Here is a 72,089-nt window from a genome sequence, read left to right on the forward strand (position 1 = left end):
GACAACTTAATTATGTGTTTTTTAGGTATAAATGTGTATTCATAAATTAATTTGAGAAACTTATTTTTATTTTTTACATTAAAGATAATACATTAAATACAAACGATAGGCGCAGATGTCAATACATCAAGTTGAATCAAGGAAATAAGTTCATGAGAAACTTCCTCAATTTAGACAAAGTCACCCAAGGAAAAAAGAAAGCTGGGATAAAAAATCCACTACTTTTTTACCAGTTCTAATGATAAACTATCAATCAAAAGAAATGAAAAAAGAAACCTAAGTTATGACAATCACAAATTATAAAAGCTAAATAAAAGTGTCCCCCCGGATGATCTCTGGTAGGGAATTTGAGAAATTTATTTTAAAAAGCCGAAAATAGGTGTAGTAAACAATTTACTAAGCTAATCTCAAAAACTTATGAAAATAAGTTCAAACATCTTATAGGGAGCCATAACTTATGTACATAAGCTCTTACATACACTTACTTAAGCATTTACGCTATAAGATAAACTCAAATAATCTCCTCCAAACGAGACCTTAGCCAATTTAAAAATATATACTAATAAATAGGGATAAAATAAGCACGATTTTGCCCATAAGAATGAAGCACATTTTGTATTCAGTTGTTAACCGCTTAGTGCGAGCACTCGCGACGAGAGAATTAGTGGTTGTTACGGTTAGTGACGTCCAGGAAGATTATAATTAAGCTAATAGATAGGGATAGAAATAGGTGAAATTTTTGCTTATGGGAATGGATTACATTTTATGACCAGATATTTACCGCTTAGTGGCGTAGGATTAATCTTTTTAACTAAATTGACTTTAAGAAAATCGACCTTACTTATTTATTAATATGATATAGTCTTAATGTATGCTAGATCATATGCCCTTGCTCTCTGACCTATTGCATGTGGGTTTCAAATTAAGCAACATATAATATTGAACAACTCAAAGTAAATTGTTGAATCACCAAATGCGTAAATTAACTGAGATGAGATTATTATAGCTTAAGTAGCGATCTTCACCTGAATTCCTATAAGTACAATTGCGTTAAATACTTAATAGTTTTAACTTAGTCATCCATGTATTCTTCATGCCTTGGGCAGGATTGTGTGAAAGATAGATGTGGTTAAATAAAAAAATGAAACTGTTATGAACTCCAATAAAGTTATACCCCACTTGCAATTTTAATGTTAAATAAAGAATGAGACCCCACTGTGATATTAGGTACATGCAAGGGAGGTCGTAAGTGGGAATGAGCTTCAAGCTATACCTCCCAGTTGACTTCTGAATCTCTACATTTCGTGCAGTATCATCCCACATAAGTATATATCAGTGTACTTTGCTTCTTGCCATTTCATATAAAGGAAACTGGCATATATATATGCTCAATATAAACAATATCTTTCATTGGACCAAGAAATTATTCAGAACCAATCTTCAGTATAGTAGCATTGGAAGATCCAAGCAACATTGACAATGATTTCAAGGCCCACATCCAGCTTCCAAAGTGTCCATCAGGGGCTTCAAATGTTTCCTCCCACCCAAGATTTGGTTTCACCCTCTGTTGAAATGATCTCAGGCTCAGGCTCTTCACCCTCAACAAGCTCCCTCCTTTTCAACCTCTCTGTTCTCAAAGAAAAGCTGAATCAGGTGCAAACCCTGGTGGGTATCATTCTCTCCCCAAATCAAACCCTTCCAGAGTCAACTTCATTAGCCATCTCCAGCATGAACACCACAATTCAAGAAATCATAGTCACTGCCACCTCAATGATGTTCGCCTGCCAACACTTGGCTCTCACTACTGCTACTTGCACCACCAACAACCAATTGCACCACCATCAGCAATCTAATCATGATCACAACAAGGTACCTCCCTCAAATTTTGGCAATTACAGAGATGTCCTTAGTAACATAGGAACAGATATTAGATCAGGCCAGAGTTTATTTTCCAATACTGAGTCAGAGGCACTGGATAGCTGGTTTGGTGAAAGCTACAACAACAATAATAACAATAGTAATGTTAATGATGATGATAAAAGTGTTGCAATTAGTGAAAGCAATAATTGTAAGGAAGCAATAATGTCTCCAGGGGATGGACATGAACCTGTTGATACTGATGATAATGATATAATTGAATTGGATGTTGCTGATTTGTTGGCTAAGTACACGCATTATTGCCATGTTTGCGGGAAAGGGTTTAAGCGCGATGCAAATTTGAGGATGCACATGAGAGCTCATGGGGATGAGTACAAGACCAGTGCTGCATTGAGTAAACCAATTATCAAACACAAGGTGGGCAGTGAGAACTCTTTGATGAGTGTGAAGCCTAAAAAGTATTCATGTCCCCAATTAGGGTGCAGGTGGAACCAGAAGCATGCCAAGTTTCAAGCTTTGAAGTCCATGATTTGTGCTAAGAATCATTACAAGAGGAGCCACTGCCCCAAAATGTATGTTTGCAAGAGGTGCAATCAGAAGCAGTTCTCTGTGCTTTCAGATTTGAGGACACATGAGAAGCATTGTGGGGATCTCAAGTGGCAGTGTTCTTGTGGCACCACTTTTTCTAGGAAAGATAAGCTTATGGGCCATGTTGCTATGTTTGTGGGGCACCACCCAGCTGCTATGAATAGCTTTTCATGTTCAGGGAAAATAGAGAAGCAGGGATTGCAAATGCAGAATGATGGTAGTTCAAGATGAAGGATACACGTTGGGAAACCATGGTGGCTAAAATCATGATGGACAGCAGCAACCTCATTTACCTTTCATGGCTGTCCACCATGATTTTGATTTCACCGTGAATTTTCACTGAGATTATGTGTTTTATATGATTGGTTATGAAGTGGTGCTCTCCTTCAGACTGTATACATTTTCAGACAGTGCAATATATGCTTCACAAGAAAAAGTACCTAATTGATTCTACATTGCTCCTTTCTAGGTGCAGCTTCTGTCTTCCAACATACTCTTCTTGATAGTAAATAACTTGATGATTTGCTCCAATAGTTTGTGGCGCTGGCCATTGGCATGGCATGACAGTACTGTGCAAGAGGAATTGTATTCAGGAAAATGTTTGGTTGACAAATTATATGAGAGAAAAATGGTGAATGTGATGTAGGATATGATGTGGTAGAAATAAAGACATAAATAGCTAGGGAAATTAGGTGTGGTGGCTATTGGCATGCATGGTATGTTTAAAATTCGAGATCGTTGTATTTATGCTAAAATTTTGTACAAAAGTTGGATTGGTGTTCTCTTTTGTGTATCATATACAAATCACCCGTTGTATATTTAAATTGATGAGTTGCATTCTGCTTGAAAGAATTATAAGCGTACCCATGGGACGTATAATTGATAATGTTGCATACAAAGTTTGTGTATATACTATATATAAACTAAGAGTTGTAGGTAGATAATTTGTGAGGTACCTCTTTAATTTTAATGATTTGCTTATCCAAAAAAAAAATGTCCTCTATAAGTTGTAGCTTGGACCAACTTGTTATATATCACCCAAGTTGTAAGTGGTACCCCTTAATTTGACGGTGGTGAAATATTACTTATTCTCACTTATTTTAGGAAAATTCCGTAGAATTTTTGTGTCTATACACCCCAAATAAAATGAGAGATGGAAAGATAAAAGATAGAAAGACAAATTTATGTTATATGATGTAACATAAAAAGAGATATGAAGAGATGAAAATGAGGTTGATGAAGAAAGCTAATAATAGGTAGGGTATGGATATGTTTGTTAGTGGCAAAACTCATTTTTACCGGATTCATAATGTCGGAGCCAAAATTGACAAGGGAAGGTGAATTCGGTTAAGAAAGTTGCCATGAGTGGTCTTTGAGAAGAGTTCACCTACAGCTGAAAGGAAAGCATAAAAGCCCGAAAGGATATGATTCGACAAAATGAGACTGGTGGAATGGATTTGACGCTAGCCAACTTGGGAAAATTAAGAACAAGCCAAGTGTTGGTGACAAAGATGTTCACACCGGTAAGAAAAATTCAAGCTCGAAAGTAGATGTCAAGGTGGCAAGATGACAGAAAGGGTATCCGACGAAGTCCATTCAGCACGTCTGAAACATGAATCAAAGAATTACCGAGTGTTAGCGCTAAAAAGACTTTTGCTGATAAAGAAAGCACACCAGCATCGACAAAAGGCATAAAGAAAGGACTTGGGCTATTTTGGAGATTCTAAGTGTACACGCCGAAGCAAGCTATTTTGGCACAAACCACTTCGGCATTTCTAAACGGTTACAAACCACTTCAGCATTGCCCCGGGTCGCCCATGTGTGCAGCGACAACTCCCTTCAATCTCACCTTTCCGTTTTAGTCCCCCATTTTATCCTATTTCTTCGACCTTTTCGAGATCCGACAACCATGGCTTCCGCGATTTATGTCCTTTGTAATGGTCCTTTGGCTCCCAATAAAGTGGTTGTAGCTATCGTCTACCGCTCTTTCTTTCTTTCATGTTGTCAGATCTCTGGATCTGTCACTCCAAGTCGTGCTCGTATCCTATATATTTTTGCCCTTCCTTGGGTTGTTGCGGCGTCACCGTGCCTTGGTCGATGTGATGCATCAGTGAGGAGCATTGGAGGTGGTGCTAATAAAGAAGGCGTGCCGATGTTGGAGATCTGGGGAGTCCCTTCTGGCAACGCAGAGGCTCTGTTCCCCTACTTCTGGTGCTAAGGGCGGTGGCGACTTTGGGTTTTTTCTCTTCTTTTCTATTGCCGCTCTTTGCTCTGCTCAATGTACCCCTTTAGCCAATCTTGTTGTTTCGTGGGTCTCCTCGCCTTCAGACGCGTCGTCAAGTGCTTCTCCTTGCTCCGTTCGTCTCTTTTGCTTCACGAGTGTCGTAAATTTGGTGGTTTTGGGGTTTTGTAGGATTTCATGTTTTTTTTATCACGGTGCTTATGATGTTGGGTTGTCATGTCTTCGCGGTGGCAAAGCATGTGGATTAAGGCTATCAGTGGTAGCTGTTGGTGGCAGGTTGGGGTTTTCTCTCCTCAGTTTGTCCATCTTTGTATGGATATGGGTTTTGGGATTCTTTTGCAGGACGAGACAATGGTGTATCTTGGAGTGGAGTTTTGAGTTGGTCATTTTCTTTGTTGTGTGGGTTCAGTCAAGGGTGTTGAGGCTAGAGTTTCCTTTCAGCCTTGACGTTCTTCTTAACTTATGTTGTTGCTGAGATGGTCAGGTGGCTATGTTAGGGTTTCCTGTTGTTATCTTCTTCGCTTATAGCTTCTTCTTTTTTCTGCTTGTTGGTCTTTTTAAGTTTTGGATGTCAACTCTATGGCGCTTGGTTGAGTCTTTGTTTTTCAAATGAGGACCTATCATTGCAGAGTAGATGATAGGGTTTTTGGTATGACGATGTAGACGTTTTTGTTTATTTTTTTACTTTTTAAAGGTATTCGGGAAGTGTTCCGTACTAAGAGTCTACTAGTATCTGTACCCGTGTGTCGCACGGATGAATAATATGGAAAAAGAAAAAAATAAAGTTAAGGGTAATGAATAATATTTTTTATATGGTCTTTTTGTTTTAACCGAGTCCAATTACCTTCATGTATGTTTGTGTTATGTTTGATATTTGATTTGATTTTAGAGAGGGCATTATCATACGCAGAATCATGCGCAGATTATAATCATAGGTATAATCTTTCATTCATTGATCACCATGAGTAAAAAGAAAATTAATAAAATATAAGATAAATTTCATTCAAAGTAGTAATACTACTACCCGTCAAAAAAGTAGTAATACTACTAAGGAATTGTTTGGTTGGAGGAGAATGGAGGGGAGGTGAGGGATTTTTAAAATCTAATTTTGTTTGGTTCAAACTTTAGGAGGGGAGCAAAATCCCTCCAACCTCAATTTTCTATTCCCCAAAAGTGAGGGAATTAGAAGAGGAAATAAATTTTAGACAAAAATAACCTTGCACAAATCTCAAAATTCCAATTTTGTATCTTAGGGTTTCTTTTCTTTATTCACATCTTTTATGGGCGCCTATATTTGAATAAAGATTGTGAGATGAATGCTAAGCCTATCAAAGTAAAAAGGATACAGTTGGGACGCAAGACCATCAATGTTCTTCATCTCCTCATTCAATCTGCAAATCCCATCACAATACGTATTAGGAAGTAACCAATTTCAATTTCATCTATTTTTTTCTAATTTTTATATACCGATTCCCCTTAGTTGTTGCATCAAGCACTGCAAGCAAATCACAAAAAGGAAAAAAATCATGACGATTGTGCGGAAATATATATAAATAGAGGAATTAATGTGGAGTTATTTGATTTTTATTTTATTTGTTGCAAAATTTATTTTGATCACTTTTTTGCAATGAATTTGTGAACTTAATTCTGGTTTGTGATGTTGTAGTGACTGCTTAAAATCATGGAGAATAATGGTTGATGAAGAAAGATGTTATATTGTGTTGTTAAATTCAAGTAATTTTAATTATAAAATCTATAGATAAAACTTAGGTCAAGTTCCTTACCTCCATTCCATCAAGTTTATGTGTAATTTTTCATATTTTGACAATAAATTCTTAATAAATGACATTTATTTTTAGAAATAGTTGCACATGTGTCATCACATGATTGGTAAACTTGATGAAATTAATTTAAGGAACTTGATCTAAGTTTCTCTCAAAATCTATTTCCTCCCCTCATGAACCAAATAAAAATAAGTTATTTTCCCTCCGTCCCCTCCTATGAACCAAACATAATAAGTATTAAAATCTCTCCCCTCCTTTCCCCTCCCCTCCCCTCCTTTGAACCAAACAATATGTAATGTAAGTCAACATATCACAATTTTAAAAATAAATGTAATTATATTAAAGTATAGTCATTCTTCTAATCACTCAAATTTTAACATAATTTGGGGGCCAGCCCCTCCATTTAAAAAAAATTAACATAATTTTAAATAGAATATTCAATCCCATGTGTTAAATTTTTAACATAGAATTTATATTAAAAATATATATAAACGCTCATTTGTATTTCATCTTGTATATCATTTTAAGTTATATTATTTCATCCTGTATATAAATGCAAGCAATGGAAAAAGAATGGAAAAATCTCATTTTGCACCGGTGCCAATTTGTTGCTTATGTTGCGCTAAACTAATCAAGCGAAACACAAACTACCATTAAAAAAAGAAGAAAAATGAAATAGTACCCCAAATTGCTTATATTATACACTCTTAGTTAATTATATATCTTCTCTATAACTTTTGATAATCATTAGTTTTCACTGTGTAATGAGTTCTCATTATTCATATTGTATTTTTCAGAATGTTTGCATCATGTAATTTATTGATTTTTTTCCTCCGTATCATTTACTTTCCATTTATAAGTTCTTATTTTCAATCTTCAGTTTTATAATTGGACTCATTCATTTATTAACCAGAACTGAATAATTTGATGTCTTGAGGTAGGTTTTTTTTTTTTTTGATCAGCGATGTCTTGAGGTAGGTGGTGTGATCAATCAATTAGTGATGGGAGGTGATCCCTTTGTCTTTTTTTTACTGTCTTGGAGTAATTTCAGTGAGTCATGCAATAGTTATCAAACCATCAGAAATTTCTCAAGCAACCTCATCATTGCTTACAAAGCTGTTATTAAATTGTCTTTTACCAAACCAAAAATCGTTCATAAAATTAAAAAGATCGAAACACAATACAACAGAATTTGAAAGATAGTTTGATATTAGAGCCTATAGAAGCATAGAGTGCAAAAACTCTAAAACCCAAAACTCTACAATCCATAACTTGATAATCCACACATCTTCACCTTCTTAATGAACTTCAACAACTTAAATAGTGTTATTAGAAACCAGACATTTCTTTTGCTTCTTTGGCTCCGTTGCATATGCTTTGGGCTTGGATCATGATTAAACAATGATATCGTGATTGTGGTCCTATTCTATAGGAACAACTTTCGGTCTTAATATTTGAATATCATCGTCTGCAAAGATATTTCTGTAAGTAGCACATGTATTAGATGTTTTTGCCCATAAGAAACTTGACATTACATATAAATTCAAGTATCCGACATTGAAAGTCTTCAAATAAATCTTCAAACATAGAAAAAAAAACCAGATAAATCTTCAAATAAATGCAAATGAGTGACATTGAAAGTCTAAATTCGGTCTTGAATTAAATGGGCAAATGCTACCAAGTTAGAAAATTTCTCCATATTATATCTTGATCATACATAGAATCAAATCCCTTACTTCGCTCCATGTTTAAGTTCTCCATCAGTAAATGTGCAAGTGATTTGTATCCATTTCCCGAGTTGGTATATTGCTAGCTCTGTTGGAGACATCTTTAATTTCCTCAGACATATTGAGTTGTTGCATATCCAGTAGGGGTTTATTCCTTTTTCTTCAATGCAATGTGGCCACATCCGATCCCTTGCTCTCTCTTACTTCCTCTATTTCTTCACCATACCAAACCTGTATTAGATAAATCAATAAAGCGATGAATATCTGGTAAGAACAGTTAAGCAGCAATTTAAATATAAAAATTATAAGAGTTCTTTTGAATCCTTCATTCATGCTACTGAAGAACATGAAGTGAAAGCTACTAATTCATCATATGTGTCTAAGAAGTTAGCTATTAAAAAGCCTTTTGCTGATGTCTGGGATAATCTCAGAGCAAATTATGTACTAAGGGTTAATAGGGGACATACGAAATTTGGGAAACCTATAAAAATTCCACCCAATAGTCTGTCTACATAATATAAACAAACAAAATTATAAAGATTTGTCACTTCAATCACAGTGTACCTGCCATCTAATAGCTATTTCAGCAGTGTACAAAAAAGAAGACCCATGGTTGAATCAGTTTGTTTGTTTGATTGAAATAAAAGGTTTAGATACTTTTTTCAGAGAAAATACATATAATCTTTAGATAAATATCTCACATGTATGAAAAACCTCCCTTTATAATGTCTGGAACAACCAAATTAGGCCAGCATCCTCAAGAACAATGCAGGCATCTTTGAGAACATAAACTCATCACAAAGTAACGTCAATAGCAAGAAGCCTGCGATGAAGCAAATATCTAAAGTCTAGAGGCTACATTAAAAACAAACGAAATAAGCAATATTCAAAAAAAATTCCTGAATTAATTTTTTCTTTTTGTACGATTCAAAATTAAAATCTGGTTTTAAAAATGAAATTTCAAAATTCAAAAAATATTATTAATTTAGGATTTTTTACTATTTAGTTATTGTTTTATTTTTAATTTAAAAATATTTATATTGAATATATTTTAAAACAAATATTATATAATTTAGATTACTTTATTTCCCTTCATCTCTGCAATTTTTATTTATATTTCATTTTTTAATTTTTTTACACTTGATCAAATTAGTTTTTCTTAAACATGAATTAGTTTAAATAATAGTGATTTGTTTCCCCCAAATAATGGTTTTTTTTTGAAAGGTAATATAATAATGGCTTGAATGTTGGGAACGAACAAATGAACTTATCTCTACATTCACAGCATGGATTTTGGTTTATTGGGAAAAAAGAGGGATAATTTAAATTCAAAACATCTAAAGCTAAATTTAAGCGACTCTTTTAGCTGGTATCAATTTAAATTCAAAAAATATGAATAAGAATAACATCATGTATCGGTTTAGTTAGTTGTTGCGTATTTTTCTTTCTTTTTCTTTTTCTATGAGTTGGAGATGGATGAATATAAGACCAGGTACATTGTTAACTTCAAATACTTGTACTTGACTAAATCTACACTAATCCACAAATTCAGAAGTTAGTTAAAAAAATTAAATTGAAAACCGTATTGTTTAAGTTTTTGAATTGTAGTGTTCTGAAATTTTGGAAAAAAGATTATGTTCAAGGTATACTTAATCAAAGTTTCACATTGATTATTTGTTGAATTTTATTTGATTGACACGTGTCCATTAATTCAGAAGCTCTATATGATTGACACGTAAGATTCTGATGAGTCTTAAACTATATAGTATTAGATTAGATTAGATTAGATTAGAGGTATAAAGGAAGATTCTAACAAACCCTAGCAGAGCATAAAAATAGTAAATGATGTCAAAATAGGATATTCTTTCATTAATGATTCCAAAGGTGTATAGTACAATGAGAGGACCCCCTTTTATAGTGGGTGTTGTCCTTATCTAGAATATTTTTGGGTTTGAGCCTCACAAACGAGGTTCAAACCCCAATGCAAATAAGACAAAACGAGTAAATAAGACAGCTGGCTTGGGACCACGTATCAGGCGAGCATTCCTTTACTGCCCTAATGGTCGCCAAGCACTTTGTAAAATCATTTCCGCCATGTCATTAACTATTTGGACGGACACTTGATCAGGGCAGGTCCGTCCAGTTCAGGAAGGTTTTACCGTAGTAGCTGAATTTTTGCTAGCATTTTTTTGACTTTGTGACTAATAGTGGCGGATCCAGGACCCCGGGATCAGGGGGTTCAAAATTTTTAAATGAACACATCGATAAAAATATAATTAAAAATAACTTTAATATGTTTATACATAGAAAGTATACAAGTCATAGTTGATACAAATAAGTGGGTTTTTGATGCAAATAGGTGCAAAACTTAGTCTACTAGTATAATTTAAAATTTTCAGTGGGTTCAAAAAAAATTATATAGGCAAATAAGGGCAAATTTTTTTTGTTCAGGGGGTTCAGTTGAACCCCCTGAACTCAAGGTAGATCCGCCCGGGTGACTATACCCATGTTAAGATAAAATGTTTATCAACTTTTTATATATTCCATTTTCTAAAAAAATAATTTACTGTATTAAATTATAGAGAAACACAATGGATAGTCATTTTTCCGATGTATCAAAAAAAAATAGAAAAACACAATGGATAGTCACACGTGCCTTTGGATTTCATTCAAAAACTTTTCATTATCTTCAAAATTTTGAAGAACGCGCCAAGGAGGGAAAACGAAAAAGCGACCCTCTTGCTGAGAAACCAATCCACTCCGTCAGAACTCACGAAACAAAGATCCAACGGTCCACGTCATCGATCCGCACCCAACCCCGCTCAACCAATCAAATCGCAGAGAGCCAACCTATATAAACAACACACACAGCAATCTAAGTTTCACACACCAAATTTCCCAACCCTCTCAATCAATCTCTCTGATCGCTCGCTCTGAAAATGGCAAAGGGAGACAAGAAGCCAGCGGAGAAAAAGCCAGCGGCGGCGGAGGAGAAGGCCGCGGCGGCGGAGAAGAAACCCCGGGCGGAGAAGAAGATCCCAGCGAAGGAAGGCGGTGCCGCCGGTGACAAGAAGAAGAAGAGGTCGAAGAAGAACGTGGAAACTTACAAGATCTACATCTTCAAGGTGCTGAAGCAGGTTCACCCTGACATCGGAATCTCCAGCAAGGCCATGGGAATCATGAACAGCTTCATCAATGACATCTTCGAGAAGCTCGCTCAGGAGTCTTCTCGTCTTGCTCGCTACAACAAGAAGCCGACGATTACCTCCAGGGAGATTCAGACCGCCGTGAGATTGGTTCTCCCCGGCGAGCTTGCCAAGCACGCTGTGTCTGAAGGCACCAAGGCGGTTACCAAGTTTACTAGCTCTTAGGGTTTGGGTTTCGATGTTGCTGTTTTTTTTGTTGTTGACAGTTTAGGTTTGTTGCGCTTGTAAAGGGTAGTTTGTTTTGGAATTATCGATGGTGATGAATTGCTGAATAGAATTGGGCTTAAACTGATTTGAGCTTGAAGATGTACCCCTTTGTTTTTGTTGATAAATGTGGACTTTTTCAATTTCGTGTGTTCAGATTTGTTATATAGCTTAACATAAAATATACAATGAAATATGTTAAAATACAAATTTGTATATTGAAACTAAGGTTAACAATTTATCATTGTTGAAAACTAGGTTTAAAAGGGATAAATAAACAAGTAGCATGAATGTTTCTTTCACCACCTGCACCTCTTGCCATTTTATGCTTTGTAGTTTCTATTCACTCAATTCAAGACTGGTATTAGATTACCCAGAACTCAAAACAGTCTTTTTCACTTTGGACTCTTTGTTCTTTACCCCTTTTGCTGTATTGGATTTGCCCCATGGTTATAACTGGTTGCCAACTGAAACCCTGATATTGAAAATTATCTTTGGATTGAATCTTGAGTGTTAAGTTGGTATAGGGTCACAAAGCGTTCTGTCTTGGCTTTGGATTTTACTATAAGGTAGCGTTTGGTAGACAAGTCTGAACAGGATGGAACGGGACAAATAGGTTCTGTTCCGCGTTTGTCAGGTTTTTAAGATGGAACAGAACAGGACAAAAAAACTCTTAGAACGGGACACTTTAGTTCCGTAGAAAAGGGTGGAACGGAAAGGAACAGAACGGAACACCTTATTAAAATTATTAAAAAGACAATATTACCCTGAATCTATTTTCATATTTCCTTATCTTTACCCTTTTCTCTTCTCTGTTTCTCAGCATCCATCCTTACGTCTTTTATTTTCTTCTGCATAATCAAATATTTTGTTCAATGTCTCATTTCTTTCTTTTGACAAAAACAAATTACCTTTCTGTAAATCAATGCTTCCAGATCCCTCTATCAATTTCTCTTCCAATTTTTCCTTACTCCATTGTTGTGATCTTTCTCAATTGCCACAATCAAAGTTCATGGAACCCCCAAATCACATGGCGTCACAAACAAATGATGGGTGAAAGAGAAAGATGAAGGAAGAGACAAGAGAGAGGGACGCATGGTGGGGGAAGAGATCGGAGCAGTGGTGGATCCCCGATCCACGATGTGGCTCCGTTCGCGGCGACCTAAGATCAACGGCGGCGGATCCGGCCACTGAGCGTGATGGCCCCTAGGTGCGGCGTAGTGGAGGTCTGGTGGCGGACTGATTATGCGCGATGGAGGCTTGGCTTAATGGAGGGAAAGCTTTTCGGCGGCTGGGCAGAAAACAACCATGAAAGGAGGAGACGAACGTTTCGAAGTTGTTGCTAGCAACGTTTTGTTTGGAAATAGAACAACCTGATCTTCATTTCCTTTCTTTCTCAAATGTTATATTTTTTTTAAAAACTTTGCAAATGTTTTTAATCTGTCCTTATTGTATGTCCATTTGTATAAAATAATATATAACATATATGAAAAAATTATTTTGTTGAAAACAATTTTAAAAGCTTAATAAAACATTAAATATAATAGGGGTATATGTGTAATCAACTTCATGGTTCAGATCTGTCCGTTGTGTGTTTACCAAACACATTGCACAGAACATTATTGTCCTGTTCCATCCCGTTCTGTTATGTCCTGTTCTGTTCGGTTTCCAAACGCTACCTAAGTAATGGTGTCAAAGAACTGGTCTTTTGAGGGTGATGAGAATTCAGTTCTTTAATTGAAAGATGGCTTAGGATGGTCTTCAATTGAAATATGAATTACGGTGGACAAAGGCTTGTGCGGATGGAACACAAAAAAGGAAGGAAGGTGGGAAAATATTATGTAGCTTTGCATTACAATATAATATAAAACCATTGATGTGGTCCTTACCTAATAGCTTAAGCTTTTGGAATTAAGTGGTTGTCTGACATGATATCAGAGCCTCTATGGCCGAGAGGTCTAGAGTTCGATCCTTACTCCCCTCACTTTCTATTTAAAAAGTGGAATTTAATTAAGCACATGGTAGGTGGGCCTGTGCATTTATAGGGCTCTTGCGTGAGGGGGAGTGTTAGAATATAATATAAAATCATTGATGTGACCCTTACCCAATAGCTTAAGCTTTTGGGATAAAGTGGTTATTTGACACTTTGGACAATTTTGTCTTCATGATAAATAAAAAAAAAGTGCACCACCGTGGTTCACTTTTTAGATGAGCCAAGGCAGATGCAACTGGACTTCAGCAGCTATAATGTCGCAGGCTTGCAAAGGGTCACCGATGGTGTTGTGTTGCTAAAAAACCTTGTCGTTTTGACATGGACTGATGCGGATCTAACCAAGGCAAAGGAGGATAGAACCCGCAGATGAGATCTAGACAGGGACGGTGACGTTCGGGTAGAAAACTTATGGAAAAGAGGACAATAAAACTTGTGAAAGAAGAGGCATTCAGAGCTAAGAAATCAGCCACCAACTTACTACTTAAGGAATAAAGGAAAACTAAACATAGTCAAACATAGAAGATAAAGGGTGACATTAATTTTGATGGTGCCCAGCGGGAATAAGAATATGAGTTGGGTATGTCGCCTCCAACACCTTCCCGAAATTGTTTTGTGCCATCATCCCAAAGCCAACAATAGTCCCTCCGCTAACAGATGTGTCCACATTAATTTTGATAGTGCACGCCTAGCAGTGGTCTTCTCCAACTAGAGTCATGAACCTGTGTTGGCCTCTTGATTTGAGTGATTCTCGCTGGTAGATGATGAAGAGTAGCAACACGCTTCCACACGGCCTCACATGACTACATGAGAAGCTTCTGCCATTAAACGCGACATGGTTCCTAGCCTTCCAAAGAGCATTCAAACCGGTTTGCAATACCACAACTTTCTCTAGATCGACCACGATGAGGAAAGCCAACGAGAACAATTAAAAAGATCTATACAACTCCACACGCATAGAAAATAGGGAAGGTGAACAAGAAACACATGATTATGGACAAGTAAGGAATATGTGATCCATGCCCTCTTAAACATCACCGAAGACCAGACAACAAGGATCCACATTGAGGCTTCTGCTACGCACTTTTGCATGGACAGGTAGGAGATGCTAGGCCACCTTCCATGCCACCTCCTTGCAGCAAGGATGGGCCGGAGATGCCCTTAATTTCTTCCAAAGGCATGCGGAAGTGAGACATCAAAGGGAACACTACAAGGAAAAGATATTTTACCGATAGTTTTTTAATGAGGGCTACAAAACCATCGGTAATAATGATGGGTTTACAATGGATAAAAATCGGGTCTGTGATAGAAAGAGGCTACTGACAATTTAGCCGTTTGTAATTGATTGGTCTACGCTTAAAAAATTTGGCGCCAATCTACCAACGGTTTTAACATCAGTAATTTGGCGTGAAATTGTATCAATCAGCGGTCTGGGGTAACATATTTATCGAAGGTAACTTGGTGATCGAACACTCCCGCTTAAGATGTATCTGAAATTTTTAGTACCGATGGTCGCGAACCACGAGTAAGCTTGGTAGGTGAATACTCTCGCTTAGAATGAATACGAAATGTTGGTAACGCCGGTTTAAACTGTCAGTAAAGTACCGATGGTTAGTTTTGTCGGTAATATTAGCATAATATAAAGATGTGGCTATTACTAGCGATACCTTATATAAGTCCGGTTCAGCATGGCATTCAGGCAAGCTTGGCTTTGTTTTCTAGAGTTAATTTTCAATAGTTTTATTTTCTTCTATTTCATTTATTTTTTAATGCATTTTTTTATTTTCTAACTATTTTAGTTATAATGTTACATTTTGCTCATCCAAGAAATTGTTGTATTCTTCGTATCAACTCGAGATTAGTAAATTATAATTTATTTTAACATAAATATTTAGGACTAGAAAATTTTAATTAATTTATTTCATCGGTATATATATAATTTGGAAAATTATAAAAATTAATGTTGATGATATCACGAGACCTATTGGTCCTGACCATCGAGCGTAAAGTCATGCGAATCATGAGACTTTTTCTAAGAAGTCTGGACGCATAAATTATCTGTTGGTGGACGAACGCCACCCACTCTCTCACCCTCACTATCTCGACATCGAGTAATGTGTTCAATTTTATGCCACCAAGTGCATTTATTGCTTCAGAAAGATAAAGTCCAATTTATCCCACAGACTAGAAATACACTATTTTTTTAATATAGTATAAAAATTATTACAGTGTAATTAAATTTTTTTTGTATTAGTATTAAATTAATTTTAAAAACTTTGGTTGTAATATATTTTATTGATTTGGGTTCTCTATTTTTAGGTCTATTATTGTGGTTTCAATTACAGATGTGCTGATTAATCATATATCCGGTTGTAAACATTGATACTCAATTATTGTCCCCATATGTTATTCTATTTTTCAATCACAACTAATTTTTTAAAACCAATTTAATAATTTGAAAAATCCTTAAGTGAATTTAAAATATTTTAAATCAAGTAATAAGGTTTTAATATAAGTTATAATAACATATTTTTTTATACTTTTTTATCAACAATAAAATAATTTTAACTTTTTTTTGAACTTGAAATAATTTTAACTTAAAAATTATAATAAGTTATAATTCTAGTATCGTAAAATATTATTTAGTAAATTTAAATTTATTCAACTTTTGTTATAATTATTTTTCTCTATTATGCTTCATCAAGTTATTTTTACTTCTATATAATAGATCAAAAATCATATTTAATTTTTTAAAAAAATAATATACACATTCGATATAGTAATAATAATATCTTATAGGGACATTTTTTTTAATTTTCAACCATTTTTTCGACATTAATTATTAATAAATATTTTTTTATAAGTAATAAATAGTAATAAGTTTTATTTTTTATTTTTTTAAAATTTCTCAACTTTTGATTAGTAACTAATAAGATTTATAATTATTATTAACAATAATGTAAATAATATAAACAAATTATTATTAACAATCTATTATTGTCATTAATGTAAGGTAGTCAATTTCAATTATTATTATTTTTTAAAAATTCACCTCAAGTTGTAATGAATAATTAAAATTTAAATAATTTAAATATTTCATTTTAAATAAGAGAAATTGAAAAGTTTTAAATTTTAATATTTACTTTTAAATGTGAGAAATTGAAAAGTTTAACAATTAATAATTAATATAATGAATAATAAAGTTGATGTAGTTTTTATTTTGGTTTTCAATTTTTTTATTTGCTGTTTTTAATTCAAAATAAATTTACTATTTTTTGTGTTTAATGTTATTTTTTCAAGTATGCTTTACATATGTATATAGTTAGATATATATATATATATATAAATTTTTTTTATTTTAAAAGTATTTTATTTAATTAATTATTAATAATATTATTTTGTTTTTAATTTTTATTTTTTAAATTTGTTAAATGCAAAGCTCAAGTCAATTTTAAGTCTATGAATGTTGTTATTTAATATAAGTAGTTGAATAGTTTTTTATAATACAATTTTTTTTCAGTTTTTAATTTATTAAATTATTTATTTTTTAATGTATTTAATATAAAATTATGTGAGATTGTATGATTTAATGGATAATTAAAATTTAAATAATTTAAATATTTCATTTTAAATAAGAGAAATTGAAAAGTTTTAAATATTAATATTTACTTTTAAATGTGAGAAATTGAAAAGTTTAACAATTAATAATTAATATAATGAATAATAAAGTTGATGTAGTTTTTATTTTAGTTTTCAATTTTTTTATTTAATGTTTTTAATTCAAAATAAATTTACTATTTTTTATGTGTTTAATGTTATTTTTTTAAGTCTGCTTTACATATGTATATAGATTGCAGACATTTGCCACACCTACATGACTTAATTTATTCATTGGATGACATCAACAATAGCAACACTGAAAGTTGGATTATGCTGAATTGAATAGAGAAACCAATAATGATCATCGTCATTCATACGACATTGTGTTTGATGAAAGGGGTAAAAAGTACCTTTTCTGAAGTTAGCTTTTATGCTAGTGTTGGCACAATATTTTGGCCCAAGAAAGAAAAAACACATTCGGCCCAAAACATCTAAGGTAGTCGAATTTGGACTAAAGAAAGGAAAAGGAAAATGCACCAAGTTAAGGAGGCAGCTGAATTCGACAATAGTAATTACTGCTAAACACAGGCACATGTAACACGTGCCGCATTGACCAAGTCAGATTCTCACAACGTTGGTCGAAAATGTGGACAAGAAACGGTTGAGGCAGTTGAAGAACACGACTCCCACCACTACGCATGGAACTTCCGGAGCAAGCATCAGATCGTGGGGAATCAGACCCACTAACCCGTCTAACAAGGAAGAAAACCGCCAAGGACACGCGAGACATGGAGCTCTATAAATAGGAAAATCTGATTCAGGAAAGAGGTTCCCAACTCAAACTCTGAAAAATTCACCAGAAAGCTCTAATGTCCGCATCAATGAGACTCAAGGAGCAAGGCGTGATGATGGAGGAGTACGTTGCAGAACCAGCATTTTAGTTTTCTTGCATTAAGCTTGTTAATTTCCAGCTCTTTTGTGTAGTTTCTTGTCGAACTCTACGTTTCTGGTAGTGTTCATGTTGCTTTGATTTATCTGACTTCATGTAATTGATCCTTATGTAATTAAATCCAGTTTTCTTTTGAGCCCGATCATCACTGTCAAAAAACACTAACTCACACACGAAATTTTGGCAATACGTTTTCTCAAAAGGACCCTGAAATCTAAACTTCCTTTAGTCGAACTAAGAGGATATTTGTTTACCAAAAATCCGTGTAAACAGCTAGTTACCTAAATAAGATAGCAATATACTTACATGTAAATCAATTTCTGATAATATTTTTTTTTTTTAGATTTTTACCTGCTCGTGTCGCTGCTAATGTTATTACCGTTGTAATACAATCACAATATCAGGATGATATTAAAACCTATAATGATGTGAAAATGTATGAGACTTTACGTCATGATAGGTTTGAGGCATTCAGGTATGATTACAATTATATGCTACGAACATGAGTTTAATTTATGAAATTAATTTATAGGGACTAGTTGGGTGGGTTGCTCAGGATGAGCAAGCGATCATAAATGCTCCAATCGATCGTTTGTTATGTTTAGTTTTGTACGAAAATCTGGAAAAAGACATGGGTGGATAGGTGAAACTGTGAAGGTGGATGAAATGGGCTTATGCCCATATGAAAGTGGTTGGTTATAAGATAAGTTCATGGAAATATTGCAAAAGACCAAGAACAACATCGCATCATAAAAAGGAGGGTCACTCTATTTCAACGCTTGAGCGTCGATGGCGATTGAGAACTTAATAATTATAATGACTTCACATCATATTTATTTAATGTTTGTTTTAAGCACATTGTTCATGCTATTTCAAGTGAAAAAGTTGGGTTGAATGGTAAATTTTATAGAGATCTTCAAACGTACAGACATTTGTAAGAATATAAGAGCATCTCCAACGCTGGTTTCTTAGACCAGGTGGAGATGCTAAGAAACCGTTTCTTATTTTTTGCAGTATTGGAGTTGATCTAGGCGGCAGTTTTGGGTTCTTAACTACAGTGCAGAGTTTCTTGTGCAAGGAACTCTGCTTTTTGGTTTCTTAAAATTAAAAACTAATATTTTCTCTCACCAAAACCCAACTGATTTCAGTGGGAAAACAACAGAATGAAAATGAAGGTAAGAAGATGATGAAATTGAACATAGCACATAACACAAAAATGATAATCAAGATGAACATAATTTTTTTGAATATAACAGAACATGAAATTTACATAATAGAACACCAGAAGTTTTTTTACATGAAAAAAAATTAAAAAAAAACATAATCTTGATCTTGACTGAGTAGCTCTGATCTGCAAAGAGAGCTTCTGAAATCAACAAGCTTGGACGACCGATCAAGCTTGGGGGGCGATCTGGTGGCGGTGGTGGAGCGTGGCGCTGGAGGAAAGCTTGCATGTCTCCGATCCAGGTGCTTGAGGGGCGATCTGGGTCCAGTTTGAAGCTTTCGATGGCGGTGAGGTGGGTTTTGGTTGCGGTGAGGTTGCAGACAGAAGGAGGACCTGGAGGAAGACAGAAGAAGAGAAGAGGAGAGGAAGAAGAAGAAAAGGGGAGAAGAAAGGAGGAAGAAAGGGAGAGAAGAGGAGCGTGAAGGGAGAAGAGGAGAGGAAGAAGAAGAAAAGGGGAGAAGAAAGGAGGAAGAAAGGGAGAGAAGAGGAGCGTGAAGGGAGAAGAGGAGAGGAAGAAGAAGAGGGTGCGGCTAGGGTTATGGAGAGTGAGAAAGGAAAAGAAGGTTTATATAGTGGGTGACCTACTTAGCAGGTCAGCCCACCGTTATTGACCGGTTATAGCCGGTTTCTGCCCGTTTGGGGGTGGTTTAACCGGTTAGACCGGTTTTTTTTTTAATTTAATTATTTTAAATATTTAGTAAAATTAAATTTAAATTAAATTCGTGTAAATATTAATTAAATTATTTTTAAGTTGAATTATTGATTTAGTATTAAATTTTAAATTTAAATTGGGTGAAAATAAATATTATTAATTTATGTTGTATGGTGGGACACGAGTGGGACCCTTCAAATAGTAATTTAAGAAACCATGGGTTGGAGCAAAATCTGCTTCAGTTCCTTAGGAGTTCCTTAAGTCTGATGTGGCAGTACGGGCCCACCGGAATAGTGCAAAATAGTGTCGAATAGTGTGTTAAGAAACCAAATAAGAAATTGTGGGTTGGAGTTGCTCTAAGAAGTAGGCTAGGAATACAAAAGTATGTTTATAATTCAACGTCTTGACAAGGAATTATTTGTATCATATATCTATTACTACCTTCGTTCCTATTTAACTGTTCAGAGAGAGAAGAAACACACATATTAAGGAATGCAATTAATTTTGTTAATTTTCATGAAAGTATTATATGTTTTCCTTTTTCACACTTTAGAATGTATTTTATTTTTCTTCATTTATTGTTCATGCAAGGGCATTTCTTGGAAAAACATCATTTAATGTTCTCTTTAAAGTTTAAACTCTAAGTTGACAGATATATAAGAACAGATTTTTTTCTTCAAAATGGACAGTTAATAAGGAACGAAGGTAGTATGTTTTATGCTTTTTGAGATTGATTATGAAGATAAAGTTAGTGAGAAGAAGACCCGAAGTTCAGAGGCTGGGGGTCAGAGGTTGATTCAACCACTCGTAATCAACTGTGGATTGAAGCAAGTGGGGGAAGATGAGGTGATAAAAACATATAGTGCTGGTGACATGGTGGCACAATACATGCCCGACGATCGTCTTCATTCCATTGCTCAGGAGTATCGAGCCTTGCAATCGTCTTATGTTTATGATGTGTAGGCAAATTCAAAGTTACAAGAGACGGTGATGAGGAAAAATGTTGCACTCTGTGAACAGATGGAGGATGAGAAGTCTAAACTTATGAGGAGCGGATTTAACAACAAAAGGCTCAAACACGGGCTAAAATGGCGGCGATGAAGGCTGCGTAGGATCAACAATTGGTAGAAATTAGTGATTAGTTCAATGTCTTCTAACGCTCCATGGATTGGATGCGATGGGAAAATCAAAGGTTTGTTGAACGTGTGAGAGTTGCGTCTACTCTTCAGCCTACTTTAGGTACTGCTTCGCTCGAACCTACTTTAGCTACTACTCCGCTTCAACGTTCTCATGTTGTTATTGTTCAACGTATTGTTATGTCACTTCATACTACTCTACTTGCTGCTCATGGGTCTTCTTCACATGGTGGTTTAATCGTTGATAAGGATCCATGTATCAAATTTATGAAAGTGAATATGATAATAAGGATCGAAAATGTAAGGTGGAACCATTTGAGATAAAAAATCATATTGTACCAACAAATTTTTATAACGATTTTTTGTCAGAAAATTCACACACTATGGACAGATTTTACGGAGACATATATCAATTGATAAATTATAGGGTGTGGGTATATTACAGCTGCCTAATTTCCCTACTAAATTGTCCACATTATCTTTAATAATTTTTAAAAACTAAAATTATTTCAGGATTTTTTTAATTAATATAGTTTAGTATTTAGGATAGAAGGCTTTGACTTTGATAGAATTTAAGTCCTTCCCTCCTTTGGGAGGGAAATAGAAAACGCGACCAAGTTCATTCGAAACGAATCCACACCGTCAAAATTCATTAAGTAGAGATCCAACCATCCACGTCACCGATCCGCACAGAAACTTTTTAACCAATCAAATCACAGCGAACCAACATATATAAACAACACACAACACACCCCAATCAACACAAACATTTCACAACTCGCTCTCTGTCGTTTCGACTTTCGATCATCCATCGCTGCAATTCGCTCTGAAAATGGCAAAGGCAGCAAAGAAGCCAGCGGAGAAGAAGCCGGCGGAGGAGAAGCCCGCAGCGGAGAAGAAGCCGGCGGAGAAGACACCTCGGGCGGAGAAGAAGATCCCGAAGGAAGCTGCTGCCGCTGCCGGCGACAAGAAGAAGAAGAGATCGAAGAAGAATGTGGAGACATACAAGATCTACATCTTCAAGGTGCTGAAGCAGGTTCACCCTGACATCGGAATCTCCAGCAAGGCCATGGGAATCATGAACAGTTTCATCAACGACATCTTCGAGAAGCTCGCTCAGGAGTCGTCTTGTCTTGCTCGCTACAACAAGAAGCCGACGATTACTTCCCGGGAGATTCAGACCGCCGTGAGATTGGTTCTCCCCGGCGAGCTTGCTAAGCACGCCGTTTCTGAAGGCACCAAGGCGGTTACCAAGTTTACTAGCTCTTAGGGTTTTTGATTTGATTTTGGTATTTGTAAAGGCTAGTTTGTTTTGGAATATTGGATTGTGGTGAATTTTCGAATGTAATTCGTGCTATCTTGTTACAATACATAGTGAACTGAATCAAAGAAGCCTTTTCAACCTTGTCTGTTGTTATTTGTTTTGAACCAATTAATCTTTGCTGAAAGGTTGCAACATTGCCTTTGGTACATCACACTTATGATTTTTGTTTTGTGAAAATCAAATATATATTCGTTTATTCTTAGGGAAAAACTTAGGTGCAGTTGTATACCTGCTGTATACCCGCTGTTGGTACTGTTTGCTAATAGGAATAAAACACGTGGATTATAATTAAACCTCACCAAAATCTAATTATATTAAACTTCACATTGTTACTCTCTGTCATCTCTTAAAAAGGGTTTCTTTCTCCCACTACGTCCCACCACAATAAATTACCTCCTGTACACCGATTATGGCAACCACGTTGTGTAATTCACTCCCCACGTCTTTCTTCAACGCTTAATCTTTTGTGTTCTTCACGCTGTGGGAATCAAAAGAAACGTTCTGTCTTCTACAATCACAAAGTTCTCTTTGCTTCGCAGAGTTAACACTTAACAACAATGAATACAGGGGTTGTAGCTACAGAAAAAGGGGATGAACCTTCCCATTAATCATGGATTATAATTCTTCCATAAACCTTCCCTCCATCCACATATCTGCTCTAACAATCACATAATGCCCAAGTACCCACGTTATGTTTCCAATTACAAACCCTTCCAGGCAAACAAATTATAACTTTTTCACATAAAACAATAAATATGAAATGGGTCTGCTGCATAACCTCAATTATAACAAAAACAAAAACAAAAGGGAAAGACAAAAACTTTGTAGAGCATGGCAACGTGAAGTTAGAGAGAGAGAGAGTGAAAGGAAGGCTTGGAAGAAGGGGAAGGGAAGCAGCGTGAGTGCAAAATCGCAAATGAAGACATGCCCAACGACCAACGTGTTGCCATAATCGGTGTACAGAAGCCAGAAGGTGTTTGTTGTGGTGGAAGGCAGAGTGAAAACGGGGAGAAAGAAACCCTTTTTAAGAGATAATGGAGAGTAACAGTGTGAAGTTTAATATAATTAAATTTTGGTGAGGTTTAATTATAATCCACGTGTTTTATTCCTATTAGCAAACAGTACCAACAGCAGGTATACAACTCCACCTAAGTTTTTCCCTTATTTTTATACAAGTGAGTTTAACTATTTTATCAAGACTTTTATAAAAAAACTATTTTATCTATTTTTTTTGTAAAATTCTATATTTTTATTCATTGGCATTTTACCCTTCATTACATATAAAAAAATATTCAAGTAGTTAGAGCTGTTAATTTGACCCATAAGCCACATCTCCAGATCTGATGAACTTGTCTTCCCCTATTTTAATCGTGCCAAATTGGGTTTGGGGGAAGCTAACCACTTTCGCTTCCCCTTCCACTTATGTTTCCTCGTCTGTTTCTAGGAGGGTTACAAGCCACTACCAATCCCTCTTCCAAACCACGTCTTCCCAACATACTATATTCATTGGGCTCTTCCTGAAAGAAGGAGGTTTTTTAATAGATAAATCATTGACGACAAGGAGAAAGCTACACCCATTAATCCTAGATTTTGAAGGTGGCACATTTTATTGGCAATTGTTAAAAACAGTGCCACCGCTTGCTTGCTCAATACCTACCGTTGCTTACGCCTTGGGGCACTAAGCGCTTTTTACAGCTTTAATTTTGTGTTGTTGAGAGTTCTTTTTATGTGGTCGTGGTAGTATTCTTACGTTTTTCAATTTTAATTGTGGATAGGGAGCTGCTTCGGATTTTAAGATGACTGGTTCTTTGCTCAGATTTGGGCACTCTTGTTCGGGGCTTTTGGTGTGTTCAGGGCTTGTCGCTGGATGTCCTGTGTTCGAGGTGTGTTGGTTGGGCTTGTTTGCGTTGGTTCTGGGTGTGGTGGGTTTCGCGCTAGTTTTGCTATCTGGGTTGCGGTGTCATTGGTTTCGCTCTATATTCGTTGTATAGGGTGTTGGTCCAGCCGAATTAGAGTATTCAGGAGGCTTTTGATAACCTGGAAATTTGGTTCGGTTATGTTGCGGCCTTTGGTTGATGTCTTATGCTAATTTGTTTTCCTCCAATGCCGAGATGACGTTATGTTTTTTTTTGGGTTTACAAGGCTTATTCTCGACGTATTTAGGTCCCCCATGGATGTCTCTTCTCGTTGGTCGTTTAATGCTTGATTAGGGGTTAGACCCTTAAAGTTGTGATTCTAGGTTCATTTGTTGCCGTTTAATGTATAATGGGATGAGCTCGTTTTTAGGTTTGCTTTTGAGGGACTTTTGCTTACAATTTTTATGTGATGTTTGTACTATCGATCATTATCTATCAATCAATATTTATGTTTAAAAAAAAAAGGATCATGACAAGATATGATAGAGAGTTGGATAAATACATATTATGATAAAATTATTATAAATATTTGTTTGAGGTGGAAAAGATAATAAAAAATAATGAAAAATGTATGAAATTTATCTTAGAATAATAAATACATAATATTTTTTAAAAATTTGTGATTATTCTATTAAATTTAAATTTCTTACATATTATTAATGAATAGTTAACTTAAATTCAATTCATTTTATTAATTAGCCTATTTAATTTTTCTGAAGGGAGCCTATCTTAATTAAAATTGTATAGGTAATTATTTGTTTTTAGCTCTGTAGTCTCAAAAAATTATAAATAATTATCATATAATTAGAGAAATAGTTTTAAATAATAGGCATGATAATAGAAAATTATTCTGTATTTACTATCAATATATTAATATTTACAAGTGAGTAGTCTATTTTACTCACTTGTAAATACAATAACTTCGCTATTTATATATTATACTGTTTTTAATTAAATTTATGAGTAACTAAAGAATTTTAACTTAGCAATAAAAAATATTATAATTGTTTCATAATAAAATTAGTATATTATTAAAATTAATATCTTACAAATTGTATAAAATATAAATACTGAAATAATTTAATTTGAAGTTAGGGTATTGAAAAAGAATAAAAAAATGTTATCCTCACTTATCAAGATAAGTTCTAACAAAACTCCCTCCATTAGAATAACTTTCACACATGATGAACATGATAGGATATGAGTTATGATTGTGTGATCATATCCTATTTGCGCAACCAATGATAAATTACAAAAAGATATGATTACACTATCATATCTTGTATGATTATCCTTACCACAAGGGAGCCTTTATTGTCTGTTTGGTAGAGAAGAGATAATAGAGAAGGGAGAAGTTGAGAAGAGAGAAAGATGTGAGAAATAAAGTAGATTTATAGGTTGTTTGTTATGATAAAAAGAGAAGAGAGAAAGAGAAAGAGAGACCCCTAACTCCTATAAATCAAGCATCCACTCATCTCTATCCAATTTGGAGAGACAAAAAAAGTGGTGGGACCCACCACTTTTTTTTATCATCTCTATCTCCCTTGTAACACTCACTAAACACACATACTTCCTCCCCCTAACTCCCTTTTCCTCATCTCTCTCTACCCAAACCTCCCTCTACCAGACAAAGCCTTAGTTTCATGAAATACAATAGCCCTTGCAAGGGTACTTGTACTTGTTGTTATGATATATCAAATGTCAACACATCTAGACCTAAATAAATGCCAACACATAATGAAATGGTGAATAATATCTTTGACTACACTTATGGATGTTAAAATAATCACTATCGGCAAAAATTCAGTCCATCTGGAAAAAGCCGTAACTGGTACAAATTGAATCCAAACAAATTATAGCCACTAACCGGTCGGTGGTGGATCTAGTGTTTTGGTCTTTTTCATACAATAAGATCAACTATTTTGATCAAAATCGACTAGTGGTGTAACATCTTGATTTCTCGGGGGTCACTAGTAACCAAAAGTCAAAAACTAACTAAAATAAAATCCGCAAACACATTTAATGTCATAAATAAACCTCATTAAATAAAACTACTTCAAAAATCAAGGCCAATTAAGGCCATTATTCAAACCAAGTAATTGAAAAACATCCTTGCTCCCTGTGCCTCCATGCAAGGCAACACATAAGAGACTTTATTCGAAAAACAAAGTTAGTTACAAGACCTAATGAAAAAAAAACTAGCTGATTTACTCTCTAGCAAAAAAGCTACTTAGAAAAACCCCTTGTATCTAAAGCATGATCGATATAACAAAATAAGTCGGCCTTCAAACTAGATACTCTCCTCGGTTGTACGCAATTACACACCACAAACTATTCTACAAACTCCTCTAGCTCACAAGCATTCTCCGACATCGTTGTTTTAGGAGAAACATCACGTGCAAGAGAAATCTGATAGCATATGTCATATCATATATCTCATCAATAACATCATGCATAATCAACAACTAATATAGAATAACATCACAAGTTAATCAATAGATCAACCTCATATCATGCAATTTCATAAGCAAGCATGAATCAAACAACACATAGCATAATCACATGCACAGACGCTCTAAGAACGAAGTTCCCATTAAGCGAGAGCAAACAAACATTTAGCACACATCAATCACACAAGACACTAGATCGAAATTATGTCATCTTGGTCGCTTTCCTTCCCAAAAGCATATCTTAGTTACTCACAAACCTTGACAACAAGAGTAACTAAGTTACTATCTAAGGGCATGCTAAAAGTAGAGAAAGCAACCAAATACGTTTGGGAAAAGTTTGCAAATCAAACCTTGACTTAGTTTATTTAGATTCAATTTCCCCAAAACTCTTTAATTGCAAAAAGGTTCTCATTAAAGTCCTTAATTGAAAAACACCAGAGCCCACAAAAAAGAAATAATCTAAAGAACTAACCACGCAAAAACAAAAGTCTTGCTCAATAAACCACACAAAAGCTCTCATCTGGCATGAAGCTTATAACGTCGCTCCATAATTTGCTTAGTTAAACCCTAAATGGCCAATTCATCAATTCCATCAACATCGGCACCCAGGCTTGTTCTTCTGGGATTTATTCGGTAGCTTCTGCATATAAATGGCTCATGAAGCCAGTTATGGGTCCTCAATTGGTGACCGAGTGGGGTGTAGTGTGGAGATTAAAAGTACCTGAAAAGTTAAAGGTTTTTGTTTGCCTTCTCTTGCATGATGCTACCCCTGTGAATCCCCACAAGTTTCGTTGCAACTTGACTAATTCCCCGAGTTGCTCAAGGTGCTCGCATGGCTCTGAGGATAGTCTTCACTGCTTGCGCGATTTGTCCCCATGCAAAGGAAGTGTGGATTCGCTTAAATGCATTAGCTTGGTCGGGGTTCTTATCCTCTTCAATTCATATGTGGATCCAGTCGCAAATGAGGGGCTCCAATGGCACTCTGTTTTTTACTATCGTGTGGAGACTTTGGCGATGGCGCAACGAAACAGTTCTGGGAGACAAGCTATGGACGATGCATAATGTTTGTGAGGAAATTCGACGAGATTTGGGGGATAATGCCAGATGGTTAGGCAGTGCGGCGATGCAGGACGAGGTGACTCGGGTTAATCGGTGTTGGAAGGCACCACCTATGAATACTGTTTCGCTGATGGTGGATGGAGCTTACCATGCAGTGCAGCATCGTATGGTAATTGAGGGTTTAGTCCGCGACTCAGAAGGGAAATGGCTTGGCAGTTTTTATGCCTGAAGAGGTGGAGGGGATCCTTTGTTTGCTAAGATTCAAGCTCTTTTGCAAGGCTGAAAGTTCTTGTGGCAGCATAACTGGCGTAAAGCGACGTGTGGTGTGGATTGTTTATAGTTAGTCCAAGCTCTTGGTAAGCAACAAACTGTGTTTCACTAGTATTGTAGCTACTTGATGGATATTTGTAAGACCTCGTTTAGGGTATATTATTTTATTAAATAATATTCTAGGAATTGTTTGTGTTATATGTGATATTATGCCTTTACAAAGGAAAATTATTTTATTAGAGACATTATTAGAACTTAATAATATCTAGATGACGATTTAATCATCATTACGATCGTTTTGACTGTAATATTGCTAGGGCTATTTTCCGACGACTTTTAGGTCAAAATCAGTCTGACAACGACGACGAGTTGGCGAATCGAGTCGGAGAGGACAATTTAGTGGGCCACACCTTATGGGGAGGTGACATGCATGATTCTAAGGATATTCCATGAGGGAATATTCATTTCTTTTATTTTTGAGGGTTTTATTTTAATAAAATAGGGTTTTATTTAAATAAAATGTATTTAATTATTTTTAACCTATGGTTTATGAAACAATAAATTATGAAAAATATTTTTGAGGTAGTATGGAGGTAATGCACGATATTTTGGAGCCAAAATCATTGATGAGGTTTTTAAATTCAAATTTGGAGTTTTTGAGCATTTAGGAGGGAAATTGTGTATTTAATGCATTAATTATTTTTGGGTTTTTATCTAAATTATTATTTTAAATAATTTTTTGAGAAAATCTGAGCATGGTGAAGGTGGTGGACGGCCAAGGGTTTGAGAAGAGGAAAAATGAGACTTGTGCAAGCAATTTCCTTTCTTGGCATGACAATGTATTTTTGGAAATTTTCTCTCTTAATTGCCTTTAATGGGGGATCAATCTTTAAACTTTTAAAACCTTTTGGGGGATCTCTATAAATCTGATTTAAAACCTTTTGAACTCATATTTGAATAATTAAAAACATTAAGGATTTAAATGGTATTTTTTTAAGTGGGTTTAATTAGGAAATAAGCCAAATTTAGAGGACTGAATCAGGGAAGGTTGGAAGAGTCTAGAAACCCTAGACTGAGCTGAAAATTTCGTGGGTTTGGGCTGCTGCTTGGGGAGAAAGAAAATCATTTAATGCTTGGCTCTCACCCCTCACTATAAATAGAGTCTTTCCCCCTCTCATTTCTTCACATCCAAGAGCTCTCCTCTCATCTTTTATGCGTGAACTCTCTCTCTCTCTCTCTCTCTCTCTCTCTCTATTGTTCTTATTTTTAGTATTTTTTTCTTAGTTTAGTTTAGTTTAGTTTCTAAGCCTTGAGCAAGGTCATTCTCAATATGCTCTGTGGTTGCAGCTTATGCTGATATGCCAAATCCAGAAGAGAATGATTTTAATCAAGTTGCTTAGAGATGTTTGTGAAAGTGGGGTTTTTCGTGAAGATTTTTATGATGCTCTTGTGATATTCTTATGATCTTCATACAAAGGATTTTAGAAAGGAGGTTTTGATCTTATGATAGAGAAAGTTTTGGTTTATCGAGGTTTTAAGGAGATAATTTCGAAAATATGGGGAAGGGATATACTATCGCTAACGATTGACTAATTCGTAACGTTACTCTGTCCATTCGTTGGTAGGACCTTTTCGAGTGTAGACCTAGCTTCAAGGAGCAACCCGAGACTTTTAGGAAAGCGTACCTTCGAGGTAAGGGCCCTTCGGCTACGACCTAGAATTCTTGATTGTGATTGTATGACTATCAAATGTTAAGGACTTTATGCTAGATGGATATGATAGTAAGGGCACTTCGGCCTCGGCCTAGATAAATTTTTGTGTGATTGTGATTGTTAGAAAACATGATGCTAGGACTATCGATGATATATGTACTAGATATGCTATATGATAATGCAATAAATGTTAGCTAGTGTTATAATGAACATGCCTATATGCCTAGGATGTTAGCTACATTTATTGATATGCATGCAAGTTATTATGTTACGATATTTTGTTCATAAAGATGAACGTGATAGACTTAGGGCCTAGTGATGATGACCGACTTGCATGACATGCATTGTGGACCAAGTGACCTGGACTGGGCTTGGTTGGCCACAGCTAGTGACCTGTACTGGGCTAGTCGATGGTGACGTTCAGGGGATGGACCTGAGCAAAGGACGAACGTGATACGACAGTGCGTTGGAGAGGTCCAACCCCGATCGTGGAGTCGTGTTCGTCCTGCCTTTCCAAAAGGGATCGACTTAATGGATATCTGAAGCGTCTCCATGCATGTGCACGAGTATTGACTAACTATAACTTAGAGTTATGAGATAGTTCCCTATACTTGTGAAACTTAAAACTTAATGTAGTTCTCCTATTTGTGAATATTAACTTAGGGAAGGACTTGTGATTGATAGGGTAGTATACCCTACTTATGATATGTGTGTGTTAGAAGTTGACCTTTGCTTATTTGTTGTTTGCTGTTTGGGGCGCTTAATGCCTAGACAACAAGCATGCGTGTGATCAGTCGAGATGTGGCCCTATACCTGCTTAATGTGGACGACGACAAGGCTCGAGACAGCAACCGTGCGTCTCTCCAATCAACGATGGGATTGGAGAGAGGAAAGGTTGCGAGACGATGTGATGCGAGCATTGGAGAAGGCCTTGGAGGGCACACGGCCTATGAGTCGGGTATTGGGTGTGATAATTGAGTCTGTACTTGGGGGTGAGCCGAGATTGTTTATAGGGTTCGAACCTAACCTAGAGACCTTCTTGTTGTGTTGGCTCGGGGGCGATCGAACACTAGTTTAATAATTATGTTTTAATCTGAAAGAATCATTGTACGCTTCCAAAGCTTTTATTAATTAAATGAATTACTCAGTCCTTTTACTCATGTTACTACTTCCGGCAAAAATTCACCCACATTTTTCGAAAAAAGATTAATAAAGTGACCCCCGAGATTTAGGGATGTTACAATATTCAACTCCTCTTGTCGCGTAACTGGAAAGTTAACATTTATCATGTGCCTCGTGATGGTAATGATCCAGTTGATTTTCTGGCAGGGAAGGGTGTCAGGTTGTAGTGTATGTTAACTGAGCTGGAAAATCCTCCTTCTGAGATTTTTCCTCTCTTGTTGAAGGATCTTGGTCCCGTGTAGTTTTGTTGTTTATTTTCCTACTTACCAAAAAAATGCAAGTGAATTTAACTATTTTATCTATATTAACTCTTTTTTTTTGGTAAAATTCTATATTTATATTCATTTTTCATTTTACCCGTTATGACATATAAAAAATATTCAAGCAGTTAGAGCTGTTAATTTGACCCACAAGCCCCATTCCACGTGGGCTAGGGCTAAAGGATCATGACAAGATATGATAAGCGAAAGATATGATAGAGTTGGATAAATACAAAATATGATAAAAGTATTATAAATCTTTATTTGAGGTAGACAAGATAATAAAAAATAATGAAAAATGTATGAAATTTATCTTTGAATAAGAAATACATAATATTTTTTCAAATTTGTAATTATTTTATTAAATTTAATTTTCTTAAATATTTTTTATGAATAGGTAATCTTAATTAAAATTTTACTTTAAATAATTGAATACTTTTAAAATTTGTGATTACCTATATTATTTAGGTTGTTTAATTTTTCTGAAGGGAGCATATCTTAATTAAAATTGTATAGGTAATCAATTGTTTTTAGCTCTGTAGTCGCAAAATAATTTTTTTTTGAAGTGGCAAGTAATAAACAACAAAATTAATTAAATTTGAAAAATATTATGAAAATATTATTTTTTTCACGATTACTTTATATTTAAATTATAAATGATTATCATATAAGTAGAGAAATAATTTTAAATAATACACATAATAATAGAAAATTAGTCTATATTTACAATCGATATATTAATATTTACAAATGAGTAGTTTATTTTACTCACTTATAAATACAATAACTTTACTATTGATATAATAGTATCCTTTTTAATAAAATTTATGGTTAACTAAATAACTTTAACTTAGCAATAAAATTGTTAATTGTTTAAGAATAAAATTAGTATATTATCAAAATTAATATTTCACAAATTATATAAAATATAAATATTGAAATAATTTAATTTGGGGTTAGGGTATTGAAAAAGAATAAAAAATTGTTATCCTAACTTATCAAGATAAGTCATAGCTTTTACACATGATATGAGTTATGATTGTGTTATCATATCATGTTGGCGTAACCAATGATAAATTACAAAAGATATGATTACATTATCATATCTTGTATGCTTATCCTGACCATAAAGTAGCATTTACACTCTTCTTGGTAGAGAAGAGAGATAAATAAAAGATAGTAGAGAAGAGAAAGAGGTAAGAAATATAGTAGATTTATTGGTTGTTTGGTATGATAAAAAGAGAAGAGAGATAGGAAAGATAAAGACCGTTAACTCCCATAAATCAAGCAACCACTCATCTCCATCCTCCCACTCACCAAACACACATTCTTCCTCCTTCCCCCTAACTCCCTCTTCCCCATCTCGCTCTACCCAAATCTCTCTCTACCCATTAGTTTCATGAAATACAATAGCACTTGCGAGGGCACTAGTACTTGTTGTTCTGATATGGTATATCAAATGTCAACACATCTAGACCGAAAAAAATGCCAACACATCTTGAAATAGTGAATAATCTCTTTGACTACACCTATGGATGTTAAAGTAATTACTATCGGCAAAAATTCAGTCCATACAAAAAAAACCGTGAGTGGTACAAATCGAATCCGAACAAATTCTAACCACTAACCGGTTGGTGCTGGATCTGGTGTTTTAATCTTTTTCATACAACAAAATCAACTATTTTGATCAAAATGACCGGTGGTGTAACGTCCTGATTTCTCGGGGTCACTAGTAACCAAAAATAACTTTAAAAAAATCCACATACACATTTAATGTCATAAATGAAACCCCATTAAATAAAAATGCTTACAAAATCAAGGCTAATTAAGGCCATTATTCAAACCAAGTAATTGAAAAACATCTTTACTCCCTGTGCCACTATGCAGGGCAACACATAAGAGACTTTATTCGAAAAACAAAAGTGAATTATAAGACCCAATTACAACAAACTAGCTGATCTACTCTCTAGCAAAAAAACTACTAAGAAAAACCCTCATAGCTAAAGCATGATCGATAAAACACAATAGGTCGGCCTTCAGAACTAATATTCTCTCATCGGTTGTACGCAATTACGCACCACAAACTATTCTACAAACTCCTCCACTTAATCCTTATCCAACTCACTAGCATCCTCCGACATCGTTGCTTCAGTAGAAACATCACGTGCAAGAGAAATTTGATAGCATGTCTAATAGCATATATCTCATCAACAACATCATGCATAACCAACAACTAATATAGCATACCATCACAAGTTAAGCAATAGATCAACCTCACATCATGCAATTTCATAAGCACATGCATAGATGCTCTAAGAACGAAGTTCCCTTCAGCCACACAAGACACTAGATCGAAATTATGTCACCTTGGTCGCTTTCCTTCCCAAAAGCATGTCTTAGTTGCTCACAAACCTTGACAACAAGAGTAACTAAGTTACTATCTAAGGCGATGCACAAACTAGAGAAAGGAATCAAATACGTTTGGGAAAAGTTTGCAAAACAAACCTTGACTTATTTTATTTAGATTCGATTTCCCTAAAACTCATTAATTGCAAAAAGGTTCTCATAAAAGTCCTTAATTGAAAAACACCAGATCCCACAAAAAGGAAACAATCCAAAGAACTAACCACGCAAAAACAAAAGTCTTGCTAAATAAACCACACAAAAGCTCTCATCTGGCATGAAGCTCATAACGTTGCTCCATAATTTGCTTTGTTATACCCTCAATGACCAATTCATCAAGTCCATCAACATCGGCACCCGGTTTCTTTCCGTGAAACCGAGCTTTCTGTGTTCGTGTCATCACCCTAGGAGAGTAAAGGCTATTGAACGATCTCCTCCAATCTTCCCTAGCTTCATAGCTCATCTTAGCTTTAGGTTTTCGTCCCATTTTCTTTCCATATTTGGCACCAACCCCATATCACACAGTTGAGGCTTCCACATATTCCCTATCCTTCTGCCATGCATCTCCATTGAACACTGAGGAATTATCCACCACACCCGGAACTGAAGAGGTAGGAGGAAAAATAGAAACTATGAATGAAAGAGGATCATAAACGGAGGCCAAAACATCCACAACAAAAAAACACAATAAAAGAAGGACAAGTAAGCTCAGAAGAATCAACACCTAAAACATGATGTAGGAGATGTGGTGTAGCTCGAGGTATCATCCTTTTAAATTGGATTAGGGCAAAATTTTGGATCACGTGCTTATCACTACGCCAAAATCAATTGATGTTAGTGAGGGTGCAATGTTATTACTTTATAGCATTGCAGCCAACACTTCGGTTCGAACACTTATCACACAGTAGGAAGGATGCTTGCCCACCTGGACCCAACAATACAAGATTTTTGTAACGCTTGTTTTGGGCCAGACCCAAGGACTTTTTGTTTGGGCAAAATATATATCTAAGTTCAACCTATGAATATTAAAAACTTCATCAAGAAGTATGTTACTCAAGCCTTCAACCTAAGTTCAACATGTATTTCCCTTAAACGAAATTCATTACAATTTTTTGTTTTGAAAACTAAAATTATAATATAAAATTTTAATTAATTAAATTAGTTTAGCAATTTTTATTTTATTTTTTGAAAGTAGTTTAGCAATAAAAAATTGTGGGTTGTTTTAATTTCTGTTTGGAGAAGCCGGAGGGAAGAGTCTGAGAGAATCCAAAATTCCAAATCTTTCCTTCCTTGGAAGAGCGCGCCAATGCGCAAAAGCGAAAACGCCACCAAGTTCATGCGAAACGAATCCACACCGTCAAAATCCGTCAAACAAAGATCCAACGGTCCACGTCATCGATCCGCACCGAAACCTCTCAACCAATTAAATCTCAGAGAACCAACCTATATAAACAACACATGAATCAACAACCCTTCACACTCACATTTCACAACTCGCTATCTATCAAATCAATCTCTCGAAAATGGCAAGAGCAGACAAGAAGCCAGCGGAGAAGAAGCCAGCGGCGGCGGAGGAGAAGGCCGCCGCAGCGGAGAAGAAGCCTCGTGCGGAGAAGAAGATCCCGAAGGAAGGAGCCGCCGCCGGCGACAAGAAGAAGAAGAGATCGAAGAAGAACGTGGAGACATACAAGATCTACATCTTCAAGGTGCTGAAGCAGGTTCACCCTGACATCGGAATCTCCAGCAAGGCCATGGGGATCATGAACAGTTTCATCAATGACATCTTCGAGAAGCTCGCTCAGGAGTCTTCTCGTCTGGCTCGCTACAACAAGAAGCCGACGATCACCTCCAGGGAGATTCAGACCGCCGTGAGATTGGTTCTCCCCGGCGAGCTTGCCAAGCACGCCGTTTCTGAAGGCACCAAGGCGGTTACCAAGTTCACTAGTTCTTAGGGTTTCGGTTCTGATTTTGCTGGTTTCCCAAATTATCGCTTGTAAAGGGTAGTGTTGGTAGGTTGTTTTGGCATTCTGGAATGTAATCGCTTATCGCTCTGATTTACTTGCAATGTAAACAGTTTCCCCTATGAATCGATTTGATGTTTTAATTGCAATTTGGGAATTGTTTCATTTTGGAATATTAGGGTTCTTTTGAATTTTATTTTTGAATTGATCATGAACAGTTTCGTGAACTCCAAATAACTATTTTTTTTTTCTTTCTATTTGTTGCTAGTGTGTTGTGGAAGCTTCATCTAAGCCGTAAGATAATCTTAATGAAAGTCTAATGACAAAAGTGACACGAAAATTAGATATTACTAGTGGGGGTGTGGTATGTCAGGAAATCACAATCAAGAAGATGGGAGATATTGTGCTTGAAATATGATATGATGGTTTTAGTTTAGAGTATATAAACTTGAAATATGTACTTTGTTGTTTTCTATCCATTTATTAAAATTAATGCAAGTCTTTTTAAATTGAAGGTATAACTAATCAAGTGAGTTGGTGTAGTGGTTCAGTACTTCATCATTTAAGTAAGTGGTTGGGGGGTTTGAATCCCAACTCTTGCAAATAGAAAAAACTCCTTAGCCAACCCCTACCGCTTAGTGCGCTGACCGTGGGACGAGGAATTAGTCTCACGGCTATCGGCTGTGGGGATATCTTGGTCAAGACAAAAAAATTGGAGGTATTACTCATTTTTTGTGTGGACTATGCATAAATTTCAATCGATTAATTAATGAGAATTTTTTGGTTATTCTTATTCGAGAAGAAACTATGACCATGAGACCATGAACTGAAGGAAAGTTTTGCAGCATGCAACTTAATTCTCTTGCATCCGCCTAGTCACATGAATGTTGTACCAAGGGGATGACGTGCAAAGTTTAACACATTTTTCTTTTCACCATTTGATTCCCAAACAAGTATATAGAAAAAAATCTCCACTCTATTTTGAACTCCCAATCAAAGCAAAAAATATTCCTTTTTTAACTAAATTTTCTTTGCTCTTATTTTCTCTCTACATCAAGACAGCCTGAAGGGGAAAAAACAGCATATTCCCAATTCTTTAGGCATAGTATCACTCAACCCCTTTCAATACATACGTTAAGAATTTCCAGGAACGATGAATGAGGAATAATGTGATGACAAATAAAATAGAAATCCCAGTCATTAGATTTAAAACAGAATCAGCACAAAACCACTATGGCTATTAAATGAATTTTACCATATACCAAAATTTGAGCAAGTTTCTCTCAACATCCTTTGTCCTCTATTTTCAACTCTAACCCTGTTTCATTTCTTTGCTACAAAAAATTGCCACAGCCAGAGGTGGTGGTCTGTTTTTCTGTACACCAAAACGCAGAACCCTGTACATGCTAAACGACTGCGGTCCGCTTCCAGCAAAACAACAAAAAAATAACAGCTATTGCATGTGGGGGCCTCTAAACTTTACACAAACTCTATAAAAAGTGCATCAGAGTGCAGAAACTGGCTTCTGAAGCAGCGAGGTCCCTTGAAATACCATCATATGATAAAACTTCTTGTAGTTTTTTATCTGTAATGAAGATGGCAGTTAGAGCAAAGAGTACCGGATTCGACTCCTCTCAAGTGAGGGAGACACTTTAGAGAATAAAGTAAGTCATCACAACTATTGAATTAACAATAAACTGCTGTGATTGTGATCATATAATTGCACATTGTAACAAACTACAATGTTCTTAAATTTTAACCGTTGATTGAGATGATTTCTCAATCAAATATTGTGATCACTTACTTTTATTCTCTAAAGTGACATCCTCACTTTTGAGGAGCCAAATCTCAACCAATTAAAACTGTAAAGGAAACTAGATAAGTTACACACCTCATCTTGCCCAAGCTTGGTAAACCCAAATTTACCCGTCCATATTGATTCAGCTTCCTCAGCCGCTGGCAGGACAAGGTTTTTCACGTTTAAAGAACCAAGCAACCCCTCAATGCAGGAAAATAAGCACTGAAAATAACCCTACAGAAAACGACATTTTCACTTAAGAATATTTGCTGACATTCTCACCATCTTAACATACTTGAAATTATCAATCGAAATTTTAAAGCACTAGATAGTTGGGGGTATAATTATCAAATCACCTGTCCTTGGTACTCAGCAGTCGTAGCCACCAATGGAAGCTCAGCTATTTCCGGTCCAAAGACTCGAAATACTCCAGCAGAGACGACAACTTGGCTGCAAAAATATATACCAGAATCAGATAACCACTGAGCAAAAAATGCTCTTAAAAGAAAATGATAATTCAACCCTCATTCTTACTTGACAGTGAGCACGGCACAATACATTCCACCAAAATCTTGGCCCCGGATGTTCCTTCTGTGGAAGGCAAACCAACAAGAGGGAGAATAAATTCATACACAATCATAATGTCAATGAAAAATCAGCTAGGCAAAAAAATACAATTGATGCTTACCCATACAGCATTGTTGGAATGAAATCACGACCAGAAGAAGAATCAACAATAGGATCAAACCTCTCCTGGAAACAAAACATACAAACTCAGAATAAAAGTGGGCATACCTCAAGCTGAACATTTAATAAACTTACAACCAATATCTTTATTAAGTACTACCGATAAATTATAAGGACAAACATCAAAACAAAAATACCAAAATACTTACATGAAAGATGGCAACAGCCTTCGAAAGCAATGGCCTAGTTTCCTCACCAGGAGCCAATTTCCAATTCAGAACCCTCCATTTGATATCAAGATCAACCCCAGTGTCTAAACCTTTCTCTTCATGCTTCTTTTTTATCAAGCTCTGAAAAGAATCTGGGATATTCTTCTCCCCACAAGCAACCAAATTAATCAAAGCTGAATGAATTTGATTGCAACTTTCTCTGCAGAACCAATTCCCTTCAGGCAGTTCCTGGAATATATATAATTTCTCATCAATAAATGTATTCATGGCAAAAGGCAAATGAAATTTCAAAGGTAATATTGATTAGAATTGAAGGTACCGCTAGATCCTGCATGTTATGTTGCTTCAAACACCCAACATGATATTCCCTTTCACACTGCAAGGACATCTCAATCAGTGCTTCAAATAACAAGAAACTAAACATTAAAGTTTGGAAATCTATATAATTAACATAAAGAAATACCTGATCACAAATAATTACAGTCCGAGGACCAAAGATTTTACTGAAATCATGACTCCTGAACATTACAGAAAAACATCAGGACTCAAGAGGCTGAGAATAATGTTTGCAAGCATATTAAAGAAACTTGTCAAAATTAAAAAGAAACCGAAGTAATAATAATAGAAGATTCAGAAGAAAATATGAATTCCTTTTGAAAATACAGTGTAGGTGAACACCCCCCCATTTTAACTGATATGAATGAACATTCATAGTCGCAACAATATTGAGAATTGTAGTTACAACAAAGTTGACTAACATCTAAATACATCAAGGAACTTGCTAGTAAATTTGTAGACAATTACCCGCACAAGGCACATCCGCCGTGTTCAACCGCTACAGTTCTGACAACGCGAACGCATCTTCGGTTTGTCTTTGGTTTATTATTACGCTCCCTTGGTTTGTCTTTCTCAAAAAGGTTCTGGCAATATTTACAATACCAAGTACCACTTGGAATGCATGACAAAGGAACACAATCTGAAATTGGCAAGCATAACAGTTAGAACGGAGAACAAAATATGACAACTTCAAATTCAAGTTGCAGAAGAATATAATTATTTTTATTTAAAGCACATGATCAAAGAATGCATGAGATCAACCAGACACAATTCATATATAGGCTCAAAATTAACACTGATAACATAGACATGTTCTTCAAAAAAACAAATGGAATTGCAACGGCCACACCAAGAATCTCATGAAAGAACCAAATGCTATCACTGTAATTCCTGATGTATTGGAGGCTCTGCGGTATAGAATTTTATATATGGAAACCTTGATCAGAAAAATGATTTTTCCTGAACAAATTTAAGCAGATACAACCAGTTTTACTTGAATTCTAAATCACTCATTATTTTGTCACTAAATCTTACAATTAATATGTAACAATTTAGATAACATAATAGCCCTTCCCTGTCAGGGTTCAAACAGTACTTCACTAGAAACAAAACAAAATAATTTATTAAATGAGGCAGCCAATTTAGCAATACCATCAATTATTTGTATGATCAGGTACCATTCACATTACAGGATAGGAAAAAGCAACACATATCACTGAAAAATCTTATATAACAAAAGCCAATAACAGTTCACCTATGTGAAAAGCTCTTGGGCATCCATCACAACACAACAGATCCCCTCCATCTTCACATATGCTGCAAAGGTCATCATTTTCAGTGGTAGCAAACCTCCGATCTCTCGACAAAGAGATGGACAAGTCGTGGAGTGAGACTCCGTCAGTTGTATATATGTTGTGGTAACTGCAATACAAAATACAATGTCAAACAGGAAGGAAAACAATGAAGTAATCAATACTTGTAAGGTCTATTGACTATTGAGATAGGTTAAATTTGTTAATCTACTCTCCCTCGAAGAAAGACATGTCATCTCTTTTAAGTACTTTTTAATTAATAATGTGTCTTCTCTTTTATTCTTAAATTTTAACCAGTAACTTTTTAGATAAATTAATGCATCCATGTCTCCTTCATAATTATATTTATATATATATATATGTGTGTGTGTGTGTGTGTGTTTGTCTTAAATTAATATTATTTAAAAAATTTACTTATTCTTAAATATTTACAATGCACGAGATACGAAATAGTAAATAACATGGAAAAACAGGTACTATGATGAGCAATTCAATGCAAAGCTACAAAGTTAATGCACAGGAACACGATACACCCAATAACAACATTTTTACAAGAACTTACGGCTTGCGTCGGGTTGCCCAGCCAGCATGAGATTCAAACAGAGAAGCACTGACCTGCGCATCAAAATTTCCAAAAAGATAGGTACAAGAGTCGAATGATCAGAAGCCTAATCTTGGACACAATATATACTACTTCAGAACAGAAAGTACCTCAGCATTGCAGCAGGTACACAAAATTCCACATCCCTTTTTATAGCCAACCAATAATTTCTGATCACACAACAAAAGCAAACTCAGAAAAGATAAAAAAAAAGGTTATATAAATAGATAAAGTAGAACAGTCTCAATCAAAGCAACCTTTCCATGAGCATAGTAGGCTAACTCAACTCCCTCAGCCAACACATCTTCTTCAAATACAAACTTGTGCAAGCGTAAATCCCTGTCATTTTTGCAAATAAAAATAAAAAATTCAATGGGAAAAAATTAAATTCCTGATAAGAGTGAATGTATTTTTAATGCATTTAAAAATATATAAATCTAAATTATAACTTAAAACAAACGGCTTAGATTAGTGCTTCATACACGCACTTACTTTCTTGTCAGTTTTCCCTGACTCTTGCCCCGGGATGTACTGTGTTTCATCCCAGCCTTTAATGACTTCGTAAGCACAGCTGTTTCGGGTGATCTGAAAGAATTGGAATGTGCATCCATTAGAAAGTAATATCCAAAGATTGCAGAGAACTTTGATAAATTAAACACATACTATACATGCACTCAAATACAAGAATGTAATATGTTCACTTTGTAGTTTGGTGAAAAGAAGCTGATGCCTGAGGGTACAAAGTTCCAAGTGAAATTAAACAGAAGAACGTGTCATCCTATGCTATTAAATAGATAAAATATTAGAAAACCAATAATAGAAAATAATACGGGTTCTGATTGTTAAATGTTTCACAAATACTATACAGGCAAAGTTACATAATGAACACATGCTTATCTTACACTCTCAATTTAATCAAGTTTACACCACAAAATAAACAGATACCTGGGCTGAACATCTGGTGAAATACTTTCACTGCTTGCCACAGGTGTTTGAGGGGGGCAGCTGCTTGCCACATCAGTCGGAGGGGGGAAGCTGCTTGCCACTGCTGTTTCAGGGGCACAGCTGTTTTCCGCAGCTGTTTCCAGGGTGCAGCTACTTGCCACAGCTGTTTCAGGGAGGCTATGTTGAGAGTCTTTTAACTCCATGCATGAATCACAAAATAGTTTTGACAGACTCGCTCCATCATCAGAAGTGGACACTGCAATTCATAAAAGTAACTTGTGACGGCGCCCAAAAAATAAGTATGCAAAACTGAAAACACATTAGGTGAAGGGTAGGAAATCAAACACAAACATTCCAAACCTCTGCAGTTGAAACAGATGTTAGATTTCTTCAAAGTAAATTGACCAAGAATCATTTGAACAACTTCTTCCATGCTTCCCAATGGACCATTCGAACATGCATTCATGACATCCCGGAGGGGACGCCCATTATCAAGGTAAGTATACTCTGGGGGACGTTTGTTGGCACTACCAGCATGCAGTTCATACACAGTGGGCGAGACAACCTACTTTCAGGAAAATCCAAACAGTAAAGACACATTACCAACCCATGAAATGTTAGAAGATACAAAAACACAAAGTAATCTTCATTTGACTTACCTCAGTCCCATTACAACTATCACAATAGCACAAAATCCCAGGCCCAGTAACCACTCCTCGCAGCCCGTTTTCTCCAGGTCTTCGGGCCTACAAATTTCACAAGATACATCACACTCACACCTCAAGCAAAAATTCTTAAATATCAAGAAAGACTCACAGAACAATATGATAAGAAAGTCATATAATACCTTTACTCCCTTAATATACTTCACGGGCAGTCCCTCTAGAATCCCTGTAGCCAGAAGATCCTTCAGCCTGGTAGGGAACTTCCTCAATCTGGACCCTGTAAATGGCATTGGAGTGGTCATTAATGGGGAGGCCTGAACCTCCTTTTTAACATTATCATCTATTCCAACACCTGCAGCATTAGCCTGTTCCCCACCAATTTCCATCTTCATTTCATCAGAATTTTGCTTCAATGCTGACCTGGTAAACCTCCTCATTGTATTATCCAAAGCCATCTTCTTCTTTTTCTTCTTCCCCCCCTTAACATCACCCTTATCATCCTTAACCAAAGCCTCTGGGGCTACCCCACTAGCCCCTTTTTCATCAAGAGCACCCTTCTCCTCTTTGACCACAAGGGGTTGTTGTTCATCAAGAGCACCCTTCCCCTGATCTTGCAAATCCTCTTTGACCACAAGGGGTTTTTCATCAAGAGCACCTTTCTCCTCTTTGACAACAAGGGGTTGGTCATCAACACCACCCTTTTCCGATTCTTCAAAATCCACTTTGACCACAACGGATTCTGGTGCTATTTCCTCCATAACCTCCTCATTGATCACAGTTTCCACCACCACATCACCCTTCAGCTCCTCTTCCTCCACCTCATCGCTGGGAAGGTCCACCACATCACTCTTAGCCTCCTCCTCGCTCATGGCATCACCCACCACCACCTCCTCCGCAGCCGCGTCCTTCACCGCATTCTTCCTTGACCTCTTAGCAGCCCTAACAGTCCTCGCCGGCGCCTCATTCCGATTCTTGCTACCCCTTGTCCGACCCAAAGAACCAGCACCAATCTCCGATTGAGCCTTCATGGCGAATGCAAACTCCCTCTTCACCCCCGTACGGATCTTCGAAAGCAACACAAACTCATCAGAATCCTTACCTTTCGCCATCAAATCACAGAAATTGAAACGAAAATCACGGAAGATTCAACCTAATTGTTGGAATTGTTGACGCATGCAACAGATAGGGTTCGCGAATTGGAACGGAGAAATTGAAAAGAGGGGAAAAGGGAAAGTTAGGGTTCTCGGATTTGAGATTTGATGTTGTTGTTGTTGTTGTTGTTGTTGTTGTTGTGTTTGTGTTTGTTTTGCGTGGGTGGGTTTCGTTGAAGAAGGTAATGTTATTTTCTTCAATGCCGAAACTAACCCTGCGATGATGGCGATTCGTTTTCTCCAGTTTTTCCATTCCTTGCCTTTTTGTGTCTTGTATTTCTAGTTTTTTCATACGCTCGATATCAATCAACATTAAATTCTTGTAGACTATATATTATCAGATTCTGAAATTTTTTAGGAGATAAGTGATTCATTCACCCTTGTTGTCGATTCACTTGATATCATATTATATTATATAGCACCAAAATAAAACTTGACCTTTTTTTATTATTAAGATGAGATATTCTCTTACATAAATAAAGTTTTTTTTTTCAAAAGCGCACACAAATAACTTTAAAAAATATGATAATTGAAGTGATATGAGCCGAGGACATCCCGGGATTGATTTCTGGCAAGTGTAATTTATTTTTCTAATGTACCAAAAAAACAACTTAAAAATGTATATATAATATTTAATTAACTTCAATTTTTTATACTCAATCAAATATTATGCATGAAGGGTTATATATGTAATTAAAATTATGGTTCTGCACTTGAGTTATGAAATACAGCACATAGAATATTATTGTCTTAGGACTTGTTTGGTATTTTGTATAGTATAAGACTTGTTAGCTTGATAATATTAAGGTCAGACAAATACTATATTCTGTTTGATCATACACCATATAACTTATCATTTTGTTTAAATTAATATAAACATATGTTTCGTTAAATATTGATAGATATTATAAAAATGAGCATGGTGTTAGTGAGTGGTAAAGATAGCGGTGGCGGTCGAGGTGGTTGCGATAATGGTAATGGTGGTGGCAGTTGTGATGCCAAGTGGTGGCGGTGGTGGTGTGGGTCGCAGTGGTGGTGGCGATGATGATGACGTTGGAGGGTGGTGGTGGTGGAGGATGGTCGTGAATGGTGTTGACGGCGAGTATTGTGGTGGTGGTGGTGGAGGATGGCCGTGAATGGTGTTGATGGCGAGTATTGTGGTGGTGGTGGTAGCGGCGGTAGTGTTGGGAGATGATGGTAATAATGGTGGCGGCTGGTGAAGGGAGATGGTTGTGGCAGTAATGGTGGTGGATCATGGCGATATGTGGTGGTGGTGGCGATGACGATGGCTGTTGAGGCGGTGGTGGTGTTGTTGCAAGGTGGTGGTGGTAGTGGCGATATCGATGACAACAACGACAGTAGTGGTGGCGGTGACAGTGTTGATGGCGGCAACGATGGTGGTGACAATGGTGAAGGATGGTGGTGGAGGCGACAGATGTAGCGGTGGAGGGTGGTGGTGGCGGTGGTGGTGGTGGCGATGATAGAGGGTGGTAGCGGTGGTGATGCTAGAGGGTTGTGATAGTGGCGTGGATTAAATATTTTCATGTAGCTAATACATCACACTCTTATCATACAATATCCATAATCTATAGGGTGTATTGAATAATCTATCATCATTTTAATGTATAAGAAATGGTTGGCGTATAAGTTTAAACAATACAACGTTAGCACCAAATAATGGATAAAACCATAATGTATTGTATAATCTTATACAATACAATATTGAATAATCTATAGGGTGTATTGAATAATCTATCATCATTTTAATGTATAAGAGAGAGTTGATGTATAAGCTTATACAATACAACATTAGCACCAAATAATGGATAAAACCATAATGTATTGTATAAGCTTATATTATCATGTATAATACAACGTGTCAAGCGAGTTTTTATTCCATCTTATTATGTCTCGCTTTCTCCTGTCATATTTTGTTATGTCACCAAATGTTAGTGAGTGAGCTTACCACTACGTCACATCTTATGGTGCATTATTTCCTCTTTGAAAACATGCAAAAAATTTTTATGCATTAGATAACTACAAGAAAATGAGAACTAAGAAAAAACAAGACTAGCAAAGGTGATCTGCCAAGTAGTTGCATTCCTGAGGAATTCTTCTCAAATTCACACACCAGACCTTGGCCAACAACTCTTTGATATCGGAAACCACCTGTAGGGAATGTTCGTCACCAACTCACCATGATTCTCCAAGACATCCAACAGGGCTGCACAATCAGTCCACTTCACATCGTCATCACCTTTGCCAGAAAAAAGGGCTCCCTCCATGCTTTGTGACCATGAAACCAACCACCCCTCGCCCGCGCTCATCTCGAACGAGGCCACCACCACCACCCATACGATTCTCAAGATCTCGAAAACTCCAATCTACATTTAACTTTAGTTGGCCACGCGGATGTGGAAACCAATCGTTACAAATCAAAAATTCATCACCCTCCTCCACTTGCCTAGCTCGAATCGCACCAAAGTCATCATGGTCGTGGAAAATCCTCCGCCAAGACTCCTCCACCGACCAAGGATTGTCCTCAAACAACATGTTGTTTAGCCACTTCCAAGAACCCCACAATCTAGCAAGAAATCTTTGCACGTACCTGGAACGCGCCATGACAATTATCCATCCCACCAAACCTGTACACTGAAATTGCCCCACGCAAATGCCCCTGTCATCATATCTAGAGCTTCAACGAATGCGGGCAATTGCGAAGGGAGTGAATAACGCTCTCCACCGTCTTAGAGCAGCGAGAATACGCAGCAGAGACCCCATATGGCAATCGAATTTCCGTTCATTTGCCTAAAGCCAATAATGTAACGCTAACCATAAAAACATCATGGCTTTCTCTGGATCCTCAACTTCCAAACCTAACTCAAGTTGCCAACCCTATGCTCCTCGCGATTCTGATGGTTAAGCCGAGCGTAAGCATCCCTAACTTTATAATGACCCGCACAAGGATCAGTTCAATTCGTTAAAACGCTAGATAAACACAGAAGAGCATTTATTCTTTGTTTAAGGAGCGTTGGGAGCGAATTTATTGTTGCTTTATGCTTTAAATTTTTTTAAAAAATTGTGACTAAATAATGATTCTAAGTCCCCTAAATTTCAGTTGATTATTTGAAGTTTAAATAAATTAGGCTCGTTTTATTTTTCGTTTCATCGGAAGATTACGAAAAAAAAACACAAAGACTAAGAAATGCCTAGGGTATCCTTTAACAAGATAGTCTCCAAATCCACTGGGAGGAACCCCATAAAACTGAGTCCTAAGAGTCAAGTGGGATGCCCCTAGCTTTGGATATTCAAGTCCTTTGAATATGATTTTATAATTTCAAATATAAGTGAAAAAATAATATTTGGACTATAATTTAGATTTTTATTAAAGACACAAATATTTCTAGGTTTTTTTCAACTTTTAAAAATGATTGTTTAAGTTTCCGTCCATTTTATAAAAAAAACACACAAAAAATTGATTGTTTATTGTTTATGGTGTTTAAAATTCATTATTTAAAAAAAAGTTAAATAAGGTTTTGGTCCCTATATCCTATCATATATTACTAAAAATTGGCAACTTCAACAAATGTCACCCTCTCATTCTATGCCTTTTTTTTTTTAAGTTTTATCTCTTACATTATGTAAATGATGTCATATTTATATTTTCTGATTTTTTAGTAATTATTAAATAATTCTATATTTTAGAAAATAATTAATGCATTAATATTGCATTTAATAGTTATTAATAACATTATAATAGTTAACAAAAGTCAATTGTGACTTTTTTAAAAAATAACTACTATATTAATTTATCATTTAATGATTTTTAATGACATCATAATAATTAGTAAAGGTCAATTGTGACTTTTCTAAATTAAGATGATTATGGTTATTTTTTACATTACAAAATTAAAAAAAAATTGAATGTAATTTCTTAGGTTCAAAATGATATTAAATATGCTCTAAAAAATTGATATCAAATAGTTTTAAAGGATTGATTTGAAAATGAACTAAAAAATTTAGTATTTTATGTTTTCGTGTATACATCCGGAAGATTAAAATGATTTTGATATATTAATTCAAAACATAACAAATTAGAAAAAAATGAATTAGAATGGAACTAGGATTAGGAAAAAAAATTAAATAAGTGATATATGTATTTATTAAAGAAAAATGAGAAAGGAAATATGAAAAGATCTAATGTACGTATGACGACAAAGTACTCTTATTCTATCCGTACATAACACGATATCAATACTAGTAGAGCTGGGTATGCGGTTAGACCGCCCCGCGTAGGCCCGCCCCGCGTAAGCCCGCCCCGCGTAGGACCGCCCCGCGTAGGCCCGCATTTAAACGGGCCTCTATTACGCTGGTCCGCCCCCGCCCCGCGGATTAGCGGGCTGTCCCGCGGGCCACAAGCCAAATTAAAAAATAATAAAAATACAATTTAAAACTAAATTAAAAATATTTTTTTTCATTAAAAGCCTTATAAATGACTAAATTAAAAAATAAATGGATTTTTTTCCAAAGTTGTCAAACTTTGTTGATACATAATAATTTATAATTAGTAAACTTAAATCCATTCTTAACTTATTGCATATAGTATTACTATAAATTCAAATAACATAAAAGAAAGTCTTACAAATCCAGACATTAAGTCTAACAAATCCAAACATGAAGTCCTTAAGTAATGCACACAAGTCTTACAAATCTTAAAGTTGAACAAACATGTCTTAAAAATCTAAAACAAACCAAGACTTTTTTTTTCTTTTGTAATGCGGTCCAGCCCGCAAAACCGCGGTTCAACCCGCCTGAACTCGCGGGTTGAGCGGGCCAGACCGCGTAGGCCCGCTTTTAAACGGGCAACCAATCACCGGGCCACAGCCCGCGCGGGCTGCGGGTTAAGCGGGCCGGCCCGCGGGCGCGGGCCAATTCGCCCAGCTCTAAATACTAGTAATACGTTAAGCTTGAAAATTGTCTATGATTGGAATAAAGTTTGAGTTTAATCCATACTGTTCAAGAAACTACTAATTTTGGTATTTTTCAAAGTGGTGATCCGGTGATCTTATCATATGACTTCACCGGTACATGAAATTGTCATGTGTATATTGTGTAATGAATCTTACATTAATTTTTTTTTAATTTCACTTTTTCACCTTAAATTAACTCATTAACTCCTAAGCTAACATTGACTTAAACTCGCACTCACTAATTAATATAACCCAAAACCAAATTAAACACAAAAAAAATCCTCAAACCAACCTACAGTTTTTCCAATTCAATCGACTCATCTTCTTCAACCACATCTTATATCTATTTGGTTTTTAAAGTGTACACATTTAGGTTACTTAATTTTTGCTTTGACACACTATTCCGTACTAGGGCCAATCTAGGTATCGAAGGTTCAATGATAAACCCTAGCAGAGCACAAATATAGAAATGATGTAATAAAGAGAGAATATTCTCATTAGTGGTAGTCAAGTTTGTCAGATACAAGGTAAGGACCTCCCTTTTATAGGGGGTGTGGTTCTCATCTAGATTATTCTTACATTTGGGCCTTACAATCAAGACCCAAATCCCTATGCAAATAAGACAAACCCAACAGAATTTTCCAGCTAGCAAGTGGGACCACCCGTATTGGCGATGGACCTTCAGACCGTTCATCGTCGCCCTTGCCTTCATGACTGATTCCTCGCCCTATTCTATTGGTGTCTCGGGCGGTCATAGGGTAGCTTGTGCCCCGCCCGGTCCACACACCTTAGTTATACCGTACCATACCTTAAACGGTCATTTGAGAAAATACTTATTAACTAGATATTACTACCCGTGCGTTGCACGGGTTTATTTACAATAATTTTACATTACATAAAATTATTATAATTTAAAAAATAAATATACACTAAAAAGCATTTTAATTATAAGATATAAAAATAAAAAAATAATTGTGTTAAGACATTTCAATATATAGTATTAGTGTTCTCTTTATGAAATATATAGTATTAACCAAATTTAACAATTAACATTGAAGTAATTTTAAAATTTAACAATATGATAAAATTTTAAGTTAATTTGAAATATTTTAGATTAAGTCATAAATTTTTAATATCATTAAATTAGTTGTAATTAATAACATTTTTTTATTGTTTACCGAGAAAATTATTTGTTTGGAGAGACAATAATAATATTCCAAATAGGTGCACCCCTGTCAAGACCAACAACATAATTTAGAACAAATAAGAAACAAAACCTAAACCATCCGTAAGGAAAATCAACTAAATAACAATTAAATAGTTTAATACATTAAGTAAGTGGTTATACATCAAGGAAAGAAGGGAATTTGAAGTTCTATATAAGCTAAGAGATAAGATGCATAAACATACAAAATTCCTAATGTATGCTTAATTTATGTAAATTAAAATTACATAGCAAAATTTAGATCTATGAATATATACCTTGAAATCCCACAGAGAGACCCCAAAATGACCCCGAACCTCATAAGTCATCTTAGATCAAATTGCTAGAGCCTAGAGAGCTATTTAAGATCAACATATGAAAAAATGAAAAGATAGATGAATTAGAGAATTACCCAGTGCTCTAATTTTCTCAAGGTTCCCTTTGATGGAACATGAATTGTCTTTTCACCTTCAATAGCTTGTTAGCATATAGGAACGTAATTCTATTTATAGTCCAACCCTAGCAAACCTCTTATGCAAATAAAAAGTAAATCTCAATTAGGAGAAATTAGGAGTAGGAAAAAAAAAGGAATTATGCAAATAAAAAGGAATTGTCATTGTTTCTGAATCTCGTACTAATCGGATAACATCGTATGATAAGATCCAACTTATCACTCAAAAGCTCCAATCACATGAATAATAGTCCAAGATGTTTAATCAAATCGTTCATTTCAAAATATGAATGAAATTTAAAATTGAAAAGAAAAAAATGAGCAATGCAAGAGATCAAATGATTTTAACATCGTATGATAAACCAATCAAGTTTTGATACATTCAGCTCATATCAGTTGTTAGCATGTCAAGAGTACTTTGGGTAGACAATGTCCGTAAAAAGCTAGAATTTTGAAGAATTTGGAGGGGAACAAAAAGAACTTGAAGAATGGGTATGAACTATGAAAACGTGCGTTTAAATAATGATTGAATAGGAATTATAAAAGGAGAGAGGACTCACCCAATAATTTATCCATAACGCAGATAGGCCCAATGCTATTCAGCCGTTTTTATGAGTAATATAGAGGTAGTGGAGCTAGAATGAAGCTGCACACCCCTTGAAATTAGTAAATTTACATTTAAAAAATTGCAAATTTTAGCAGGTGAAGTGACAATTGTTAAGGCCCCAAAACTAAAACTGATGGAATTACAAAGTGGAATCTTAACGGTAGAAAGGACAAATAAATGACCATTTATATTAAAGTAACCGAATGAAATTACTTGTGCCATTATATCAACCTGCGTTGGAGATGAAAGGTTGATTTGTTTTTATTTTTTTATTTTTTTTTAATTTCATCTTAAAGCAGGTGATGAAGATAAAGGTGGGGAACTTGATCATCTCATTATTGCTATTTTTCCAAGTTTTTTGTATTTAATACTTAGCTCAAGTGAGCTTTACTAATATACTAGAAATTAAACCCGTGCGTTGCACGGGTTCGTTTTTAATTTGTATTTTTTAATTGTAATATTTAAATTTACAAAAAGGTAACAAAGCTATTATTTAGAAGAATATTTAGAATATATGTATAATTAAATATAATTGAGTTATGATATTCTCACACTTTCTTTCTCTAATAAGGGAAAAAAGGATCAAACAGGTAGTTTTTTTTTTTTTTTTTTGCTTCATCGGAAGAAAAAATAGGTAGATTTCTATTGAGATTGAAATGAGAGTAGTTTTTTTTATATAAAAAAAAACTAATTACTTAATTAGATTAGTATTGAAATGAACGTGGTAGTCTACTATTTTTTTTTCTAATATTGATTTAGTCGTTGCAATGATGTTATCAGTTGTGCTAATTTTTTTTTTATCAAGATTGATGTGGTTGTTTACCATTGCTGGTGGCATAGAAGTTCTTTTAAAATCACTTTCACGAACATAAAAATAGATTCTATCTAACTGCAGGATGGACGTCATTTGTTTTCTTTGAACGATTAAGTTGCTATTTTTTCCATAATATGACAATATTGAGGAGTGAAAGATTCCTATTTCTTATCAAGAATATAGTGAATACTACATTTTATACTTATCTTTCTAGTGCAGTATATAAATTTATGTGGCTCACACTTTGTTCCTGATTTGTGTCATATAAATATAGAAATGATGATATATTTGTATGATTTCAATTGAATGAGAAGAATTGTTTAGTAAATTACCATATATGTGAAACTCACCGTTTTATTTTCCAATCATCTACAACGGGGATATATCACTAAGTAATGTGTGTTTCTTGTTGTTGTTGATGATCTTTCTCCTGCAATAAAGAAATAAGAATGAGTAATTTAAAAGCAATTTTGAAATTAACTAAAATAATTAAAAATGATGTTACTCTTTTGCGAAAACCATTTGCAGATATAACTTTGTGGTCTGTTACATTTTTGGCATGGATGTTACTCTTTTGCTTATACATTTGATATTTATTAAGTTTAAAACTGAAATCATTAGTGCACAAGTTTTCACTACCCATTCATTCACTCACTAAGCTATCTCATTAAAACACCAATTTTTTTACTAATGTATGTAGGTTCTCACGTGTATTTGTACTTAATACTTAGCTCAAGTGAGCTTTACTAATATATATAGATAGATATTTTTTTTTGGAAAACCCAAATATATATATATATATATAATTACTTTGGGAAATAAGAGCCCCAAGTACAATATAGATAGATATATATATTGATAGAAATTTTTTATTTTAAAAGTATTTTATCTAAATTATTTATTAATAAATATTATTTTGTTTTTTATTTTGATTTTTTAAATTTGTCAAATGCAAAGCTCAAGTCAATTTTAAGTCTGAATGTTGTTATTTAATATAAGTAGTTGAATAGGTTTTTATAATACAATTTTTTTTAGTTTCTAGTTTATTAATTTTTTTATTTTTTAATGTATTTAATATAAAGGTATGTGAGCTTTTATGGTTTAATACATATGTGTATTTGTACTTAATACTTAGCTCAAGTGAGCTTTACTAATATATATAGATATAGATTGAGTTTGCTATGAAGCACCTTAGTTATATCATTCAAAATGTAGGCCATTGTACGTGATTTGAATTTTCTATTACAAAAATTAATTATAAACGCGTTTAACTCATACTATATAACATGTACCAAAAAAACTCATACTATAACATAAAAATACCAGGCATAATATATATATATATATAGGTGCTGATTAAGAAAAGCCTGAAGTACTCCCGAGTCCCTAAACGCACTAGTACTACATACTGCAGATACATAGCAGATTATTGATCCAGAAAACAAAGATAAACTACATAAAATTTTCACCGGTTTGTAGTTAACAGTAAGCACTACAGAAGATTGAAAAAGAAAGCTCTTGTAACATGAACACCTGTGGATACTTAAGTATAAAAGGATCGATTGAGATTGAAAAGAAGGTATGCCAATTGCCAAAGGATTGAGGTTGCCCTGAGGAAGGGTGAGTAATTGTGAAACCCACCACTACCATTGTCCAAATCAGGAAACATGTGAATGATTGTGTCCAGCACCTGCAACACCATCCAACATCTCTCTACCAATAGTGCTAAGCCATAAAAGCGCCAAATTATGGGGTGGTGGCTGGGAAGACATTGATGGATGTGAGCTGCTTGCTAGCTGATTTAAGAGAGAAAATTAAATGAGTTGCCTGATCTTCAAGTTAATTATGTGGGAAATTAAAGGACCTGTGTTAGAGTGAGATAGCTAGAGCTGTGGGAGGGGGTTTAAAAAGGAGTGAAGACAGAGGGGTTTTGAAATTCTGATATGGGATATCCATGGCATATGCATATGGGATATGCGGTGACCAACTTCAATGCTCCATACACTTCATGGCCCTGCTCCCTTTCGGTATTTTTTTAAAGAAAAGTGTTTTGTAGTATATGAAATATAAGATGAATGATGTGATCAGAGATAAAGAGAAAGTGGTTGAAAATGAGATGTAAGAGAAATTAAACTTATAAAAAACTACACTCTGATTTGCATATAAATATCAAGTGTGAATGAATCAGCTCATAAAAAACTACACATTCTTTTTCACATAAAATTTTCTTTTTTGGAACTTGAACTTTGGGAAGTTAAATTTATGTATTTCGGAAGTTTTCTTCCGCATAAGTTTAACTTGGTGCGCAAGTTTAAATTTGTGAAATGCAAAATAATCGAAGTGTGTTAACTTGGTGGAAAAAATAATCAAGTTTACAACTTTGGTGATTGTTCTTTTTCTTTGAGAGCGAGCTCAAGTTCTATTAGTAATACAATCTTTTGCTTTCTGAATTTTTTTTACACTACCCATGCACAAATTGAGCTCTTTATTAATTATTTTCTAAATCAAATTTGAGTCTTACTTCCGCCTCTTCTTCGAACTCCCCGTTGGCTTCGAATATGTGGAAGAAGTGTTTGAAATCTTCTGCTCTCCCTCGGTGTAAGGATATTGCATGGTGTGCGTGTACGATTATTTTGTCGGTTCGTCCTTTGATGGTTAGAAGAAGGGTGGACTTGATTACCTTATGTCCTCTTTGTGGAGATGGTGAGGAGACAATGGAGCTCATCTTCCTTTTTTTCCCACTGGTTTGCTTCAAGCCTTGGCATGCACCTCGACGAGTTGTCTTCGATCATTTGCTGAGTTCATGGTGTGGTTTCTCTCATGTGTTGATTCAGAGGCCACAAAGACGCTCATGACGTTGTTGTATGTGTTATGGGAGGCTTAGAACATAGATGTGTTCGATGGTGCAACCTTTTCGTGTGGGAGAGTACTAGCTCGAGTTGCGGCGCTTAGGGACCTCCCTTAAACAATCCTCCTTGCCTGTGACATGTTGCGGCAGACTCCTCGATGTGGCATCGTCCTCTCCCTGGTTGGTTTAAAGCCAACGTTGATGCTTCGGTTGGCTTGGGTATCAGTTTAGGTTTTGGCATGCTCGTTCACGATGGGGATGGTGAGGTGATGGTCGCAGCAACTACTTACCCTTTTTAGGTGGTTTCTCCTGATTTGGCAAAGGCTCTTGTGTTCCGGTGGACAGTGTTGCTTGCAGTGAATCTTGGTTTTAGGACTTTGTGCTTCGAGACAGACCGCTTACATTTGTTCCAATGGTTGCAATTACGCTCCTTTGGGGGCACCTCTTATTTGGATTTGATTATTAGAGATTGTCGTTCTATTTATTTACAATTTGAACTTATTAATCTTTTGTTTACTCATAGGAGCGGTAATAAGGTCACATATTTCCTTGTTCAAAACGCTTCCACCTTTGCCAATTTTGTTTTGGTGGAGAAGGTCCTGGTAGGTCTCCTTCATTATATGTGTTCTGATGTTTTGGCCTCTGTGCCTCCCTCTCTGTTTGATTAGTGAAAGCTTCTTCAAATATTTTTTAAAGCAAAGTATATTTATATTATTTAATCTTTCATATTTTTTTAAAACCAACTTATGTGGCGTTCGACAGCTGTTCTAAGGAAGAATCTACATATGGACAACACTGTTAGAATATAATATAAAACCATTAAAGTTGCCCTTACCCAACAGCTTAAGCTTTTGGGTTAAGTGGTTATCTGACATGGTATCAGAGCCTATCCTAGATCCATTTGTTGTGTGGAGACCTCCCATATTTGGGCCACCCGTTGTTGTTCCCACGTTCCAGTCTGTTCAATCCTGGACGTGAGGGGGTGTGTTAGAAGTCCCACATTGGCTAGAGATAAGAGATAAGGCCAATCAAGTGTTTATAAGGGTTGTGCAAACCTCAACTCTTGAGCTAGCTTTTGTGGTTGAGTATAGGCATCCCAATTTCTAATATGGTATCAGAGCCTTTATGACCGAGAGGTCTAGAGTTCGATCCTCGCTCCCCTCACTTTCTAATTAAAAAGTGGAATTTAATTAAGCACTTGGTAGGTGGGCCTGTGCATTTGTCCACGCTTCAAGCCCAAAGGGCTCTTGCGTGAGGGGGCGTGTTAGAATATAATATAAAACCATTAAAGTTGCCCTTACCCAACAGCTTAAGCTTTTGGGTTAAGTGGTTATCTGACAAACACATGCAATTCGAAGGACGGATGGTATGCGCTATTAGTAGGAAAAACTACTTTCTTTAATTTCCTCTAATCTTAAACTAAAGCACTATCTTTCACAATTTAAAAAAAAGGAGATTGTTTAAACTTCAAAAAGGTGAAAAGGGTGCATTTTAAATAGAAGTTTCGTTCCACTTTCTGATTTCTAAATTGTGCAATTCTTTGGTAAAGAAAGGAAGAGTGAGTTGGCTTGACATGTGCTACTCATCAAATATGGGAAGAGGAATATATAAGTGGGTGTTGTAGTGGATATATAGGTAGCTAGCAAGAACATTGCACGGTATATACTTTGTGCGTATTTGTTTTGGGATTTATCTGGTACATCGTGTGGTTAATTTCTCATACTTTGGAAGATGGGATTATTGGTGATCATGAACTAGGGTGTTACCACTTACTGACTTACCACCCACCATATGCTATGTCTCCAAAATGATATTTATAAATACCATAGCAATGTTGGCTAGAACTGTAAACTAGTTATATATTAGGCTTAATTGCAACTTTGGTCTCTGACGTTTACAAAAGCCACGATTTTGGTCTCTCACCTAATTTAATTACATAAATCGTCTCTCACCTAACACTTCGTGAGCAACGTTAGTCATTCTGTCAATTTGCTAACGGAAGGAGGCTGAGGTGGATTAATAATCTGGCGTGGACGACACTGGGGAGTGAGAGTGAGTCACATGGGGACCCTTGTACAATCCACAGCCATAAAACACCCTTCCATGATTGTATGGTGTCCTTGATGCTACAAGGAGAGCTTCAACTCCGCAATCACAAAGAATCTTCAGTGGCTTGGACCTGTGGAATCGCCTTACAGATCCAGAACAGGCAGATGAACCTTCGCTAAATCCCCCCATAACCGTCGAACCCCAAGGACCTGCAGTAGTTGGAGAAGTTTCTTCGTTTTTCATGCGAGTTGCAGTAGTTGGAGAAGGACCCTTACCCTTACACGCGAGCTGCCTCTGTTTTATAGGAGAAAAGGGAAAGAAGGTGACCGTTGGAGGTCATGTGCTCCCCATGTGACTCTCTCTCACTCCCCAGTATCGTCCACGTCAGATTATTAATCCACCTCAGCCTCCTTCCGTTAGCAAATTGACAGAATGACTAACGTTGCTCACGGAGTGTTAGGTGAGGGACGATTTATGTAATTAAATTAGGTGAGGGACCAAAATCGTGGCTTTTGTGAACGTCAGTGACCAAAGTTGCAATTAAGCCTATATATTATAAATGAGGATTGGGGAGCGCTATCACGGTAGGGGCATATCCAGTTTTATTTACCCAAAATAAAATAATAAAAATATCTATAAATATTTTGGAGAGAAATAAATAAGTTTTCTATATAAAAAATATAGCGGATAAATAAATTAAAATTTTTAGGAGTTCATGGCCACTCTACAAGCACCCTTAACTACACCCTGATCAACGCTCTGCAAACACATCATGTGATTGATTATTTTCTCTAACTCTTATTCATATATCTCTCTAAAAATGTAAGGTGGAGAGGTGTGATGAAAACATAATTTTGAAATGTGTTTAAGAGAATGTACAAAAGAGTGCGTTATATATGTCTTAGGAAGTGTTTGGCCTTACTTATTTTTTACTTTTAAGTTACTTTTAAGAAAAGTTAGGTCAAACACACTTGATAATAAGCTCTTAAAAAATAAGTTACTTTTTTTTAAAGAATATATAAAAAAATCACTTTTAAGTGAAAAGTTAAATGAATGAGCTTTTTTCAAAAAAGCTGTAGAGACATCACCTCTACCCACCAACACCACCACCACTACTTCTACCATCACCTCCACCACAACCGTCCACCACCACCACCACTGTTGCCACCGCCACGACCACAACCTCCATTGCCACCACCACCACCACAATCACCTTCATTGCCACCACCACCATCATATCCACTACTACCACCATCCCCCACCTCCACACCACCTCTACTGTAAGACCCAAGATTTTAAGCTTAGAATAAGTGGAAGAGATTTCCATTTACGATTAGGGTTGATGTAATGTGAAGGGAAACCTGAACGAAAGTTCATTAAATGAAATATATTTATGAAGGAGAAAGTTCAGGAAAAGTTCAAGGATTGCATTATGATCGATAAAAGTTATAGCACGAACGTTTTACGCTTAAACCTAGGTCAGAAACCCTAGTATATAGCTAATTTTCACTTTTAGGCACGACGGAAGTTAATTCCAAAAATCTTCAGAGAAATGTTAGAACTTCTCTTTTTCCATATATCACAATCGTTTCGAGGCGAAACTCTAGGATCTACGAACGTCCGATTCCAATCATCGGAAGTTTGCCGAAACCGAATCCCTGGTATTTCAAAACCCTAGAATTTCTCGACAATGAAGACTTTATCTATTCAGAGCTTCAAATGAATATTCTACACGCGTACACCCATTTCTCTTGATGATTTCAATCTTTCTTCAGAAGGAGGTTTTCCATTCCGACATTCGATGCAAAAAGCAACTTATCGGGTAAAATAGTTTTACACCGACTTTGCACCGACTTTGCATTAGTTGCCAAAAATACAAGGAGACATCTTCTTAGCTTAGGAATTCCTTTGCCAAAACCTATCTTAGAATTCATGGAGAATGATGCCGGAAAAATCAGATTCGCGAAACTTTCATTTCGCCGCGAATTTCCACCTTCTATATATAGCCAAGAAAGGAAGAAAAATACAAATTTTCCACCATTTTTCCCCACCCAAACCGCGGCCAAGAAGGAGAAGAAGGAGGAAGAGATTTTGTTCAATTCTTGCTTGATCGTCGATCAATCAGTTGCTGCTTCAAGGCTTCGAGGTATAGTCGCTAATCCTTACCTCTGATCGCTTTTTCCATAGCTTTTCTGTAGAGTTTTCTGAGCGGATAGTTTATGGGTTTTTGCAAAACTATCCTGAATCTTTCATTTCTGATTCTAAACCTCTTCTACATGTGCCCAAGATCACTTCTGCCGGATTAGATTTTCCGTTATGTCGCCGGAATTCCGTCGGAATCAATTTTAGCCTAAAATTCCCATTTTGGAGTTTTTGGAGTAAAGCTTCAACCTTTAGGCTAAAAACTATCGCCTTAGCTTAGTGCTAGTAGGATTAGTTGTCATAAACGTCGTTGGTGACGTCCCCGCAAAATTTTATTTTTGGGATTTCAGTTTTGAAAATCCTAAGTTAAAAATCATGACCAAAATACCCCTGCGACAGTTTTTGATCCGATAATTTTTCCGAGTTCAGAATACCCTTAGTTACGGCTTATGAAAGCATAGGAACCAAGTTTGATCGAAGAAAAATCGAGCCCCATAATTAGCCAAAGTGGCCGAGCCTATTAGAGGGGGGAGGAGGAAATTTCCTTTTCCGAAAACTTGTCTTTTCGCGCTAGATTATCGTACCTTAGAGTATAGATTACTTCGAGTAACCTTAGTAAGTATCAATAGCTTAGTTCCGATAGATTCTGATAGTATTTCTGTGACTTTGCTTTAAAGGAACTTTTGAGGAATTTCCTGAGGAGCAACGCTTTGCTTGTGAGGAAGAGTTAGAAGATAATCCTGGAGAATCTGCAGGTGAGGGCTTCTCACTGAATCTCTAGTTAATGCTTAGGGTCGATGTTTCGACATTGTTTACTGTTTATGCACTGGAATTGTGTGTGATTGGAAAATGTTTTCTGAGGCTTCGGCTGACAATGTAGATGATTCATCTACTGAATGTTTTTGAAGATTGACTTACATGCTATGTGCTATGTGGGTAATCTAGGATGTGTGGTGCATGCTTTATATGCTAAGTGCTAAGTGTTAATGTTGAGATTTCTTGATATATGACATGTTGTTGATTGTGATGATTTAAATATGCTTTACACTGGAAATCTGAGATTCTGAACGGTGAGAATAGCGGGCAGGTCATGCCGATTTTATTTTGAGAGTTTTGAGAAAGTTTGATAGGACGAACGAGGTTCGGGCCTTGATTTTGTTTAGTGGATCGAGACATCCTCTGGAAGCGACTTGGGATTGGGAGATCCTGCAAATGTATAAGACTTGCGATAAGACAAAATGGAATCTATTTTATAAAGAAAACTCATAAGACCTTAAATAACCTCTAAATCTTTAAGTAATGATAACAACCTCGAAGGAAGGCATTGGAAGTGAAATCTTAATTCTGGAAAACGAGGAGTGTCGTCGGATCCAAGTGTTGAGTATGTCGTTGTTGTGCTGTTGGAGCAGCGTTTGATGTCGTGCTGTTGGAGCAGCGTTTGTTGTTGTGCTGTTGGAGCAGCTATTGTGGTTGTGCTGTTGGAGCAGCTATGTTGTTGGGCGTATCTTCGACTTTGCGGCGCGAATCCGTATATTCAATCCGATGGATTGGATCGATTCGGCGGCAGTCACTCAGGCTCGCGTGAATCCGTATGTTCAATCCGAGGGATTGGATCGATTCAGCGATAACCTTTCGACTCGCGTGAATCCGTATGTTCAATCCGAGGGATTGGATCGATTCAGCGACAACCTTTCGACACGCGCGAATCCGTATATTCAATCCGATGGATTGGATCGATTCGGCGGTAGTCACTCAGGCACGCGTGAATCCGTATGTTCAATCCGAGGGATTGGATCGATTCAGCGATAACCTTTCGTCTCGCGTGAATCCGTATGTTCAATCTGAGGGATTGGATCGATTCAGCGACAACTTTTCGACACGCGCGAATCCGTATATTCAATCCGATGGATTGGATCGATTCGGCGGTAGTCACTCAGGCACGCGCGAATCCGTATATTCAATCCGATGGATTGGATCGATTCGGCGGTAGTCACTCAGGCACGCGTGAATCCGTATGTTCAATCCGAGGGATTGGATCGATTCAGCGATAACCTTTCGACTCGCGCGGATCCGTATGTTCAATCCGATGGATTGGATCGATTCGGCGATAGTCATTGGACACGCGCAATGTCCGTATGTTCGACTCTTTTGAGTGAACCGACTTGGCGTTGTCATTTGTTGCGTGTGCGAGTCCGTATGTTCAACCCGGGGGGTTGGATCGACTTGACATGCCTAATTGTTGGGCTATCCTGAGGATAAGTCCGGGAAACCGGGAGTTTCCGAGTATGTGATACTCTTTGCTCGTTGAGCAGTTGTGACCATCGGATTGAGATGAGTCGGATGATCCGGAGATCATCACGAGTTACTATGTGGATGTGAAGAAGTGTCTTTTGTCGCAGAATCGACTTTACCTTAGGGTAAGCTTTTAGAGACTTTAATTTACCTAGAACACGTGGCGACGTGTCGAGTGAGAGTCGGAGACGTTGTTTGACTAATCATCCTGCATTCATGCATACTGATTTAGTTGTCGAGTGTGATTGTTATTTGTTAATCCTATGTGGAACATGTTAATTGTTATTATTGCTGTTAAGTTCATTATGGAATATGCAACCCTAGGATGTTATCCCTAGCTATAAGCCTAAGTGGCTATTCTTTTATCTATATCTATTGGTGCTATTATTTATGTAATTCTTTGGAGTTGACCCTCGCGTCTTCTGTGTGTGCTTTGGCGGACAAACGCCCTTTGTCAGATGTCTTTGGCGGACTGGTTCACGACGGTTCACCCTTCGGGGGAAACTAGAGTTGGGATGCTGGAACAGGAGCGCATCGCGATAGCGAGCGGAGGACAGATGGTGTACATAGACTAGGTCGTTCTGGATTTCGAATTCGGACGACGATCATGCCAGCATGTAGGATTGAGTGTTAGTGTGAGCTCCTCGAGATGAGATTAGTGTAGGAGTAGAGTCTTAGCTCTGAACATTATTTGTTTCATTCGGGACAGGGTAGTTTCCCACCTATAGCTTTTTGTGTGGTTTCTTTACGGGAATCACAGAGAGTTGGTTGGACTTAGGAGGTCTTGTTTCAGGCCGATGGGCCAGCTTATTCTCAGTTTTGAGGGATAGTGTTGCGGACACTTACCTTTAGATTTGGTTTGTACATTTTGCCTACGGGCGCTACTTTTCTTATTACCCGTCACTGGAGGTTTACTCGTGACGTGGCTAGCCACTTACAGCGGAGACTGTTATATATATTGTATATTAGTTCTGTTTATCGTTACTGTTGGGTTTTATTTAATTCAGTCTTGTCTTAGTTATTATCAAAAAAAAAATATTTCACGTTTTTCCGCATTAAGTTTACTTTTGGTTACTAAAGTGACGCCACCGAAATCGGGGTGTTACATCTACCATTACCTCTCCGCAACTGTCCACCTCCACCATTGTTGCTACTCCACGAGCATTGTCACCACCACCTCCATTGCCACCGCCACCACCACCACCTTCATTTGTAACCACCACCACCCATACTGTTACCGCCACACTCCACCACCACCTCCACCACAACCGTTCACCACCACCATCGCTGTCGTCGCCACCACCGCCACCACTTCATTGCCACCACCACCATCACGTCCATTACTGCCATCCTCCACCACCATGACCACCAGCTCTATTGCCACCAACACCACCACTTTCATTGCCATCACCTTCATTGCTACCACACCCCACCTTCCACTACCACCACCCCTACCATCACATCCAATCGTTCACCGCCACCATCGTTGCAACCGCCACGACCACCGTCACCACCACTGCAGCCTCCAGAACCACGACCAATGCTATTGGTGCCAACGCTTCCTTCGAAATCCCCACTACCATCGCCTCCACTATCACCACCACTGCCACCATTAGTAAAGACCACCGCCACTGCGACCACTACTAATAGGTAGCAACGACCTCCATCACTAGTGCTACCTGAATTTCCACCATCATGTCGCTTCAACCACCAAATGTTGTGAATTTACTTACTAACAAATAGCTTTTAAATTAAAAGTAACTTTTAAGTTATAAAAAATAAAAAACTGACAAACAACTTTTACTTTTTTTTTTTCTTCTTTTCTAAAAGGCCTTATTTTTCACTTTTACTTAAAAGTAATTTTTAAGAAAAATAAAAGTCGGGCCAAACACTACCTTTAATCTATACTCTTATGAGAAGTTAAGTTGTGACCAATTTCATTAATGACGTTTAGTGAACTGAAAAAAGAATTTTCATTCACAAGGGCAATTATAGAGTGAAATTCTCAATCAAAGAAGAATCCTAATTTCTAATAAAAAAACAAAGCTAAAAACAAAGAGGAAAAACATTTGCCAAGTTTCTAGTTAGCTTTTCATTCACTGTTAAAATACAATTAATAATATGACTAAGGTTAATTTTTTTTTTTGATAATGACTAAAGGTTAACTTTAAGACTAAGGCGAACCATACACTTGCATCATCCCATAACATTTTATAATAAAATAAAGTAACTAAACATATAAATAAAATGACTAGCCATATTTTGTTTTTGTCAAAAGCCATATTTATTAGTCCACTTAGCCCAATAAACTCAGTGTCCGGAGGCCCATTAAAATACTATCAACATAATACTATCATTCCCATATTTTTTTTATTTATCATAAATGTGTATATATACAAGTTTAACAAACTAACTAAAGGTAGTAAGAAGTTACAACTTACAACAGAATACCACTATTCAATTACATCATATCACTAATTAACTAATTTAATCACTGATTATATAGCTAATACTCCCCCTCAAGACGGGAGGTATAAATTCAAAATTTCAATCTTGGAAGTTAATTGTTGAAAAACAAAAGCAAAAATTGGTTTGGTAAACAAATCAGTTAGTTAATCACCTGATTTTATTGGAATCAACCGAATCGATCCAGCTGGTACCTTCTCTAAAATGAAGTGACAGACAATTTCGATATGCTTGGACCTCTCACGGAAAATTGGATTTGTGGCTAGATAAACAGCAGACTGATTATTGCTAAAAACCAATGAAGGTCCTGGTTCAATGTGAAAATCCCTGAGAAGAGAGTGTAACCCAATAAGTTCACTAGCAACATGAGCAAGAGCGAAACTCTATATTCAGGCCTCCGAAGATGATCATGACACTACCTTTTGCTTCTTCGACCTCCATGAGACAAGAGCATCACCGATGAAAACATAAAGACCAGATGTGATCCTTCTTGTATCAACACAACTACCACAATATGCATCTGAATATACCTTTATATTTTAGAGTAGTATTTGCTCGAAATAGGGGACCCCAACCAATTGTCCCTTTCAGATATCGAAGTAGATGATGTATGGCAGACATGAATTGACTTAGCTTATTCACGACAAAACATATATCTGGTCTTGATATTGTCAGATATAGAAGCCTCCCAATCATCTTTCTATAAAGAGAAACATCATGCAAAAATCATCATCAGAACTACCAAGCTTTGTATTAGTTATTGATAAAATCAGTACCTTCAAGTAGAGTCATCGTACGTGTACTTTCTCTGAGTTAAATAAATTCTCTTCTTAGAGTACGTGCAAGTTCAAGATCGAGAAAGTACCTAAGATCACCCAAAACATTTAATTCGAAGAGAACTTGCAACCGTTGGACTTGCTATGATAATTAACCCGTGTAGAAGTTGGACTTGCTATGATAATTAAGCTGTGTAGAAGTTGGACTTGCTATGATAATTAATAATAGGCTTAATAGCTTTTTTTGTCCCTAACATTTCACGATATGATAGTTCTGGTCCCTCTTAAAATTTATTAGCATAAACTGTTCTCATGTTTACTAATGCTTTTAGTTTTGGTTTTCCGTCAACTTTCATCCAATATTTAACAGTTTAATATTAAAAAATTAATAAAATTAAATATAAAATAGTTTCAGATGATTGAGGAGATAAAAATGTTTGTGAGATGATGTAGAGGGAGATGGAGATGATTTTCATTTCTAGAGTTTTGATTTTTTGGGTTTTCCTAGTTTAATGAGAGAGAATTAGATGATGAAGATGATGTAAGAAGGAGATGCATGAAGAAGGATGGAAATTCATAATATTCTGGGTTTTAAATTTTATTTTTAATAAAATCCGTTAAATATTGGATGAAAGTTGACGGAAAACTGCAACAGTTAGTAAATGTGAGAGACATTGTATGCTAATAAATTCCATAAAAAATCAGAACTATCAAATCGTGAAACGTTAGAGATAAAAAAAAGCTATTAGGCCTTAATAGTAATGTAGTAGGGCTCGTTTGACATGTCGTATTAGACATGATAGTATAAGTTTATACAATACATTATGGACTTATCCATTGTTTGGTGGTCACATTGTGTTGTATAAGCTTATGCATCAATCTTCTATTATCCATCAAAATGATGAATTATTTAATCCACCCTATAGATGATGGATAAGACATGATAAGAGTACAATGTATAAGCTACTTGAATATATTTAATCAACCGCCACCACAATCACCCTCCACCACCCCCGCCACCACCGTTGTCACAACTGCCGCCACCACCACCACCGCCACCACCGTTGCTGCCATCCCCACCACCACCCTCCACCACTACCGCTACCACCGTCGCCGCCACCACCACCACTGTCGCCACCACCATAACCACCCTCCACCACTACCGCCACCACCGTCGCCGCTAGTGTCTCCGCCACCACCACCACTGCCGCCACCACCACCACCACCCTCCACCATCACTGCCACCACTACCGCCACTGTTGTCGCCACCACCACCATCACTGTCTTCGCCGCCACCACCATGCTCCACCATTGCCACCATCGTTGATACCTTCATACCATCACTTTCGCCGCAGCCCCCACCCTCCGCCACCGCCGCCACCAACACCACCCTCCACCACCACTGTCACCACAACCCTCCACCATTGCCGCCATCACCACTACCGCCACTACCACCACCGCCACCACCACCGCCACCACCACCGCCATCATTATCACCTTCCAATACCACCACTACCACACTACCAGTGTCGCTACCAAATTATACAGTGCATGACCAAATGATGTATAGTAATAAAATTTTATCAGACCTTATCCTATCAGGTCTAATACAATAATGTCTTATACTATCAGATCTTATACTATAAAACGTATCAAACGAGCCCTAAAGTTTCAAGTACAGTAATTGTGTTTTTCATCTTCAGCTTTTAACTAAGCTGCAGTATAATTAAATATTTAATAATTAAAAAACGGCGTCGTTTTGGGGTTCGTTGATTTAGCTACTGTCAAACTTGACGTCTGATTTAAGATTTGGAACTTACCGTCAATTACCCGGAACACATCAGAAACGGCCACGTGTACCAAAATGATGTCTGCTTTGAAAGAAAACAACAAATAAAAAATTCAGACATTAGTGCAAGCTTAGTCACGGCGGTTTCCAAGGAAAAGTCACACACACGCTGACGTGTCCTCGTTTGTTCTTTCTTTCTTTCTCTCTTTCTGAATTTTTCTCCTTCTCTTTCCTTTCAATTTTGTCTTCCATTTTTCCCTCTGAGATTTTCACGCTGAGATAGGGTTCTACTTCGAAATCAACACAAGAACTTCACTGGTACGTTCCTTTTCATCTTAAACTCGCATCGGATGCTTTAAATGCTGTGTTTTTTAAAAGTTTTAGTTGATTCATGTGAGTTTGATGTTCACACTCCGATTTCATTGTTCATTTCATTTTCTTTGTTTTTTACTTTCGGAAAATTGAATGATCTGTAATGTCGATTTGATGAGCGCCGTTTTGCATATCCTGAAACTTTGTAAATCTCAATCTTTGAGAATTTATGCTTTTGCGTCCTTAAGTGGTCTAGAGTTTTAATCCTTGCCGTCCCGAATTCTTATAAGAAAAAAGAAGTTGAATTTCAGCACATGATAGATGGACTCGCGCATTGTCCACGCTTCAAGCCCAATGACATCTTGAGGCGTGTTAGAAATATAATATAAAACAATTCATGTGGCATTTACCGATAGATTAAGTTTTTGAGATAATTGGTTTCTCAACATGATACCAGAGCCTATACTTTAGTCGTTTAGTGGAGACCACCTGTGTGTGAGCTACCCGCAAATGTTCATTCATGCAAGTTTCACGCTCCAGATGTCCAACTCTGAGCGTGAGGGTGTGTGTTGAGAAGGCCCATATTGACTAGAGAGATGACCAAGATAGAATTATGTATGAGAAGATAATCCTCAACTCTGTAGCTAGCTTTTGAGCTGAGTTTAGGCCTCCCAAATTTTAATACTCACTTTGCTAATTTATTATTAAAAGCTTATGTTCACTTTTTTCATCATGAATAGAAACTGAATAGAATTATTATCATTATTATTACTACTATCAATCAAGCATGCTAATATATAGCTGGTAGTAATATCTTTCAATTGCGAATTTTGAAAATTCCAAGTTTGCATTTTGTTATAGGGCTAATCTTTAAATTGTCTGTCTCTGACTTCTCCTTGATTGCCCGCATGTTGTGCAAATTTGGGTGCATTTGAATCATATTAATTTCGATGACTTGTACAATTTAGAAAACTAATTGCATGTTTGATTGAGCTTCTGGTTCCTCATAGTCATTTTGAAACCTAGATGCTACTCACATAAGCTTCTCCATAGAAATGATTTTGGCTTTAGAATTAATTGTAGAAAGATTTCTAGACATGCACTAAATTAGAAATGACTGTTGCTGGACTGCAAATGCGGCTGTGCTAGAATCTACTTTCCTGATGGATTCCCATTCTCAGTCATCAGGGAGGCAAGGGGATGGAGGGCGGGGAGGCACCCGATATCATCTTCCCTATTGCAAATGTGGCACGAGATTGAGGATGAGCAGGTGGTGAGACAAGTTCAAGGAAGACCTGGTGAGGTTTAAGTTCAACAACGGAGTGATGGGTTGGTTGCATTTGCGGACCTCTCACAGGAAAATATGCCAGAGAGCGCTCTGATAGAAGGGCATATCACAGAAGATGCAGTTTTGGGTGAGAATGAATATTAAACATGGTCACAGTCACAAAGTCAGGGTGAGTCTCATGATGAACTAGAGGATTTGAACAATTCTAGCAGTGAAAACTCCTCTGATATTGGTGAAGTTGAAAGGGAAAGAGTGAGGGCAAGTTTTCAGGGAATGGATGAGTAGTGGTTCTGGGATCATGCATAAAATATTTCTCGTGGAAATAATTGTTCAAGGGGAGAATGGCTTGGGGAAACTGAGCAGGAAAGAGTGAGTAGCATAAGGGAACTGGCACAAATGAGTAGCCAACAGCAAGGTGCTTCTTTGGGGGAAAATGGGGAAGAACAATTTGCTGAATCTGCTACCCAAGTTCATGTTCGTGATGGATTTGTTCTCAATCAGAACGAAGGTCAAACTGAGCAATCACGGAGAGGAATTCGTAGATTACGTGGTCGACAGGTTCTGCTTGATATGCTTAAAAAGGCTGAGATGGAAAGGCAAAGAGAAGTTCGGGAGTTGTTAGACCATCGAGCTGTATCTCATTTCCCCCATCGCAATCGCATTCAGGTTTGTCCACTAAATGATTGATATCTTTTGAATTGCATTTCTTTTCTTTTTCTGTACCATGTGTATAAAGTGTGGACCGTGGACGTTGGGCCACTTTTTCTATTTAATGAGTAAAATATTTGCTTTCTTGAGTTAGAGTGTTGGAAGGCATCCGTGAGTGAACACTATTTATTTTTATGCTCAAATTGTAGGGGAACTTGAAGTGAAACAATTTCATTGTAGGCATTGTGAAAGGAGAAAAGAGAATGCAGTCTACACTATAGAATAGCAAAAACTAGAATTTGAAGAGCATATAATTTAGGAAAAAGATGAAGGAAACAGAAAACATGATGAGGGTCTGTTTGTTTGTGCTCTTATTAATAAAATAAAGTTTACATTTTTTATAATAATTATATGTAAAAAACCTTGAAAAAATCTGTTTTAGTCTCAAGCTAAAAGTAATAGCTTCTGAAAAGAAAAGCTCTAAAAAATGCTATCCCTTAAAGTCGCTTTATTTCAAAGTTGAAACAAACTCATCCCAAAACTGAATCCATAAACAAAGAATTTAAGATCTAGGACTTAATTTGAATCTGAGCTTTTCTCTTGCAATTGATGATTGTTTGTTAAAAATATTTTCAGGCCTTGCTTAGAGGCAGGTTCTTGAGAAATGATGGATCGGTTGATACTAACAGGTCCACTTCCTTTGCAGAAAGTGAATTAGGCTTATTGAGACAGAAACAGACTGTTTCAGGTCTAAGGTATGCAGTTCATATTTCCAGTAAGTGTAGAAGAAACTAAGTTTTATTTTTATGTTAAATTATCTGGATTTCTTTCTTTCACTTTCAACTTCTCTATTTGGTGATTTTTTTTGTTTTCCTCATTTTCTTGCGTTCCCTTAATTGGTCTAGCAACTTCTGCTGACTTTCTCTTCTATCTCAGATCCATATAGCTGACTTGCTCTGAGATTCTGCTAATTTGTCCCTCTTTTGAATATCTAATGACTTCATTCCTGGTTATATATCCTTTACACTTTCTAGCCTAAAAATACTGAGGGCAGACTGGTACACATCTCTGGTATTTGTTCAAACATGTGGCCACTTTAACTTGATGCAACAAAAAGAAATTACTTTTGTTATTATAAGCGTATTTTTGCTGAATGAGACTGTAAAACAAGAATGTTGTAATACAGTAATACAATATCAGTGTAATTTACCATTTACAAACACAATTACATCTCTTCTAAATAAGATGGTAAATTGAAATGAAGTATCTGATTCATTTTAATTTTAATTTTAATGGTATGTTTTTTGCAAATATGATAATTTGATTTTCATGATTTCCATGTGTTTTTTCATTTCTTGAAAGCAAGGTTTATTTGTTTAAATTGAAAAAAAAAGTCATGATACAATTGCATGAAGTATATGTTTTTATAGGATGCTTTTTGTTGGGAAATGTCAGATTGATGGTTTAAGTTAACCACTGCTTGAGGACCATCTTGAAATTAATCTTGTATCAAATGGTCCAAAGTGTTGAAATAATCTTCTTTACCTTATTTCCACTTAATCTAATTGAAGTGTAACTATTCCTTGTTGCTTTAGCTTTACTGCATAAAACTAATTGTCCTTTTTCCTTCCTTCTTTAAAATTGTTTTAAGCATCTGCTTTATGCCTGTGATGTTAACTTGTCTTCTGAACAGGGAAGGGTTCTTTTTTAAAAAGGACAATTTTGGTTGCAGTGAAGCAACCAGCAACCAATCTGATACCTCATCTGACGATGCTGTTGATGTTAATACAATTGAGCAAACTGAAGCTTCCACTTCACAAGTGGTCCCCACTATACATTCTGAACAATCAGAGCCTAATAACAGGGGAAGTGATAGATTTGGGATATCAGGTGGTCAAATTTGTTCACAAGAAACCACCTGTGAATATTTAGATGGGCAAAACACTACTACTCATGTAGAAACAAAAGAGTGGGAATCGTCTTCCTGTACCAGGTTTGAACTTAGAGATGAGACTAGACAAAATGTTGGTATGATGTCAACTGAAGATACTGTTAATGACCTTACCGAGAATAGCTTGCAAATTGCAGTTATGGATCATAGCGATATGCTGGAACTAATTGAGGTGCATACAGAGCAATCTCAGCTGGGTGATATAGCTGGTGATGAAAGCAATCTATCAAATCACAACAATCTTGTAGAGGGAAATATTGTTGATGATGCAGATTTAATCGAATCTGTTGCGACGGAAAGAGAGCAACAAGAAGTTATTGGTGAAATTGAAGAAAGTGACTTGCATCAAACTAACGTTGAATGGAGAGATAGCACCCAGGAAAGTGTGGATGATAACCATCATAGTAGCACATCAAATGAATGGCCCCAGAACATCCTGGAAAATGAAGATGGAGAAAATTCTCGTTTGCAAGAGCAAGAAGCCTCTGAAGTGTGGCAAGAAGATGGTGACTTTCAAGAGGCGGTGGAAATTTGGTTGGGTGGACCTTCTGATAATGAAGTAGCTCCCGTTGGTAGAATTCACGGATTTTATTTTCCAGAAGATGACAATGTGTACAGTGTTGAACTCAGGGAGCTGCTAAGTAGGTATGCAGATATTAATGGAGAGTTTCGGAAAATCTCTTTTTTTTTAAATGGAATGAAAAGTAATTTAGAATAAATAGTTATGTTTCTTTTGCAGGAGAAGTGTCTCAAACCTCCTACGCAGCAGTTTTCGTGAAAGTCTTGACCAGTTGATACAGTCATATGTTGAAAGGCAAGGTCATGCTCATGTCGAATGGGAGCTGCAAGAAACATCACCTTCTTCTCCATTGGCAGAACGAAACATGGAGCAGCGGAGTAGGGATAGTCTCGTTGGTTCAGAGGCTCCTGTTAATACTCCACTTGATCTGCCCTTGCCACCAACACCTCCTCCTCAGCCTTTGTGGGATCGGCAATCACGTCATGATACCTGGTCACAGAGTGACATGAATAGTCAGCGCCTGGGAATTGTGCGTTCACTTGCAGGACATAACTGCTTTTCTTTAGTTGATGTACTCCACAGTCTTGACAATAGTGTCCATTTTTTAAGATTTGGATTCTCTGCTGTCAGGAAAATCCTAAATTCATGCTACTAGGAATTCGAGTTGTTTGATCAAATTCGGACAACTCAGATATTCCTTCAAAATCAGACCGCTAAATTGAACTCGAAATCGTCTGATTTTGATTGAAATTTTCTGACCGCAGACAATCCAAATCTTAACTTCTTCCACCTTTTTAAGATTTGGAATCACTGTAGTCAGGAAAATCCTAAATTCACATATTCAAGGAATTTGAGTCGTTTGATCATAATCAGACAACTCGATGTTCCTTCAAAACCGAACAGCTAAATTGAACTTGAAATCATCGGATTTTGATTGAATTTTTCCTTCTGCAGAGACTCCATATCCTCACTTCTTCCACCTTATAACCCCTGCTATATTTGATTAAGATTCTGATTTGATTTTTTTGGCAGGAATGGGATACTATTAATGACTTGAGGATTGACATGGTTAGGCTACATCAAAGGATGAATAATATGCAGAGAATGATGGAGACTTGTATGGATATGCAGATTGAGTTACAACGCTCAATAAGACAAGAAGTCTCTGCAGCCCTCAATCGCTCAACTGGTTCATCAGGTCTGCAATATTCTTGTCTCTTTATATCCTGTTTCCACAGCCTTTGTCTACCTGACCTTAGATGTTAATCTTAAGAAAATTAACTTTATGGATACTCTTAAATGACCGCGTTGAGTTCTTCACAGGAAGCCCCCATGATTCATCATCGGAAGATAAATCTAAATGGGAGTGTGTCAGGAAAGGGCTTTGCTGTATATGCTGCGAAAGTAATATTGATTCATTGTTGTATAGGTACTATTCAGTATCTCTTTTGAGTCATCAGTCACTAGTTTGTTTCTGATGTGAATCGCTTACATGTCATTGTACCTGTCCTGCAGATG

The 72,089-nt window shown here is 36.3% G+C and overlaps 5 protein-coding genes and 1 pseudogene across 6 annotated transcripts; 5 read left to right on the top strand and 1 right to left on the bottom strand.

The window, feature by feature from the left end:
• The first annotated feature begins 1,318 nt into the window (after nt 1-1,318).
• LOC130749738 (protein SENSITIVE TO PROTON RHIZOTOXICITY 2) lies at nt 1,319-3,290 on the top strand. The gene has a single exon (XM_057603111.1). It carries the CDS (start codon nt 1,480-1,482, stop codon nt 2,695-2,697), a length of 1,218 nt encoding a protein of 405 aa, XP_057459094.1. The 5' UTR covers nt 1,319-1,479; the 3' UTR covers nt 2,698-3,290.
• A 7,805-nt stretch (nt 3,291-11,095) lies between these two features.
• On the top strand, nt 11,096-11,772 carry LOC130748264 (histone H2B.10-like). Its single transcript, XM_057601449.1, has one exon. It carries the CDS (start codon nt 11,159-11,161, stop codon nt 11,588-11,590), a length of 432 nt encoding a protein of 143 aa, XP_057457432.1. The 5' UTR covers nt 11,096-11,158; the 3' UTR covers nt 11,591-11,772.
• A 10,158-nt stretch (nt 11,773-21,930) lies between these two features.
• LOC130748263 (histone H2B.3-like) lies at nt 21,931-22,586 on the top strand. Its single transcript, XM_057601448.1, has one exon. It carries the CDS (start codon nt 22,014-22,016, stop codon nt 22,449-22,451), a length of 438 nt encoding a protein of 145 aa, XP_057457431.1. The 5' UTR covers nt 21,931-22,013; the 3' UTR covers nt 22,452-22,586.
• Nucleotides 22,587-35,238: 12,652 nt separating this feature from the next.
• LOC130749443 (histone H2B.10) lies at nt 35,239-35,867 on the top strand. Its single transcript, XM_057602799.1, has one exon. The coding sequence runs from the start codon at nt 35,281-35,283 to the stop codon at nt 35,707-35,709; it is 429 nt and encodes a 142-aa protein (XP_057458782.1). The 5' UTR covers nt 35,239-35,280; the 3' UTR covers nt 35,710-35,867.
• Nucleotides 35,868-36,935: 1,068 nt separating this feature from the next.
• Nucleotides 36,936-43,726, bottom strand: LOC130747392 (uncharacterized). Of its 2 annotated transcripts, XM_057600329.1 has the most exons (19): nt 43,444-43,726; nt 42,476-43,357; nt 42,288-42,374; nt 41,989-42,193; nt 41,629-41,884; nt 41,176-41,268; nt 40,941-41,022; nt 40,794-40,853; nt 40,645-40,697; nt 40,025-40,191; nt 39,238-39,409; nt 38,897-38,951; nt 38,753-38,809; nt 38,413-38,661; nt 38,205-38,269; nt 38,051-38,107; nt 37,873-37,966; nt 37,610-37,750; nt 36,936-37,303 (listed from the first exon to the last, which is right to left on the bottom strand). In XM_057600329.1, the coding sequence occupies exons 2-19, from the start codon at nt 43,319-43,321 to the stop codon at nt 37,223-37,225; spliced, it is 2,820 nt and encodes a 939-aa protein (XP_057456312.1). In that variant the 5' UTR covers nt 43,322-43,357; nt 43,444-43,726; the 3' UTR covers nt 36,936-37,222. The 2 variants fall into 2 exon arrangements, with proteins under 2 accessions (XP_057456312.1, XP_057456311.1); XM_057600328.1 differs by having other exon boundaries at nt 42,476-43,726.
• A 23,551-nt stretch (nt 43,727-67,277) lies between these two features.
• Nucleotides 67,278-72,089, top strand: part of LOC130747486 (uncharacterized) — a 5,152-nt pseudogene continuing 340 nt past the window's right edge.

Source organism: Lotus japonicus, chromosome 3, assembly GCF_012489685.1.
Source record: "Lotus japonicus ecotype B-129 chromosome 3, LjGifu_v1.2".
NCBI classification, from domain to species: domain Eukaryota; kingdom Viridiplantae; phylum Streptophyta; class Magnoliopsida; order Fabales; family Fabaceae; genus Lotus; species Lotus japonicus.

Excerpts from the sequence above, each read along its gene's own strand:
- LOC130749738 (XM_057603111.1), top strand. The coding sequence starts at position 1,480 with ATGATTTCAAGGCCCACATCCAGCTTCCAAAGTGTCCATCAGGGGCTT.
- LOC130748264 (XM_057601449.1), top strand. The coding sequence starts at position 11,159 with ATGGCAAAGGGAGACAAGAAGCCAGCGGAGAAAAAGCCAGCGGCGGCG.
- LOC130748263 (XM_057601448.1), top strand. The coding sequence starts at position 22,014 with ATGGCAAAGGCAGCAAAGAAGCCAGCGGAGAAGAAGCCGGCGGAGGAG.
- LOC130749443 (XM_057602799.1), top strand. The coding sequence starts at position 35,281 with ATGGCAAGAGCAGACAAGAAGCCAGCGGAGAAGAAGCCAGCGGCGGCG.
- LOC130747392 (XM_057600328.1), bottom strand. The coding sequence starts at position 43,402 with ATGGCGAAAGGTAAGGATTCTGATGAGTTTGTGTTGCTTTCGAAGATC. Across the intron at positions 40,192-40,644 it reads TGGGCAACCCGACGCAAGCC|TTACCACAACATATATACAA; the intron begins GTAAGTTCTTGT and ends TTTGTATTGCAG. Across the intron at positions 37,967-38,050 it reads TGTGCCGTGCTCACTGTCAA|CCAAGTTGTCGTCTCTGCTG; the intron begins GTAAGAATGAGG and ends ATATTTTTGCAG.